A 72,089-nucleotide genomic window follows, 5' to 3' on the forward strand; every position below is an offset into this window, starting at 1 on the left:
CTTCATACTTCACTCGGACAACTATTGGGGCAATATGTATGTTTTGAACTTATGCGACTGAACTTAGAATGAAACTCTAAGCTACCTACGTACCTCGGTGAAGAGGATCAAGTCATACCGTAGTTTAGAATGGGTGAGTATTCTTTTTATTATTATTTTTATGTCCTAACTTTTGCCTAGGCTGCCTCTTTCGAGGTTTTTCAATCTAGCAAATTTTTTTTTGTGTTGGCCGTACACAGTTTATACACTCATGGGCTAGGAGTATAGCAACATGCAGTTTAGGCTCATGCGTCAAGGAGCGTTGCAACTCCAGGGATAATACTTCTTCAAAAACTTGCCATTTATAGGGCCGATTCTTATGCCATCTGCATCAACCAGCTTGTAAGCCCCACTTTAATAAGCTTTTTGCACGACATATGGCCCATCCCATTTTGAAGTGAACTTCCCTACAGGTTTATGGAAAGTAATAATGGGTCTTCGTATGGCAAGGACTTGATCTCCTACTTGAAAGGATCTTGGGCGAACTCTTTTATTGAAGGCGCGAGACAATCAAGCCTAATAACATTCAAGACTCTGTTGAGCTTCCAACCTCTTCTCATCAAGAGCCTCCAACTGTGCTAGTCTAAGTCGAGCATTTTCTTCATAAGTGATCCATTCTTGAATAGATTATCATAGTGAAGATATTTGACGCTCGAGTATCAAGGCGACTTCAACTCCATAAACGAGTGCATAAGGGGTCGCTTGTGTTGGCGTGCGGTGAGTTGTCCTATATGCCCATAGAGCTTCTTCCATATGGTCATGCCAATCTCATTTGGATTTGGAGACGACTTCTTTTAACAAGTTGCATACAGTCTTGCTGAATGCCTCAGCTAGTCCATTGGCGGCAGTATTGTACATAGAAGAGTTACGTTGCTTGAAGTCAAAGAGTTCACAAATCTTGTTCATCAACCTATTGTCGAATGGCTTGCCATTATTCGTTGTTATGTAATGAGGAATACCAAAGCGATATGTAATGTTTACTCTGATGAAACATGAAACATTTTCCTTCTTTACTTATTTAAGAGCAACAGCTTCAACCCATTTTGAGAAGTAGTCAGTCGCAGACAAGATGTATAAGTGCCCACCAGAGGACTTTGGCAGTGGTCCAACAACATCCAATCCCCAGGTGTCAAATGGCCAGGATGCTACCGTCGGGTGAAACACTTCAGGAGGCTGATGAATAAAATTTGCATGGAATTGGCAAGCTTTGCATCTTTGAGCGTAGTCCAAGCAATCTTTTAAGGCCAATGATATCCCATCTTTTTTATATGAAGGTGGAGCTTTGGTCCAGACTGGTGTAACCCACATACCCCAGAATGTTCCTCTTGCATAGCTTAGAGTGCCTCTTCTTCCCCTAAGCATCGCAGGGGTACTCCCTCGAATGACCTTCTATATGGAGTATCTTTGTAGTAAAGGATGCAAGGTGCACGACGACGGATTTTAGTCCTTCTGCTTGGATTTTCTGGAAGTATCCCATAGCTTAAGTAGGCGATAATGGGGGTCGTCTTTCTTCTTTCTCAGCTTCAGAAACAGCGATAAGATGCTTGAGTTTATTTTCTTCACCTTCAGCCTTATTTGGTGGCGGTACTACCCATTTTTGGCACACAGTAACTTGCGCTTGATCAGGCAGGGTTAACGATGAAGCTAGGGCAGCTAAAGCATCAACCTTTTGTTTTCTTTCCTTGGCACATCTTGAATAGTCACGTCACCGACCCACCCCATTAATTTTTTAGCATAATCATGATATGGGCGTAGGTCAGGTTTCTTGACCTCATAACTTCCTAAAAGATGGTTGATCACCAACTGAGAGTCATCAAAGACTCACAATTACAACCACATCATTTCGACAACCATTTCAAGCCCAAATATTAGTGCTTGATACTCAACAACGTTGTTAGGGCAGAGTTACATTAACGTAAAAGAGTGGGCAGAACTACACCTTGAGAAGTGACAAGTAATACACCAGCTCATCCACCGTGTGCATCCCCATCAAAGTACATCTTCCATGGAGGTTGAACTTCAATGACCATTGCGTCCTCATCAGGTAGTTCGCCAATTAGCTTTCAATCATCAAGTATAGGGTGATCTGCCAAGAAGTCCACTAACGCTTGTCCTTTTATAGCCTTTTAAGGGATGTACAAAGTTTCAAATTGTTGAAACTGGAGGTACCACCTTTCTAGTCGATCATGAAGGAAAAGTTTGACATGACGAACTTGATGGGATTTGCTCTAAAAATCAAATGAACGATATGAGCTTGAAACTAGTGCTTCATCTTTTGGATTGAGAAGACTAGCGCCAAACATAACTTTTCAATTGGCGAATAATTTAGCTAATTTGGTGTCATCATCCTGCTCAAGTAATAAAGGGAGTTTTCTTTTCCTTCATTATTTCCGTGGGCCAATAGCGCTCCAACAGACCTTTCTTGTGCTAAAATATATAGTATCAGCGACTTTCCAAGTATAGGGGCTGCCAAAATTGGAGGCTTCATCAAGTAAGTTTTGATACTTTCAAAGGCATTGCTACAAGCTTGGTACCACTTGAAAGGAATGCCTTTCTTCATGAGGCGACTGAATGGTTGACACCTCCCAGTTTGGTTTGAGTTCTAAGGTATGCTAGCTTTCCTTGCAGACTTTTCAATTCATGAATATCTCGAGGCTCAAGCATTTTCAAAATGGCATCCACTTTGGATTGATCAATTTTGATCCCTCGATGTCGGACAATGAAACCAACAAACTTTCCAAAAGTAACTCCAAAGGCACATTTCAATGGATTCATCCTAAGTTGGTACCTCCGGAGCAACTCAAACACCATTCTCAAGTCTTTCAAGTGGTCCTTTTCTCTCTTGATTTTACCTCCAAGTCATCAACAGAGCATTCGACATTCTTGTGGAGAAGATCATAAACAATATTCTGCATAGCCCTTTGGTAAGTAGCACCGGCGTTCTTCAAGCCAAAAGACATAACCTTGTAGCAATAAATACCCTTGGGGGGTACGGAATGCAGTAAGCTCTTCATCTTTTGGCGCCATGCGAATTTGGTTATAGCCCGGTGAATCGTCTATAAATGACATTGCCTCGTTCCTGGTAGTAGCATCGATCATCAGCTCTGGAATAGGAGGCGGGAATTTATCTTTCGGACACACATTGTTGAGATCCCTAAAGTCAATGCATAGTCGAATTTGGCTATTTTTCTTCCTTACAGGGACAATACTTGAAACCCATGTTAGGTATTTAACTTCACGAACAAATCCATCTTCGACGAGTTTGTTAACTTCGGTTTCAATCAAGGGAACCAAGTCCGGCCTAAAGCGCCTTTGAGCTTGTTTAACAGGGCGAGCACCATTCTTGACTGCAAGGTGATGGACTACTACTTTCGGGTCCAAGCCAGGCATCTCTTTGTAACTCCAAGCAAAGACATCCTTGAACTCCTTGAGTAACTCAATATAAACGCTTTCTTCATCAACTTCTAGTAAAGGGCTTAGGTAGGTGGGTCTTGGTTCTTCATCGGTGCCAAGGTTAACTTCTTTTAAGGCATCAAATATTGTCTTCACCCCTTCTTCAAGTTCAGATAGAGCATCTTTCACATCTTCATCTTCTTGAGGGTCCCCGTTGTTGAAGGATATGTGATAACGCGGTGAAACATCCTCCAATTTCTCATCATCCTCCATTAGAGATGAAACATTGTGCTCGCCTTGTGCAGTAACATGATACGAAGAATCCATATTTCCTTCATCTTCATCATGCTCTTTAGTAGAACATAGTGTATGGCTTTACCTTTAGTACCGCATCACATGAAATCATGACTTTTGTTTGTCACCTCATACTAGAAGGAACTAGACTTTGGAAATCCTTAGAGATCTTCTGAATTTTGGGCGAAGCGGGTGTTCTTGTATTTCGATAATTTCTCTGGAACTTATTCCCTTTCTTTAATGGACCCAATATCTCAAACAAGAAAGTCCTCACAATTGATTTTTCAAGTCGATCAAAGATAAAAGGCTTGTTAGAAGCGACATATTCATCTTCTACAGTAATATAATTGTTGCTCGCTCTTTTTATGGAGATGTACACTGGTGAGGGTTGCTTGTATCCCAAATCTTCACGTGGTTACCTCATCGCAACTTCTAATAGGAGCTTCCCTAAATTTGACGACTAATTGGGATTGTATCCAGCTTTTGCAAATATCTTGTAAGCGTTAGGAACAAAACTTCATCTGTTCACTTTATAGGGAGTGCCACATTCTGCAAATGATTTTAGGCCACAAACCCTGCAAGTGGCTTTAAGGACAACTTTATTGCCTCAATTCGTTTTACGGAAGAGTTAACTCCTTTAGCCTGTTAATTTGGAGATTAGATGACTCGCCTTTATCTTTCTTCCTTTTCCTTTTAGGGACATATTGGAGGGCATGAGTTACAGTCTTGCCATAAGATGAAGTATCCCCTCTATAACATTTATTCGAGTTAGGTTGTACCTTCTTAGTAATAGCTTTGACTCTACCAGCAGTCACCTCAGCTCTTTTAGTTGTGGGCTCGTCATTCTTGATTTTCATGACATCATCAGCTTTTAGCTCCTTCACAATGCGGTTCTTCAAGTAGAACTTTGCATCGGCGAAGTGTGACTCAACCTCAGTGAATGGTCATCATTAGCAACTATCTTCTTCTCGACTTCACCTTTAAAGTATTTAAAACATTGATGGTAGGTATATGGAACTACTTTATTCTCATGTATCCAAGGCCTTCTAAGCAAGACGTTGATGAAGTCTTTGCATCAATCACATGTAACCTTACACTTGATTGCATATCTACAATGGTGATTCCCAACCTAATTGTGCATGTGGCTCTTTGCCTCCCTTGGTTGAATCCTTGAATCATCACACGACTTTTCGAGAGTTTGTTTATGGGAATGCCGAGTTCTTTCACAGTGTGAACTAGCAAGACGTTCACTGAGGATCCTCCGTCAACCAAAATTTGATTTACTCTTTCATCACACATATAGTCAACTAGGTATAATAGGCGGTTGTGAAGAGTGTTACCCAGTAGAAGATCGTCATTCGTGGACATAACTTTTTCCTCACAAGAATTAACTTCTTGAGAAGTGGACTCAATGAGCTTTACCGAAGATGGTGCCAATGGTAGGTCATCACTCTTTTCTTCTCCTTTGTCAGCATGGCAACAAGAGGATCAATACCACCATGGGAAATCTTCGTGCGGAACCAACTTGGTAAAAACTCCTCCAAAGTCACTGGATGTCGTGGATTTTGAGGGTGGTGCACCTCCACTTTTGCTTTCTTTAAATGCTTTACTAGATTTCATCTCCTCGGTCTTTTTACCATCATTTTCCTTGTTGGTTGTTCCATTGATCCTTTTCGTGGGCTCCCTTTATGGCGCCTACGACGAGTCACCAATGTCCAACCTTCATCATCATCAGGTTGATCGTCTTCAATTTTGTTGTTCTCCAATATTTCTTCGTCTTTACGTTTTTTAAAACTACATAATTCATCTGGATTGAATGAGCCAAATATGATAGAGACTTGGTTTGTGCTTGCTTTCTCATCTTCAAGCACGATCTTCTTTTCACGAGCCAAGTCCATAACTTTGTCCTTGAAGACAAAGCACTTCTCCGGAGGGTGCCTCACAAGTCGATGATATTTGTAGTAATTTGGATCACTAGTTTTCCCAGCTTCATTTGGCCGCTTCATCTCCGGAAGCTCAATGAGATTTAACTCGAGGAGTTTTCAAAAATGGTTGGCACATCATAATCCAAAAATGGGTACTGTTTCTCTCGCATTTCTTTTAGAGTCAACTTTCCACTTGGCTTATCTTGAAAAGAAGTGCATTTCATATTATGCTTCTTGCTCACCTTCGTCGTAAACTTCACAGGTGATGTGTTGACATTCATGGCTTCTTTGCTTTCAGACTTGGGTACGAACTTGCCCCACTTCCTGACTTCTTACTTGTCGTTCCCTTTACGAGGTCCATAGATGGGCACCTTTCATTTCCAGCAGAGGACATGCTCAATTCCATGTCATGGGTATGAGTTGCAAGTTCTTCAAATGTGCTAGGCTTGATACCTTGCAAGATGTAGCGCAATCTCCAATGCATGCCTTGGATGCACATCTCTATGCTAGAAGCTTTACTAAGCTTGTCTTTACAGTTGAGGCTTATATTCCTCCAACGATTGATAAAGTCGATAGCTGGTTCACCCTTCCGTTGACGAGTATTTGTGAGTTCCACCATGCTCACAATGTGCTATGTGCTATAAAAGCTATAAAATCTTGCTCTAGTTGATCCCAACTATCAATAAATCCCGCCTCGAGGTCTTTATACCAATCAAAAGCATTTCCTTTTAGCGAGCAGACAAACTGCTTGACGAGGTAATCTCCATAAGTCCCAATGTCGTTGCATGTCTCAACGAAGTGCGCCACATGTTGCTTTGGATTGCATTTACCATCAAATTATTGAAACTTTGGAGGTTGATAACCAGCAGGCATCTTCAACATATCAATCCTTGTAGTGTACGGCTTTGCGTATGTAAGGGAGGACTTGGCAGCAACTTCATACTTGTTCTTAATAGTTCCTTCAATGAACTCCTTCAGTTGATCGATGGGAATCATCCCTTCAGATGAGACAGGGATAGCCTTCGCGGATGCTACTCGTCTTGGGGGAGAATCAATCTCTGGAACTTTTAGGAGCTTGCCAGGTGCATGGGTGGATTTTTCTTCAATTAAGATTCCCACCTTGACTGTTAGCTTGTCAATTCTAACATCTTGATTTTGCATGCACTTGGTCAAGCCAGTGATTGCTTCCGTCAAGTTTGCCAACTGCTCTTCCACAGATGAAGTGTTTTTCACCATGGCTTACATGATTGTTGTAGATGATGGGGAGTAGCATGGATTGTCATACATATTGATTCGAATGGCTCACGCATGGTGTAAGCGAGGGAGGATCCATCACTTGAAGCATCATCATCTTTCTTCACAGCAGAGCACTTGGATCCGGAGAGGTCAAGTAGAATAAGAGTTTTCTTGATCTTTTCAACAACATTGCTTCCTCCTTTAGGTGCGTTTGTGGAAGATCTTGCTCATTTTGAAGATGAAGATCTGAAAATAGGGGTTTATGCGGACGACACTTGGGGTGCTTGTTGTCCTAACGAGCTTGCTTTGCTCCTCGTAACTGGTCCAAAGCTTTCAAAGGTAACATCGAGGATGTTTTCCACATCAGCATAGAACCTGGAATTAACAGCCTTGGTGAAAGTTGAACTGCAGTTGATTTTCTTTGAAGCCATTTCGACGTTCTTGGACTTTGGTGATTGAGAAATTGAGATGAGAGGTAGAGATGAAGGGCAGAATTGGTCCCGCTGGGCATGCCAGAATTTGTAGACAAAAAATTGCGTCAAGAAAATAAAATCAAGACCGAAAAATATTACAACAATCGTAGTAAAGTTTACAATCTCTATGGTTCCTCTGATTCTACTTTTCCAATATAAATTCCAGGGCCTTTGAGCTTGATCTTGAACCTATATTTGTTGTCACGAATGATGATCTTGAATTCAACTAGCACGAACTTTGATTTGAACTCGTACTCCTTGAATCTTGACTTGTTCTTCGTTCTTGAGCTTGAACTTGATTTCTTGAACTTGAACTTGATTGCTTGAAGCTTGAAACTTGTAGAGAAATTTGCGGCGTTTGATCCACGAGCTCTCTCTTGCTTCTTGTTATAACTTCTGGTGTCTTTTCTAGGTTATGAAGACCCCTATTTATAGTTGTGGGGGGGAAGAATTATGATAAGAACAAAGTCTTTCCGACCAATCAAATTGAAGTGTGATAATGCCGCTTTTGATTGGCCAGAACATGTCACTTGCATATGTGGTGCGATTTCATTTGACTTTTAATTTGACTTGGCATGCCTTGTCATTTTGACACGTGGCATGATCATATTGGCTCTTCTGTTTGACTTGGCGTGCCACATCATTTGACACGTGACACCAAACTAGGCCTCTAGGAAGATGTCATCTCGGGCTTAATAAAGTGGTTCATCACTTGCAGTCCAATTAAATAGGTTAGCCCAATGGATTAAGACCTTTATTTAATCTATATATATTGGCATTATAATTAATCCAACTATATTAGCCCAATAACTTTATTTGAACTAATATAACTTGAATTTAACATATAGTCAAAATATTTTACGGGTTTAATTCCAATAAAATTTACATGCCTACACATCCCTCGCTCCAAATTCATGCCACTGCTAATTTCCTTCAAGTGGAGTATAGTAATATTTTGGAACATGGTTAGATTTTTCCCGGTATACTTTTCATCCAGATCCAGCCTACCGTTAACAAAATGTGTAAAATTACCTTTGACCCTAACGTTCTTTCACTGTAGCACCCAACTCCTCTATAAGTTTTTCTATGTCTGCAGCCAAGTTAGCAAAACAAGCTAGATGTTCGGCAAAATAAACATACTTTTACGCATCCAAGTTTTTTCTTTTAAATTCATCCAGTTTAGATTTGAGTTTACACAAATCAATAATGTGAAGCACGAGATAACATTTTCATAATTTAAACTTGTTCAAAATTCTTAGTTAAAATAACTATTTAGGGATCATTTGATAGGGTGTATAAAAATAGTATTGAATATGGTGTATTATTAATACTAAATTTAATTATGCTGAGATTATTTCTTAACGATTGTTTAATTTGGTGTATTAAAAATAATATGCATAACATATTTTTTTCAAAACTATTTATTTACAAAATACCCTCCAAAAATATTAGAAAGAATATGAGAAAAGTTTTGAAATGGCAGTTATGTCTTTATACATGCTTATTTATGTATTAAAAATCATGGTATTGCTAATATTATAATTTACTATGTATAGGATTACTGATATTTAGGTTGTATAACTAATATATAACTAAACTGGTTATACATAGATTGAAAAATAATATATCAAATAGGAATTAATAATACCAAGCTAATACATATATTATTATTTTCCCCAATCACCGTACCAACATGCATATGAGCTTTCAAAAATAAGTGAAACGCCCCTCAAGTTTTATATACCCACAAATTTGAATCCCCATTTCGTCAAAATCCACAGAGAAAGAGAAACATAGGAGAAAAGCAAAGAGAAAGAGAGAGAAGGCAACTAGCCATGGTGAAAGATCTGAGCAACGATCAAATATCCTCCATGAAGGAGGCATTCACTCTCTTTGACACCGACGGCGACGGCAAAATCGCTCCATCGGAGCTAGGGATCCTAATGAGATCACTCGGTGGTAACCCGACCCAAGCCCAACTCAAATCAATAATCGCCGAGGAAAAACTCACCGCGCCGTTCGATTTCAACCGATTTTTAGATCTCATGTCAAAACACCTCAAACCGGAGCCATTTGATCGCCAATTGCGCGACGCGTTCAAGGTCCTTGATAAAGACGGCACTGGTTTCGTCGTCGTTTCGGATCTAAAGCATATTTTAACTAGTATCGGGGAGAAGCTTGAACCTGCGGAATTTGATGAGTGGATCCGAGAAGTTGATGTTGGATCCGATGGGAAGATCCGGTATGAGGATTTCATTGCTAGGATGGTTGCCAAGTGATTTTTGCATGTGAGTCCTTCTATCTTTTAGCATTTGATGAAAACCCCCCTGAAAGTTTTATACTTGCAGAGTTTGTTCCAATATTTTGTTTAAGCTTATTATTCATGTTGTTTGCGTGGGTTATGTATACCAGTTTGTGTGAAATCAACACTTAATGTACTCGATAAGGTTCGTGCTTCACATTATTGTTTCTGAAGAAATACAAAACATAAATGATATCTTCAATCGCATAATTAGGACCTTTGTTGTTGTGCTGGTACCTACTCCGCACTTTCATATCCGGAAAGCAAAAAAATAGAGGAAATAAGTGTTAACGTACTTGTGCTGGCTAGAGGATGCATGTACTCGGTAGAATAGTCAAGAAGCACGTAATCTAGCTCCGAGACTACCCGTATCCTGAAAGAAGAGTGTGACAACTAGATGAGCCTGAACTAAACTTCTCTTGATCATAGGTCTTTTGAACTTTGAGGTGCAAGTTGTATAACGTAACCCCCCCCCCCTTTTTTTTCCCTCCTATATCCATCTTCCCCCTTATAGGATTGATTGTCAATGGCCACTTTATTTAGTATTAATATTTCATGTCGAAACATATTCTATGTCAAAAATCTTTGGGAGCCAAAGTTAGTAGTTGATTCCTTAAGTATGGAACCAAACTTATTAGTTAATTCCTTAAGTATTCCTTTCTAATATTGGGCATTGTTTAAAATGAAAGAGGTGGATAGATGGGTGATCTTGGGATAATAGCCTTCTTGTGTGTTTGGAGCGAATGAGAATATGGCTAACTTTTAATGATAAGCATCAATTTGGATCTCTCGAGGTTATTCATTTTAGTCAAGTTGGAAAATGGAGAGATGAGCTTCATCTTAAGAGTTGCATCGTTATCCTTCTGCTCATGTGATGTTGCGAAATGAACCTTGAATGACGTTCTCCTTAATACATATGCAGCTTCTTTTGTTGTGCGTGAACATTGAGAGAACAACTTTAGATAGTATGCATCTGTTTTTTTTTTTTTTTGAAGTTTTACATATTAGTGAAGAGGGAAAATTTAGCGTGTGAGGAGGTTTCATCCTTCAACTCACCTGCAACATTGAGAGAACAACTATGAGCTGCATGGTTGTCCTGCAACTCACCTGCAACTCATGTGGCTTAGTTATATGAAGCTAGAGTGACGTTCTCCTTAATACATATGAAATTTAATATGTTGTATGTGGACGTTAAGGGAACCACAATTTTTTTTTTTTTAAAAAAAAGAAGAACAATAACTTTAAATGGCTTTTACTTGAATCTTTTAAGGTTATGCATTTTAGTAAAGAGAGAATATGGTGAATGTTGAAGCTTCACCTGTGAGTTGCGTGGTTCTCCATAGTATTTTTGCAAGTTCATTTGTTACTTGTGAATGCTAAGGAAACATCAAGACTGCAACCTACTTATGATGCGCTGCCACAGCTTTTAGAGGTCTTTGGTCTTCCAGATCAGTAACTCCAAGGAAATCATAATACTAGTTTCTATTGCACAGTGAAGTGGAGATTCTTAGAGATGGAAAGAATTGTTTCTTGTCCAGCATCTCCTCTGGAACTAGCGATTTCCTTTTAGATCTGTATCTACGATTTGTAGCAAAATGGTAGCACTTGGTTTATAGAACTAGAACATTTAATTAAAGTGACAGTAAAAGCACAAGGTTTGTGCCCCTTTGTATGGTGGAATGATTTTGATTTTGGTGAGTTAGAGAAGGTGTATCTATATGGGTCTTGCAAGATAGTAGCTGATCAGGTTTAGGTTGAAGAGGCTCAAAACTTTTTTGATATAACTTCCTTTTGATATGCCATAAATTCAAAAATCATCAATTCTTGCTTGGAAAGTTTTTAGTTCATTATGAAGAGGAGATTCACTTTTTGATATTTTCAGGACAGCAGAATGGTTAAATTTGAGGGTTTCTACATAAACATTTGGGGGGGGGGGGAATTTCAGAAAGTCTTTCTCTCTAAATATGTATTTATCTTCAGTTGTAGGCTGAGAGAGTAAATGTGATATGTGTGTTGGTTTTTCAAATGAAACTAAATGCAGATCTGGAGGTTGTTGGTGAACTTACAATCCTCTGATCTTGTTTTTTGAAGTCACAACCTTATCATTTTTTTTAAAAATCAAGTCACAACTGTGAGAAGTAATTCATTTAAGTGATTAATAATCGGCTTGCTAAGCACTCACTGGGGTTAGGCGCATTAATGATGTGTGGTTTAACTTTGATGAGTCGAAAAAATGCATTTGACATAACAAAAATATAAGTAGGGATAAAGTTGGAAACTGGAATTAGAAGGATATAACCACTGTTCTGTACTTCTGTAAAAGGTCCCTTAAATTGCATTGTTTAAAAGAAAATTTATTAGAGGCTCTATGATTGACCAATTGAGTTACACCAAAACACTATTGGTAATCCTTTATAATTTGCATAGATTGTAGTCGAGGTGTTCGCAAGTTAGTCCAAACTCCATTGTTATTAAAACAAATAGTATAGATTATAGTCAAGTCAAATATAACTATAAGCACACAAAAGTATGTTCTAGTGGTCGATGAAGTCGGACGAAAACCATGGTAGACCAGGGTTCAAAGAATGCTTGATGATTTCGTTCCATCTGCTTGCATTGGTGGCAGAGTTACCCACTAGAGATAGCAAGTACCCTACAGAATAGTCAAGGTATGATCGAGCTGGCTCGGACATCACCACTATAAAAAAAGTCTAAGATAACTTATGAGTTCTGAGAAATAGACAAAATGTAAGACATACAACTAATTACATAGTTATAACTGAGTAAATGCTGCCTCCAAATTGCTTAACTTGACCACAATATTTGATGTTGGGAGGTTGGTTATGAATCATGACCTTTATTTCCAGTAGCCTACTATATTTAACAATAAGAATAAACTTAAGAGGGAAAGTGTCACACCTCCTTTTTATCTACACCCGTGGAAAGGGTATAAAGGGAGTTTTTTCCAACTTAAAGTGATAATCGAAACGGGATTTATTTATTATTTAAAATTTAGAGTCGCCACTTGGGATAATTTTATGGTGTCCCAAGTCACCTGTTCAAAATCCCGAGTCGAGGAGAAGATTGACACTGTATTACAGTCCGCGAACACAGAAATCTGGGTAAGGAATTCTGTTAACCCGGGAGAAGGTGTTAGGCATTCCCGAGTTTCGTGGTTCTAGCACGGTCGCTCAACTGTTATAATTGGCTTATTTACTTGATTTTAATACATGCTTAGCCTATGGTGCAATTTTTAATTTTATACCCGCTTTAATTTAATTGTTTTATTTTAGGAGGATTTCAACATTATTAAAAACATGTCTTGAACCACGTCACATAAATGCACCCGCGGTCCACGACACATTTTATCTAACGTTGTTGAGATTTGGATTTGGGTCACATAAATGCGCACCTGAATTTAGGAATCAAGCATCACAACTACGTCACGGGAACCATACCCGTAGCCATGATAATTATTATAACGCGCCAGAGGCACACTACGGTGTTCATGATTCTTCCTAAGCTTTGAGATTATTGAAGATCCAAATTAAGGATAAGAAGTTTTTGGAAGTGCTATTTGAAATATTAACAAAATATCTATCTTAAAACAATTTACAACTAAATAAATTACTAGACTTCTAAAGCCTGAGATTAATTGATAATAAACACTAAAATGTGACTTAAACAGAGATCTATTACGGAAAATAGGCCACATTGTATTTATTAGATTGAACCCATACTAATGTTTCAAGAACAAATCCATGGCCTATTCTTATTTTCACAAACCAAATAGAAAATTGTCTTCATGTTAGCTTCTCATATTGATTAGAGGCAAAAAATTTGTCAGCTTCGCTCGTCGCCATAGAAAATGATCGACTTGCTAACAGAATATAGTTCCATCTTAATGTTTTCTTGATGATTTTAGAAGCTAACATTTCACTAGCATTTTTGATCACTCAACTTCAAGTGAAAGATTAACAAAGCGTAATTCCAAAACCCATTTCAGTGACGGTCTTGAGTCAAAATCAAACAATTCATAGCAAAGCACATCGTGAACAAGGAGTTTCAACGAGGAGTAAAATCACAGATTATGTAAACAAGACCTCATACACAATATTAAGTTAAAAGGAGCAAGTAATGGACCTTTGCGAACAAAGCTTTCAATTAAACCGAATCAACCACAAACGAATTGCGAATGCAAGTTATCGACCAAATTGAAGCCAAAAATCGATACAAGACGGAGACCACACCAGCAACCTCAACGAACTCATGGATTAAGAGAACTTATTTCACCTACTTTGCTTTAGTTTCTCTGAAAATGGAAGCTCCTAAATCCTGGAATTGTGGCGAGAAGGAAACAGTAGAGGGAATGGAATTTTCTACTGTTGGTCGTTGAAGAGATGAGGGGTCGAGTGTGTGTTTCGTGTGTGTTTATCGGTTGAAATTTTGTTCAAGGGAGTTTTTGGTTCACTGGTTTTTTCAGAAGAAGAAGGTGAACGATGGGTTGGGTTTCTTCTAGGCGTTAGGTTGCTGCTTCAACCTAACATGAGGAAGACGAAGACCAGTGGGGGGGGAGGTCGAAGAAGACGATGACGAGGGGGGTGGGGCTCTTGTGAAAGGCTGCGCAGTTTTTCCCAGTCCTTTTCAGCATTACTTTATAGGTAGAGTCTAGGCTTAGGTATATTTTTGTGTATTTTGCCTATTAGTCCCTAGGTCTTTTGTGTATTAGGTCCTTAGGGTCTTTTTTGTTTGTTTTTATTCCAAAGAAGAGTCTAGAAGGGTCCCTAGGTTTAATGGACTAATCCGAATTGAGCCAAGAACTGGGTTCTAAAACTCTTAAAATTATGGTCCAACACCTTAATCGACTCCTTTTAAAATAAGATAAAAATACTACATAATGCAAAAGCTAACATGAAACTATTATATATTTTTGTATTTTCAAGATTATATAAAGATAAAATTAAGGTACTATTTTTTGTATATTTTTTTTACTTTATTAAAGGTACATAAAATAAAAATATTTTTTGTAATTTTTATTTTCTTGTAGTAAAATAAAGTAAAAGAGTAAAAATGAGTTGAAATAGCTATATTGGGCCTAAATTAAATATTTACGTGCTAAAATATGAAAAATCTTGGGGAGGGTCAAAAATCACATGTTTACAGAAAGGAAGTCAGTTCTTTGCTGACGTTAAGATGCATATGTAAGACGTTAAAAGAGATGGCATTTATTCATTTGTGTTGTGTTGTCAACGCATTGCGATGTTTTGGAAAAGCAGAAGATTCATCTTGCTAGGAAAAGAAGTATTTTGTGGTTGAGATTATAATCCACCTTTAATTTAGGATATCACCTGTTAGAGAATTAACCTTCCTCCCAGTGTGTGGGACACTTAATAATCCCCATGGGATTAAACATGGTTCAAACTATGTTCATGTTACAACTGTTTCCAGGAGGAGCCTAGTGAATTTTGCCCTAAAACTTGAAAAGCTTTTCAAGATCACTTGGTTAACCCTTGTTGTAATATTTGCTTACTAGTAGGTCATAATTATCAAAATTTCAATTGATACAACTAATATCATACTCCTTCCGTTTCAATTTATGTGAACCCATTTGACTGGGCACGGAATTTAAGAAAAGAGAGAAGACTTTGGATCTTGTGGTGTAAATGAGACACATATATTTTGTGTGGCTATAAAATATTGTGTAAAGGTAATTTGTTTCCAAATAAGGAAATGGGTCATTCTTTTTGGCACGGACTAAAAAGGAAATAAGTTCACATAAATTGAAACGGCGGGAGTATTTAATTTTGATCACTAATAGGATTGAGTGAAATATTTCAACTTTACTGATTTTTTTTTATTTTTCACATGCAGGTGAGTTGCATCTTTGGCTATATTATTCATAGCATGAAAGAAGACCTGACCTTTTCCCTCGGTAGCTTAGCCTTTTTATTTGCATGTTTCATTGTACCCCATTAACCATTTTCCTAATTTTTGATTTACTGTTTTCTTCCGTTGCACTGTCATTGAACAATTCTTGGTTCAAGTCTTTGGTTTGTATCCTGTATTTTGGTTTTCATCATTCTGAAACATCGTGTAGAACGTAGAGGTACTTGAGGAATACATTTGCTTCTTGCAATGTTGAACCAATTGTGTATAGCACAGTTGCTTTGTATCTTTATCTCAATGCGTCATTACTTCTACTTTGCTGTAGTGGAATCTCTTGGCCATTATTTAATTCCTAACTTCAGCCATGATCAATTATGTGTTTATTGATGCAAGCAATCTACTTGTAACATTAAGAAAAAAAGAAAGGAATCTGTTTTGAGACTAAACATCCCTTGTTTGTGGTTGTATGCTTTATCCACTCGTTTTTGACAAAAAGAGCTCTCCTACTTTTGAAATTGAAAATCGCGGGTCTAAAGTTGGCGACAGTCAGCTTAACTTCAAATCTAAATATTTGAAGTTGACATTACATGTGCGGTCGGAACTTCAAACATCTACGTGCGAAGTTTGGCTTGACAATCTCCAACGCCAGGCACGTATATCTGAAGTTTGAAACTTCAAGATCAAATGTCTAAGCTTGAGAATTATTCACATCCTACCAAAAATACAAATAGGAAAGATTGCAACCAAATTTGTTCGATAATGATTTGTTAGCAATTACTTGATAACTAACATCAAGTCATCAAGTATGTTCAAGCTTAACTAAGTGGGACAAAAACAATGATAATAGACAACTTTTAAGAAAAGTACTTATACAATATATGGACGTTTGAAAATACTATTGAAATAAATTCGTATCTTGGGTCAAATTAAGAAAAAGAGAAGTTTGGATAGATAATGGTAACTAAAAGATATTAATGGGCTAACAAGGAACAATAATCTGTTCAACAACAAAAAGTACCACATACCAGTTCACAATGTGATTGCCAGGGCAATGGAATATCACTATGTGACAAATAACAATTCACAAAGGCAGTCCAGATAAAGTGGGAACCCCCTGACAGAGGTGCATATAAGCTCAACACTAATAGCTCTTCCTTTGGGAACCCAGGAACAGGGGGCATAGGGGGAGTTATCAGGGACCACATGGGTGATTGGGTTGTTGGCTTCATGAAAGACTTTCCCAGCGTCACTAATAACTTGACTAAATTAAGTGCTTTATTTCAAGGCCTTATAATAGCTAGGGAACACAAACTGACTCCTCTTATCACTAACACTGATTCAATCGAAGTAATGAATATGTTACATGCTGGTCATTTGCCTTATAACCCTATTATAACTAAATGCATGTCATTGATGGCTTGACATGTCATTGATGGCTCGACTAGGGAATCCCGTCATCAACCATAGCTTTAGGGAGCAAGGGCAAACCTTTTACCTAAAAAGGAAGCAAAAAGAAGCTTTTTGACAAGACATAAATTTTGGTAGTTTCTTCAATATTTGCTAATGATGCAATATGGACAAACATCCAAAGAACTACATTTAGTAGAAAAAATGTGGTATGTAATATTAATGATACTTTAACAAACAATGCTGGCCAAATATGGTTGGTTTGTGACTATTTTAGTATTTTAAGTAATAAGTATCTGTTTTTACCAACAAAAAAGAAAGATATTAATGGGTAATAGTGCCTTATCGAGCAGTCATTTGTGGTATGAGGTGAAACACAATGATTAATGGGAGTTAAAAGGACGAGGGAGGAGGAAAGAGGAGGGTAATTGTTTGCAATAAAATTTTGACATACGTCAAAAATTATAATCACAAACATAAAAGATGAGTAATTTTATTGTTGAGTTTTTGTGGGTACAAAGTTGTTTGTTACTTTGATTCTTCTCTCTAGATCGTTCTTCGTGATTCGAGGGCTTAACCAGCATATTTCTCGAACGTAGGATGATGCGAACTTGCTTAGGATATATTTGATAAAAGGAAGAACATTCGTTGATCACTTTGGCGGCATTGAGAAAGAGAATATTTGATGTCTTTGATCCCTCTGTGAATATTCCTTGAATTTTATGGAATTTCAAGATGCTTTCAAAGGGAATATGTGGCCTCTTTTATAGGTGTAGCTAGGGTTTTTAGTATAGTAGCCTCCAAGGTAGAGTTTCAAGCAGAGTAGCCTCCAAAAAACCTAACATACTCTGTTTGTAGTATTTTAAATTTAGAACTTAGCCCAAATTTTATATGATATTGATTCGATAAAATTTTGATGTCTACAAATGTCCCCTACTTCAAGGCTTGTCGGGGGGGGGGGGGGGTAGATTTCTCTGCAAATAAGATACCATATTCTTTTCATCGTGAGAAGAGATGAAGCGCAAATTTGGTCCCACTGGGCGTGCCAATTTGTTTGTAATAAAATTTCGACATACGTCAAAAATCGCCATCACAAACATAAAAGATGAGTAATTTTATTGATGAGTCTCTGTAGGTACAATTCTGTTTGTTCCCTTGATTTTTCACTTTAGATCATTCTTCGTGGTTTGAGTGCTTAACCAACGTATTTCTCGAACGTAGGATGATGCGAACTTCCTTAGGATATATTTGATCTCCATGAAAAGGAAGAACATCCGTTGATCACTTCGACGACTTTGAGCAAGACAATATTTGATATTTTTGATCACTTTGTGAATATTTCATGAATTTTTACCGAAATTCGAGATGCTTTCAAAGGGAATATATGACCCCTTTTATAGGTGTAACTATGGTTTTTAGCATAGTAGCCTCCAAGTTAGAGTTTCAAGTAGAGTAGCCTCCAAGAAACCCTAACAAACTCTACTCGTAGTATCTTAATTTTTTTTTTTGATGTCTACAGTATTCAAATCCTTTTTCGTTAAACTTAGAAAGGTTATTTTTGCACAAATTCATTAAATGGAGTCAAAACTTAAATAACGGCGCAAAACTGTCCTATTTGTGCAAATGTTGGGATATGTTTTGGATGTAAAAATAGCACGGGCTAGCCAGTTTTCAGATTGATCATTCACAAATAGCCAGCATTTACAAAGTCATTGAAAAATAGCTATTAGTTTGCTGCAATAAGGACCGGTCCAGCATAATATACTGGACATCGGTGCACTTGTGTATGAACTTTCAGCATATTATGCTGGAACTCCAACACGCGAAAAGTTCTAGCATAATATACTGGAGTTGGAGCACCTGTTTATGAACTTCCAACATATTATGCTGGAACTCCATTATAATATGCTGGAGTATTTTCCGGATTTTGAACATTATTTTTGTTCAGATTTATCTTTACATGAAAAATGGCTAAATTTCGATTACTTTTAAAACTGTAGCTATTTTTGAATGACCACTTGTAAATCTGGCTATTTTTGAATTTATCCCGATTTGGATGGGTCAAAAACTGGACCCAGGATTTCTGGCTCTTCTTTCGTAAACCCTAGCTACCTGTAGTGGAACCTACGGTTTGTCAACTTCCTTCAACCGTAGCTACAATTTGCAGCACAATTCACTCACATCTTCACCATGGGTCGTATGCACAGTCGCGGGTTCGTTTCTTTTGGCAATTTTCCTTTATACAACCAGCTTTATCCTCAGTTTTCTCCATATTTCTACTTAAATTATCACTCTAATTTTCTCATTTGCGTTTTTGTGGTTTCAGTAAAGGTATATCAGCTTCAGCTCTTCCTTATAAGAGAACTCCTCCCAGTTGGCTTAAGATCTCCACTCCAGATGTAATTCATCTACTTTTTTTTTTAAATGTAGAAACAAGTTAGTATATTGAGATTCGTATATGATTATGTTTCCATAAATTTTTAGGTTGAGGATAATATCTGCAAATTTGCAAAAAAAGGATTGACACCTTCACAAATTGGTGTGATCCTTCGTGATTCTCACGGAATTGCCCAAGTCAAGAGTGTCACTGGTAGCAAGATTTTGCGTATCCTCAAAGCTCACGGTATTTACCTTTTTCATTTATCTTTTTTAAAATTATTAGGGCTGCAAGAAATTCAACTGCAATTAAATTTGGTAAAATCTGGTTTAACATATCAATTACTACTTCTCTCGATTTGAACAAAATGTGCCCCAATGGAGTGAAATATATTAAGAGTTCATATTGACAGCACCAGCTTGGGATTAAGGCACAATTAATTGATTTAACATGTGAAATATTTTGGGCAATTGGATAGGGCTTGCTCCCGAGATTCCAGAGGATCTATACCACCTAATTAAGAAGGCAGTAGCCATCAGGAAGCATTTGGAGAGGAACAGGAAGGACAAGGATTCCAAGTTCCGCTTGATTTTGGTGGAGAGTAGGATTCACCGCTTGGCTCGCTATTACAAGAAGACTAAGAAGCTTCCACCAGTCTGGAAATAGTAAGCAATTCTCTCTCCTCCTCTCTTGACAATTTTACTTGTAAAAAGCTACTTGTCCAGAAAATTTGTGTCCAAAATATGCAGAACAATCTTTTAAGTCCACTATAACCTTTTGTGGGGAGAGTTAGTCGAAGTTAAATTTCTATCTCTTATTGTCAAATCACTTAAAAAGTAAGAAAAGTACTATAAACTAAAAAGTTCCTATACTATGGGTGACACCACTAGAAATGACTTTTTGCTTTCTTCTAACTCTATTTTTTCACATCACTACTTTCTTATATATTTCCTTAAGATAAATAATGTATTTGTTTTCTTATAAATTGTTTAATTACCAAATATAACTTTTTTTCTCTTTATTAGGCTATATATAACATATCAACAAAAAAAGTTAGTTTCAAAATATTTTGACAAGGTTAGTCATGGGTCAATTTGGGCTAAAAATCAGCGAACATTTAGATGTGCTGAATTCTGCGGGTGAAAATAAGCTGAGTTAATAAATGGACGGGTCAATAACCAATCCAAACTTGGGCAGGTTGGTGGGTCATTTTTCCAAGGGCTAATTTTGCCGCTCCCTATTATGGGACCTTTTGTAAATTAAGGTTTTTTGGGTTTTTTTTTTCAAAAGTTTAAACAACTCTTTGAATTTAGTTTTAGATTATTCTTAAATATCATTAATCTCTAATATACTTTAATCCTAGAAGAGGGTTATTTCCTTTAGATAAATAACTTGTGGGTCATTTTTTTAATTAAAAAACAACTCACACGAGTATTTTTTTTTTTTGATGAAAATCAAACGAGTATTTTAATCAAAGCACCCCGTAAGTAGTGTGAAAGAATAGGGTTAAACATATCGCATGAAATAGTGTAAGCAGTGACGTGAAAAAATAGAAGTTAAAAGAAATTTTGGTCACCTTTTAGCTGACCTATAATATAGCTTACATATAGGTGCTATGACCATAAGAGGGTGAAATTGGAAACTTAAACCCACTCTCGCCTCTTACTCCAAAAGGGTATTAATGGGCATAAAAATTCATTATGGACATTCTGGACGCAAATTTTCTAGGCTAATAACCACGCCCATTTTACTTTACACTTCATCTAGTTGCCTCTGGAGGTCTGTAATTTTGGAAATAGTATTCCTTATTATATGTATCCTTTTAGGTTATAGTCAAGACTGGAAATGTTTTCCTGCACAACTTTTGTGGTTATGTGCCACTGATTATTTGTGGCTTCTGATTGTGATTTGACTAAGGGGTTAATTTGTTTGAGTGAATCGTAGGGATAGAAAAGGAATTGATGCGGAAGACAGTACTCTATACTATTTAAAAGTATACTATCTTTCTGAATTCCCTTTCTGAGTGTTTTTAGGTAACTTGCCCCTAAATTATGAGTGGCTAGCTATGACGCATAGTTTGATAAGAAAGATACTCTACATGTTTAAAATGTACTATCTTTCTGAATGAGTCCGAAACTTTTCTAATGCCTTTTTGGGCAAAAAATACGTTTTTACTTACATAAATAACTAAAACGCAGTGTTATACTGCGTTTTAATTTAACGGAAAGCCCGTTAAAGTAAAACGCAGTACTATACTGCGTATTATAGGAAAACGCAGTATTGTACTGCGCTTTCCTATTAATATTGGGCCCAACTATATTTAATTAAAGGGAAATGCTGTACAATACTGCGTTTAAGGAAAACGCAGTATTAAATAAAAAGCCCTTCTTCCCCAAGACAACGACAAAACCATCACCATTAAAAAAGAACACCCCTGCTGGTCGGCCCCACCCGTCACCCAAAAAGCAAAAAATGTAGGGTCCCGCACACAAGACAAGCTTTGGATTCCTTCATTCGGGTGCAAAATTTCGATTTGAATCAATTTCAAAACTTAAATTGAGGTATTTCGATTTTGTTTATGTCGAAACTCGTATAGTACATGCATATTTGTATTGTTGAATATGTTTCCATGCTAATGTGTTATGTTTGTGTTCAAATTTGTATCTTATTTATACCCGGATTGATTTATTAGCTTTGGGACAAAAAATTGTTACAATTTGATAAATAATTTTTAATGTTAATGTTATGTTTTTATTTGCTTAAATAATACATAAATATTATTTATTTAGTTTGTTGTTCATATTTGTATGTTATGTTTGTTGTTTTTATATGTAATAGTGACCTTTTAGCGTAGTAAAATATATAGCCTTTTAGCGTAGAGTCTTTGTAGCTTAAGTATGTAGTAACTGCAAACTCTATCCAATTACACTTTACAAAATTAATTATTTAATTTATAAAAATAAACTTACAAAAGTAAAAAATTAATATATGTTGTCAAATTAAATCAAATATCGAGCCTGGAACCCATATATAATTATTCAGTCCAATATTAAAAATAATTAATTATTTAATTTATTAAGCTAACAAAATTCTAAAAATGTTGAAATTGACACGCATAATAATTAAGGATAGGTTGGTGCTATCGGGCCTCAAATATCGAGCCTGAAACACATACATAATTAAGTCCAATTCAAGGAATTTTAATTTAATTTATTAAACTAACAAAATTCTAAAAATGTTGAAATTGACACGCATAATAATTAAGGATAACTTGGTGCTACCGGGCCTCAAAAATCGAGATCGGAACCCATAGATAATTACTCAGTCCAATATTAAAAATAATTATTTGATTTACTAAACTAACACACACAATTAGTTTTCTTTAAATTATAGTAGATGACATGGACTTTCCGCCTGCGCATTGTGGACCTACCGAGGATCAGCTATTAGTGTTGCAGGGCGACCATAGGTCCTCCTTTGTATGGGAGGGACAGCTATCGGATGAGCCTCTCCGCGCCAAGAGACCTGACGATTTGTGGGAGTTCATGGCGCAACATCCTTTCCATACCCGCGTAGTCGCGCACCTACAAGTTACGGGCTTTTATACGATTTTTCGAATTGAGCGGATGCTGCTTGATTGGTCTCTCATCACGGCCTTGGTAGAGCGGTGGAGACCGGAGACACATACTTTTCACTTGCCCACTAGAGAGGCCACCATCACGCTAGAGGATGTGCAGGTTTTGTACGAACTGCGCGTAGATGGACGGGTCGTGGCACTGCCCCAGTATATTAGATCCATGACGCGTGGACAGTATTTGGATATGATGGGCAGTTTACTGGTTATAGACCTCAGGGTGACGCTGTACAGAGAGGGGGTAGTCGCGTTGCTTTGTCAGGCATCAGAGATCATATGTTGTTTTTGCACCCAGACATTACCGCCGAGACGGAGGATCTCCATATTGAGAGGTACACGCGGTTGGTACTGCTCCTGCTTTTCGGGTGTGTCTTGTTCCCGAACACTTCGGGGAGTCTAGTGAGTATGCGTTTTCTCCATCATCTTCAGCAGCTGGATGATTTACCCTTGTACAACTGGGGTGCTGCTGTTCTCGCATACCTGTATAGGAGCATGTGCCGGGCGAGCATGCTTTGCGCGGTGGACATATGTGGATTTCTGCCCCTCCTACAGGTGACAACATTTTCGAATACTCTGTTCATTATTCCGAATTCTATATGGTCGAAATGACTCGTAAATTTTACATCAACCTTTTATCTTAGGTTTGGGCCTAGCAGCGGATCATGCCGTTGCAGCCACCTCTACCACCACTTGCGCCCGGTGAGGCTTATCCGTTTCTCCCTCTAGCTTCTAGGTGGGTTCTCCGGCGTGGGAACTACCGAAGGACCGATGCTCATCATAATCTCCCCCTTGTCAGGGATGTGTTAGATATGCTGGTGGCCGGACAGATAAATATGTACCTACACTTGTTATAAATTGAGTTGTGTTGCGCATATTCACTTTTATGTTATTATTTGGTAGTTCATTTGGACGCCATAGAGCGATGGGTTGCTAGCTTAGCTGCCCGATTATTGCTTAGTCGACCAACTGCTTTGGAGCACCTCCGTCCCGATGATTTTTTTCGATATGGTTGAGTATCATGCCACAGTAATGCTATATTCTGGGCCGGGCCTAAATGGGCCAAACGGGCCGGGCTTAACGGGCCTGGGCTCTGGCGGTCCCGGGCCTCACGGTTTCGGGCTTCGTGGGCTCAACGGGTGGAACCAGCCCGTGATGGGCCTAAGCCCATATTGTCCTGGGGTAAACGGGCCGGGCTCGTGGGCTTAGCGGGCCTAACGAGCTTTTTTATTTCCGGTTTTTTTTTTTTTTTTTAATTTTTTTTGTTTAAGGCAATTTCTTGTAAACCATATCATGGCTATCTAAAAAGTATATATGTAGAAATCTAATTATTAAAGTGTTTGACGAAAAAGTAAAATAACAAAACAATAGTAAAACTAAATTGCCATGCATAATAAATTAATAAGAAAGTACAACATGAAGCATAAATACGTCTAATAATTTTAAAATAACACAAATTGTTGAAAAATCTTAAAGACGAATTTGCGGATAAATACCATCAACACAATACGTTATATGCCTCCTTAAAATGTCTGTGGTACACCCTGAACGAAAATTTAAGACTCTTCCACAGTTCTTGCACTTTAATATTTGGCCTTCTTCATTTTCTTCAAGCACTTCATAGTAGTGCGAAACAAATAAGCGCACTCTTTCCGAACGAGGCATGATGTAACTTGAAAATTAAGATTGAGACTTGAAGTCTTGAAAATTGGAGATTGAGAGATTGAGAGAAATTTAGATTGAGAAATGAGTATTGAGTATTGAAATGAAGAAGAGGGAGGGGGTATTTATAGTGTTAGAGAAGGTTAGTTTTGTAAATTGAAAAAAAACCCGGCTATTTGTGCAATATGGCCGTTGGTGGTCATTGGGGGTGGGGCCCTCATTTTGAAAAATCTTGTTTTGTAGTATATATAGTATACTAGTATAGTATATATAATATATACTATATATAGTATGTTATGTATAGTATGTTATGTATATATATTTCCAAATATAATTTCTTATAATGTTTTGTAGTGTATATATATATATATATATATATATATATATGTTATGTATGTATATTACCTTATATATTTTCTTGTAGTATATATTGTATGTTATGTATATATATTCCCTTATATATTTTCTTGTAATATGTATATATATTCCCTTATATATTTTCTTGTAATATATATTGTATGTTATGTATATAAATTATAGCTTATAAATAATTGCAAGTTAAAGACTAAAAAATATTGCAAAAAGATATTCAAGGGCATGTCTTATAATTTTTATTACCAAAAATGACATATCTTTCTTAGTCTTCCTCCCCCAATGGAATGAGCACAACAAGGTACTAATAACACCATTAAAAGGGAAAAAACTAAAAGAAGATGTGCCAAAGTACAAGTTACACCATAATCTACATTGTATCTCTAAAAAATCCTTCAAGGTTCGGAGGAGGTTGCGTTGGTGGTGGTGGAAAAGAAGCTTGTTCATCACCACTTCCGGGCGAAGCAGCATCCTCCGCAAGTTCCGCCATCATTTCTTCATAAGCTTCATCTATCACCAATTGTGATTCCGCAATTCCAAAGTTTCTTCTTTCCGAGCGGATCCAATCTCTGAACAGTACAGATTTTTCCAAACTCTCCCTCATAGACGCTCTATGATCACCTATTTGAAGTCTTGCTTGACTGAAAGCGCTCTCTGATGCAACAGTCGAAGCTTGAATAAATAAAATATCCCGAGCCATCCTTGCAAGAACCGGAAAATGTTTTCCCCTTGCCTTCCACCATTCCAAAAAATCAAAAGTGTCGTCTGAATTCTCCTTTTCAAGTCCCTGCGACAAATAAACTTGAAGCTCATTTAGATGTGAAGTTTCATCATAATTATCACCTTGAGAACCCTGGACTCCGTTCAGGATTTAAGTGCTTTTAAGCCTGCAGCTCTTTTAGACGATTGTGAACTAGACGAAGTAGGGGTTGGAACATTTAGCCTAGCATGCTTTAAGGCAAGTTGAAAATCATTATAAATTGTTTGAGCATTAATTTTAATTGAGGCTTTTGCATCTGCAAGTGTAGCAAATTCCTCATTTGAAAGATCTAAAGCCTTATAAATATTTGAGTACAAAAAATGAGGACCTCCTAATTTCATTGTAGGATTTAACATTGCAGCAACACCATAAATAGGAGGGATAGGGAAAAAATATTTTTTAAACTTTTCTTTCATTGCATTTATAGCAAGTTGATAAATTTCCCCACCCTCCGAAAATTCAACAAACAAATCACATAGTGCTGCAATATAAACTAAACAGTTTGAAATAGTAGGATAATATTGCCCAGAAAATGCATTTGTAGCAATTTGAAAATGTTCTAAAAAATCTATAAGAATTTTAACATTCGTCCAATCTTGAGTAGTAAGCATTTCATCATCATCCTCACCACCTACCCGAGCATTAAACGTTGCATTAATTGGGTTTCTATATTCATATGCAACTACTAAACTTTCGTACATACAATTCCATCTAGTCGGGCAAGCTTTAGGAACCTTTCTTTCTCTAAGGCCATATTCATCACATTTTTTAAAATAATCTCTAAGTCTACTTCTACGGTTTGAATAAAAAAGCCAATTAAGAACCATTCTAACCTTTTCAATTTATAAATTTAAAATTCGCATACCATCACCGACAATTAAATGATAAATATGACAAATACATCTAACATGAAATATATTCCTAAATGCAGGATTTAGTGTTGTTGTAAGTATGCCTATAGCACTAGTGTTACTAGAAGCATTATCCATAGAAATTGCCATAATTTTATCTGTAAAGCAAAAATATCTACAACAGTGTTAGCTATAAACTTACCTGTGTGACGTGAATTAATTATTCTATACGCAATAATACGTTTTTGCATTGTCCACTCCTCATCTATCCAATGACTTGTAACAGTTAGATAATCACAATCATTACCACTTCTACCAATATCAGTAGTAATAGAAATCCGATTAGTTATATGAGTAAATAAATACCGCAAATATTGTTCATATTCATGTTTATATTTATAAATATCGCTCTTAACTGTTGCGCGAGGCCAACCTTTATAAGTAGGATTAAAAACTCTTCTAATATAATGCACCCAATTAGGATTAGAAGGAAAAGAATAGGGTAAGCACATAACGGTAACCATCTTTGCTAATTCTTCACGATCTCTATTTGGATCGTAATATAAAATACCTCCGGTCATTGTGTTAATTCCTGGTTGAACTAGATTTGAACCTGTACTAGGGCTATACGCAGAATCTACACATGTCCCCTCTAGCTGCGCTTTCATTTGTAAATATCTAACTTTATCTCTAGGGTGTGTTTTTATGTGCCTAGTCAAACTACCCGTGCCGCTAAGTGTAAAACATGTGGGAAATTACTGGCGCATAAATATACTGGAGTCCGTAGCGGCACGGGTAGTTTGACTAGACACATAAAAACACACCTTAGAGATAAAGTTAGATATTTACAAATGAAAGCGCAGCTAGAGGGGACACGTGTAGATTCTGCGGATAGCCCTAGTACAGGTTCAAATCTAGTTCAACCAGGAATTAACACTGTGACCGGAGCTATTTTATATTACGATCCAAATAGAGATCGTGAAGAATTAGCAAAGATGGTTACCGTTATGTGCTTACCCTATTCTTTTCCTTCTAATCCTAATTGGGTGCATTATATTAGAAGAGTTTTTAATCCTACTTATAAAGGTTGGCCTCGCGCAACAGTTAAGAGCGATATTTATAAATATAAACATGAATATGAACAATATTTGCGGTATTTATTTACTCATATAACTAATCGGATTTCTATTACTACTGATATTGGTAGAAGTGGTAATGATTGTGATTATCTAACTGTTACAAGTCATTGGATAGATGAGGAGTGGACAATGCAAAAACGCATTATTGCGTATAGAATAATTAATTCACGTCACACAGGTAAGTTTATAGCTAACACTGTTGTAGATATTTTTGCTTTACAGATAAAATTATGGCAATTTCTATGGATAATGCTTCTAGTAACACTAGTGCTATAGGCATACTTACAACAACACTAAATCCTGCATTTAGGAATATATTCCATGTTAGATGTATTTGTCATATTTATCATTTAATTGTCGGTGATGGTATGCGAATTTTAAATTTAGAAATTGAAAAGGTTAGAATGGCTCTTAATTGGCTTTTTTATTCAAACCGTAGAAGTAGACTAAGAGAATATTTTAAAAAATGTGATGAATATGGCCTTAGAGAAAGAAAGGTTCCTAAACCTTGCCCGACTAGATGGAATTATATGTACGAAAGTTTAGTAGTTGCATATGAATATAGAAACCCAATTAATGCAACGTTTAATGCTCGGGTAGGTGGTGAGGATGATGATGAAATGCTTACTACTCAAGATTGGACGAATGTTAAAATTCTTATAGATTTTTTAGAACATTTTCAAATTGCTACAAATGCATTTTCTGGGCAATATTATCCTACTATTTCAAAGTGTTTAGTTTATATTGCAGCACTATGTGATTTGTTTGTTGAATTTTCGGAGGGTGGGGAAATTTATCAACTTGCTATAAATAAAATGAAAGAAAAGTTTAAAAAATATTTTTTCCCTATCCCTCCTATTTATGGTGTTGCTGCAATGTTAAATCCTACAATAAAATTAGGAGGTCCTCATTTTTTGTACTCAAATATTTATAAGGCTTTAGATCTTTCAAATGAGGAATTTGCTACACTTGCAGATGCAAAAGCCTCAATTAAAATTAATGCTCAAACAATTTATAATGATTTTCAACTTGCCTTAGAGCATGCTAGGCCAAATGTTCCAACCCCTACTTCGTCTAGTTCACAATCGTCTAAAAGAGCTGCGGGCTTAAAAAACACTTAAATCCTGGACGGAGTCCAGGGGTTCTCAAGGTGATAATTATGATGAAACTTCACATCTAAATGAGTTTCAAGTTTATTTGTCACAGGGACTTGAAAAGGAGAATCCAAACGGCACTTTTGATCTTTTGGAATGGTGGAAGGCAATGGTAAAACATTTTTCGGTTCTTGCAAGGATGGCTCGGGATATTTTATTTATTCAAGCTTCAACTGTTGCATCAGAGAGCGCTTTCAAGCAAGACTTCAAATAGGTGATCATATAGCGTCTATGAGGGAGAGTTTGGAAAAATCTGTACTGTTCAGAGATTGGATCCGCTCGGAAAGAAGAAACTTTGGAATTGCGGAATCACAACCGGCGATAGATGAAGCTTATGAAGAACTTGTGGAGGATGCTGCTTCGTCCGGAAGTGGTGATGAACAAGCTTCTTTTCCACCACCACCAACGCAACCTCCTCCGAACCTTGAAGGATTTGTTAGAGATACAATGTAGATTATGGTGTAACTTGTACTTTGACACATCGTCTTTTAGTTTTTTCCCTTTTAATGGTGGTATTAGTACCTTGTTGTGCTCATTCCATTGGGGGAGGAAGACTAAGAAAGATATGCCATTTTTGGTAATAAAAATTATAAGACATGCCCTTGAATATCTTTTTGCAATATTTTTTTGTCTTTAACTTGCAATTATTTATAAGCTATAATATATATACATAACATACAATATATACTACAAGAAAATATATAAGGGAATATATATACATAACATACAATATATACTACAAGAAAATATATAAGGTAATATAAAATATATAAGGGAATATATATACATAACATACAATATATACTACAAGAAAATATATAGGGTAATATATATACATAACATACTATATATACTACATAATTCAAAATGAGGCCTCCACCCCCAATGACCACTAACGACCATATTGCACAAATAGCCGTTTTTTTTTCAATTAACAAAACTAACCTTCTCCAACATTATAAATACCCCCTCCCTCTTCTTCATTTTAATACTCATTTCTCAATCTAAATTTCTCTCAATCTCCAATTTTCAAGACTTTAAGTCTCAATCTTAATTTTCAAGTTACATCATGCCTCGTTCGGAAAGAGTGCGCTTATTTGTTTCGCACACTATGAAGTGCTTGAAGAAAATGAAGAAGGCCAAATATTAAAGTGGAAGAGTCTTAAATTTTCGTTCAGGGTGTACCACATGCATTTTAAGGAGGCATATAACGTATTGTGTTGATGGTATTTTTCCGCAAATTCGTCTTTAAGAATTTTCAACAATTTGTGTTATTTTAAAATTATTAGACGTATTTATGCTTCATGTTGTACTTTCTTATCAATTTATTATGCATGGCAATTTAGTTTTGTTATTTTACTTTTTCGTCAAACACTTTAATAATTAGATTTCTACATATATACTACATATATATTTTTTATATAGCCATGATATGATTTACAAGAAATTGCCTTAAACAAAAGAAATTAAAAAAAAAACCGGAAATAAAAAAGCCCGTTAGGCCCGCTAAGCCCACGAGCCCGACCCGTTTAGCCCAGGACAATATGGGCTTAGGCTCATCACGGGCTGGTTCCACCCGTTGAGCCCACGAAGCCCGGAACCGTGAGGCCCGGGACCGCCAGAGCCCAGGCCCGTTAAGCCCGGCCCATTTAGGCCCGGCCCAGAATACAGCATTACTATGGCATGATACTCAACCATATCGAAGAAGATCATCGGGACGGAGGTGCTCCAAAGCAGTTGGTCGACTAAGCAATAATCGGGCAGCTGAGCTAGCAACCCGTTGCTCTATGGCGTCCAAATGAACTACCAAATAATAACATAAAAGTGAATATGGGCTTAGGCCCGTCACGGGCTGGTTCCACCCGTTGAGCCCGGGACCGCCAGAGCCCAGGCCCGCTTAGCCCAGGCCCGTTTGGCCCATTTAGGCCTTGGCCCCGACCCAGAATACATTATTAGTACCCATGATCGACAATGCTCCTAATGGGGTGACCTGCGATGCTGGCAGAGATAACTGAAGGTTGTACGACGGCATGCTGCTAGAAGGCTCATCTACCTGAGGTATATAACCCGGTTGATCATCTCCAAAATCCTCATCATGTCCCTCAACAGGTGGGTCGACAGGTGCCTCAACGCCCCTTTGCTGGGGACCACCTCCTCTCCATCCCCCGGGACCCCGTGGGGCACCCCTGCCTCGTGGGCCAGCCCTACCCCGATGGTAGTCCTCTGCCGCCGCATACTGAGCCTCGTGATCCAACCTCGCGCCATCTCTCGCTTGAAACAGGGTCCAACGAGCCAGATCTGCCACCCGCCGGCCATACTCAACGAGTGCAGCACTGTCGGCATGCTGCTGCATTTCCTGTCCCAATTGGTAGACCAGGTGATGCCCAATAGCCTGTGAAACACTTAAGATATTAAAAAAATAACGCTATATAACAAATATAAGATATTAATAAGCCACAAAAACATACCAATGACTCGTGCCTCCCGGCGTATGGTCTGTAGCGCTCGCCAAGTACATGAATGGGGTTCCCGATCATAAGTCGGGTGTGATGGCGGTACCATGGCGTATACAGATGAATAGTGGCCTCTTGGGTAAATGAAGGTGGTGGCGGAATACGGTACTCTCGCAGCTCCCAAATATGGACCTGTTGCTCTAGGGACCCATGCAGGCTCCCCCGGTATAGGCTGGGGATGATGAAACTGGCGAAGCACACGCTCTGTGGCATAATACTCAACCATATCGAAGAAGATCATCGGGATGGAGGTGCTCCAAAGCAGTTGGTCGACTAAGCAATAATCGGGCAGTTGAGCTAGCACCTCATCGCTCTATGGCGTCCAAATGAACTACTAAATAATAACATAAAAGTGAGTATGCGCAACACAATTCAATTTATAACAAGTGTAGGTACATATTTACCTGTCCGGCCACCAACATATCTAACACATCCCTGACAAGGGGGAGATTATGATGAGCATCGGTCCCTCGGTAGTTCCCACGCCGGAGAACCCACCTAGAAGCTAGAGGGAAAAACGGATAAGCCTCACCGGGCGCAAGTGGTGGTAGAGGTGGCTGCAACGGCATGATCCGCTGCCAGGCCCAAACCTAAGATAAAAGGTTGATGTAAAATTTATGAGTCATTTCGACCATATAGAATTCGGAGTAATGAACAGAGTATTCGAAAATGTTGTCACCTGTAGGAGGGGTAGAAATCCACATATGTCCACCGCGCAAAGCATGCTCGCCCGGCACATGCTCCTATACAGGTATGCGAGAACAACAACACCCCAGTTGTACAAGGGTAAATCATCCCACTGCTGAAGATGATGGAGAAAACATACTCACTAGACTCCCCGAAGTGTTCGGGAACAAGACACACCCGAAAAGCAGGAGCAGCGCCAACTGCGTGTACCTCTCAATATGGAGATCCTCCGTCTCGCCGGTAATGTCTGGGTGCAAAAACGCCATATGATCTCTGATGCCTGACAAAGCAACGCGACTGCCCCCTCTCTGTACAGCGTCACCCTGAGGTCTATAACCAGTAAACTGCCCATCATATCCAAATACTGTCCACGCGTCATGGATCTAATGTACTGGGGCAGTGCCACAGCCCGTCCATCTACGCGCAATCCGTACAAAACTTGAACATCCTCTAGCGTGATGATGGCCTCTCCCGTGGGCAAGTGAAAAATATGCGTCTCCGGTCTCCACCGCTCTACCAAGGCCATGATGAGAGACCAATCAAGCTGCATCCGCCCAATTCGAAAAATCGTATAGAAGCCCGTAGCTTGTAGGCGCGCGACTACGCAGGCATGGAAAGGATGCTGCGCCATGAGCTCCCACAAATCGTCAGGTCTCCTGGCGCGGAGAAGGCTCATCCGATAGCTGTCCCTCCCATACAAAGGAGGACCTATGGTCGCCCTGCAACACTAATAGCTGATCCTCGACAGGTCCACGATGCGCAGGCGAAAAGTCCATGTCGTCTACTATAATTTAAAGAAAATTAATTGTGTGTGTTTGTTTAATAAATCAAATAATTATTTTTAATATTGGACTGAGTAATTATCTATGGGTTCCGATCTCGATTTTTTAGGCCCGGTAGCACCAAGTTATCCTTAATTATTATGCCTGTCAATTTCAACATTTTTAGAATTTTGTTAGTTTAATAAATTAAATTAAAATTCCTTGAATTGGACTTAATAATTATGTATGGGTTCCAGTCTCGATATTTGAGGCCCGGTAGCACCAACCTATCCTTAATTATTATGCGTGTCAATTTTAACATTTTTAGAATTTTGTTGGCTTAATAAATTAAATAATTAATTATTTTTAATATTGGATCGAATAATTATGTATGGGTTCCAGGCTCGATATTTGAGGCCCGGTAGCACCAAGTTATCCTTAATTATTATGCGTGTCAATTTCAGTTACCGATGGAATTTTGTTAGTTTAAGGAATTAAATTATTGAATTGGACTGAATAATTATGTATGGTTTCCAGACTCGATATTTAAGGCCGGTAGCACCAAGCTATCCTTAATTATTATGTGTGTCAATTTCAACATTTTTAGAATTTTGTTAGCTTAATAAATTAAATAATTAATTATTTTAATATTGAACTGAATAATTATGTATGAGTTCCCGACTCAATATTTGAGGCCCGGTAGCACCAAGTTTTCCTTAATTATTATGCGTGTCAATTTCAACATTTTTAGAATTTTGTTAGTTTAATAAATTAAATTAAAATTCCTTGAATTGGACTTAATAATTATGTATGGGTTCCTGGCTCGATATTTTAGGCCCGGTAGCACCAACCTATCCTTAATTATTATGCTTGTCAATTTCAACATATTTAGAATTTTGTTAGCTTAAATAATTAATTATTTTTAATATTGGACTGAATAATTATGTATGGGTTCCAGACTCGATATTTGATTTAATTTGACAACATATATTAACTTTTTACTTTTGTAAGTTTATTTTTATAAATTAAATAATTAATTTTGTAAAGTGTAATTGGATAGAGTTTGCAGTTACTACATACTTAAACTACAGAGACTCTACGCTAAAAGACTCTATATTTTACTACGCTAAAAGGTCACTATTACATATAAAAACAACAAACATAACATACAAATATGAACAACAAACTAAATAAACAATATTTAAGCAAATAAAAACATTAACATTAAAAATTATTTATCAAATTTTAACAATTTTTTGTCCCAAAGCTAATAAATCAATCCGGGTATAAATAAGATACAAATTTAAACACAAACATAACACAAATTAACATGGAAACATATTCAACAATACAAATATGCATGTACTATACGTGTTTCGACATAAACAATCGAAATACCTCAATTTAAGTTTTGAAATTGATTCAAATCGAAATTTTGCACCCGAATGAAGGAATCCAAAGCTTGTCTTGTGTGCGGGACCCTACACTCTTTGCTTTTTGGGTGACGGGTGGGGCCCAAAATTTTTCATTTTTTAATTTTGAGGGGGGGGGACCAGCAGGGGTGTTCTTTTTTAATGGTGATGGTTCTGTCGTTGTCTTGGGGAAGAAGGGCTTTTTATTTAATTAAAGGAAAACACAGTATTTTAATTAAAGGGAAACACAGTACAATACTGCATTTTACTTTAACGCCCAACTTTCTGTTAAATTAAAACGCAGTATTATACTGCGTTTTAGTTATTTATGTAACTTTTTTTAGTAGTAAAAACGTATTTTTTGCCCAAAAAGGCATTAGAAAAGTTTTGGACTCCTTTCTGAATGAGTTCGGAACCAAAGTGTGGTTCTTTTGGACAAGTAGCACCTTAATAGGTGTAAAAAAAAAGATAGACATTTTTATATATAACGCCCAGTATTTGGGCGCTATACATAGAAAGCTGAATGGGAGTGGGGGACCAAGAAGTAGAAGATATAAAATATTGAAGAGGAAGAAGAAGCAGAATGGACGGCTCGTTTTTTAAAAAAGGGGTATAGCGCTGGGTATTTGGGCGTTATACCTGTTAGTGTCAGCTTTCTATGTATAGCTTTGGGCGCTATACATTAACGACACGGTTAACGTTAATGTATAGCGCCCAGTATTTGGGCGCTATATATAAAAATGTTATCTTTTTTTTTTACACCTATTAAGGTGCTACTTGTCCAAAAGAACCACATTTTGGTTCCGGACTCCTTTCTGAATTCCCTTTGCGAGTGTTTGTGTAACTGGCCCCTAATTTATGAGTGGCTAGGTTTGATGCATAGTTTGTTCCACTTGGTAAGGTTTTTCTTTTTGAAGAATTGAGCTGAAACATTGCTTTCTTAGTTGTGTGACGATTTCCCAAAGATATGGAGTACCTCTTAGTTTTCTCCCACTTGGTAGTTTAAGGGGTCGAGCTGAGATGTTAGTTTTAATGTTTGTGTCACCAAATGAAGACCTCTCAATCATTTACATGTTGCTAATGGGTTTGTGTTGATTATGATCCACCTGAGAGTTCCATCCTAGAACCAGTTAGCAAATGTGTTAGATTTGTGCTTGGGTTAAAACCACTTCGTTGTTACTCGTAAACTTTTAATATGACTTTTGGCACATAATATTTCACTATTTCAGCTTACTTCTGCTATAACTAATCCTTTTCCACTTAGACTATGTAGCTCTTGTCCATGTAGTCCTTTTCGCATCCACTATCTTGGGTCAAGTGATGTTAGTTCTTATTAGAAGTGGCAAACGGGCGGGTCGGGTCGGATATGGTTCGGGTTGAAAATGAGTAATGAAAAAACGGGTAAATTATCCGACCCGACCCATATTTAATACGGATAAAAAACGGATTAACCGGCGGATAATATGGGTAACCATATTATCTATGATTTCTTACATATGATCACTTTTGTGAGAATTCTTAGTCTCCCTAACTTGAGGAACCCCCAATTTGAGGCTTTGCAAATGTAAAAGTTAGACCCATTGGTTATCCATTTTCTAAATGGATAATATGGTTCATATCCATATTTGACCCGTTTTTAAATAGGTCATTATCCAACCCATTTTTTAATGGATAATATGGGTGGTTAACTGTTTTCTTTGAACCATTTTGCTACCCCTAGTTCTTACACAACTTGTCTTACACAACTTGTTGTACCGATGGCTTCTCCCAGGAACTTATATTTTGTCCTTTCCAGTTTCCATAACCTTGAGGCATCGTGTAGTTCTTGAGCCACTTGTTCTTATTTGACCCAAGTAAGGTTACATTCCAAAACTAATTAGACTCGAGTAGTCCATATAGGCTATAACTTTTAGTTTAGTAATCGTTCAGTATGAGCTATGCTGTATAGCATCTTTGGATTGCATTGCTGCTAGACTCTCTTCCTGATCCATACACCATTTCAAATATAATCTGTTGGACTTAGGACTATTAGAACCATCTTTGAAATGCAAACCTTTCCTTGATTCTCTGCTAATTAATGAGCTAGTGCCGAAATTTTGTCACTTTCTTGAAACAAAATGTAATTTCCCTACACTTACCAGTATCTTCTCAATGTTGCGCTGCAGGAAGTACATTTGAAGGGAAGTTGAATTTGTAGTCTTGAATTGTAAATCAACTTTTTCTTAAATTTCTCGAAGTTTAAACTTTAATCTTAACACTAGAATGCAGGGCACTTAAATGGGACGGAGAGATGTACATTATTCTGAAATCTCTACGGACGTCGTTTATCCATTCATTTTGTATTTATTTTTCTTTTTTCCTATCCAAGAAAGCCTTTACTACATGGTTCCAGTAGCCCAACTGATCATACAAAGTGTAATTCCTGGTTAGTGTTCTCCTTGCCATTGCTGATTGTGAATGTTTCTTATATGCAGTGAATCTACCACAGCGAGTACACTTGTAGCTTAGACAGAGACATGGGATGGATTAGCTTTGAGAAATTGACCAGCTCAAGTCTTCTTTATGTATTGGAATAGTTGTCAGGTCCATTTTTTCTTATTTAATTGTTCTAGTCATACTTATGGTGATAGTTTCTGGTTACTTATGGTATAACTCTTTTTAATCAGCTCAGTCTGATAAAGAAAATGATACTCGTGGTGATAGTTTTGGATACTTCTCCAAGTTTTACTAAATGTTAGGAAAAAAGCATAAAAAACCCCCTTGAACTCGATCTGGATTTCGAGTTCCATACCTTTACTTTGCAGTGATCCTATTACTCCTTGAACTATTTTGAAGTGAAATTATTTAAAGTCGAAACTTATTAAGTACTTTTTTTCTTCCTTGCTTAGTAATGCTATGGTTAATTAGGCACTTAAGATCACAAATAGAAGGGGGAGCTGGCACTCTTTTTGTTTCTGAAAATTTTCGACTTCTGTATAATCACGTTTAAGTTTGTAAAAATACACTAGTCAAAGGTTAAGATTCAACTGAATTACCATTTAGGACATCTGAATAATATTTGGTAAATGTTTTTAAGGCTTCTAGTTGCATAGGATACAGTTTTTTTGAGAGGGGCGTGAACTAGTTTGTTTTGCCCTCGTTTTGTACAGCTACTCGGTAATTATTAAAATTTCTTTAATTGCCAAAAAATAATATTTGGTAAAACATGACAACGTCAAGGTGTCACCTTAAAAGAAATGGTTCAATATGACTTTTTACGCTTTGATTAGAAGAAAATGGCTGAGCAAAGATATCTTGTATTTAATTTTTGGATTTCTTACCTGTGAAAATTAAGATCTCTTGAGATTTGACACAAAATTAAACATAAAATTGTAACAATTTTGGTTAAACAAATTTCCGAAACGTTATTGACTTTAGCCTTCCTACAAAATTTCCTTTCCTATAGATGATAGGAATAGGAAAGAGTGTCAATCAGGGAAAGTATTGTCTATATATACTTTTCTTTCTCTGCCCAAAGCTGCTCCTCACTGTTATTACTATTCTCTCATTCTCTTTCTCTGCCCAAATTGCTTCTCAGTATTATTATTCTCTCATTCTCTATATATTTTTCTTTCTCTGCCCAAAGGTTTTATTCTCTAATGGCTTGCTTCCAACAGAGCAATTTCAAGAATAAAGAGATGTGGAAAAAGGAATTGTTTGAAGGGATAAAACAAGCAAAGTTAACGTTACAGGGCCAAAGAGAAAATATAAAAAGGACTTTGGATCTGAAACAGAAAAAGAAATTTCATTGTTGATGGGTGAAGGATTTGATGAACAACAAATCAACAAGAAAAAATAGACATGGGAAAAGGAATTACGGGAAGAAATTGAAAAAGCCAAAGTTGAAGAAACGTTTAGCTAGTGTGAAGTGCTAGTAATTTGTTGAAGATTATGGCCAATTGTCTCTAGTGTTTATTCTTATCTTAATGTTGGATTGGTACAACATTCTTCCATTAACATGATCACTTGGCTGGTTTGGTCATTTAGATTCTTTTCTCCAATCCAAGAAAGCCTTTACTACATAGCCCAACTGATCATACAAAGTGTAATTCCTGGTTAATGTTGTCCTTACCGTTGCTGATTGTGAATGTTTCCATTTATATGCATTGAGACATGGGATGGATTAGCTTTTTGAAAAATTGACCAGCTCAAATCTTCTTTATGTATTGGGATTAGGGGTGGCAAACGGGCAGGTCATGTTGGATATGGGTAATACAAAACGGATAAACTATCTAACCCAACCCATATATGAATATCTATATTATCCATGACTTCTTGAATATGATCACTTTTAGGAGTATTCACAGTCTCCCAAACTTGAGGAACCTCCAATTTGAGGTTTTACAAATGTAAAAGTTAAACTCATTCATTATCCATTGGTTATTCATTTTCTGTGGATAATACGGTTCTTACTTCTTATCCATATTCAACCCGTTTTTAAAAAGTTCATTATCCAACCTATTTTTAAACAAATAATATGGGTGGATAACTGTTTTTTAAAACCATTTTGCCACCCCTAATTGTGATAGTTGTCAGGTCCATTTTTTCTTATTTAATTGTTCTAGTGATACTTATGGTGATAGTTTCTGGAAACTTATGGTTTAGTTTTTTTAATCAACTTAAGAGGCAAAATCAGCCATCTTTCAGGCGGGCTATCTTTTTGTTTCTGAAAATTTGTGACTTCTGTATAATCATGTTTAAATTTGTAAAAATGCACAAGTCAAAAGGTTAAAGTTCAACTGAATTACCGTTTAGGACATCTGAATAATATTTGGTAAATGGTTCAATATGACCTTTTACACTGAGAGTGAAAGAAAATCGCTAAGCAAAGAAATCTTGTATTTTATTTTTTTGATTTCTTACGTGTCATAAGATCTCTTGGGGATTTGACATAAAATTAAACTAAATTATGGGTTTCAAAATAAATTGATACTGTGACCTTATTTTTGTTTTTGGTGAATATTCAAACATTTCAAACGAAATGGACAGGAAGTATTAAAAATACGCTTTTAAAGGCCAAAAAAAGATTTCACGAAAATGTTCATTTCAAATTATTACAATTTCATATATATATATATATATATATATATATATATATATATATATATATATATATATATATATATATATATATATATTGCACGTGTGTTTCATGTCAATTGGTTGAAATCTTCTTAAAACGGTAAAGATAATATTAAAACTTGCGCACAATAAGTAATCGAAATTTTGAAAGCAAAAACACATACTAAAATTGATGAATAGTCAAGCCGTGTAATCAGCTACTAATGCTTGCATTAGGATAGGTTGCTTACATCACATTCTCATGGGGTGCGACCCTTCCCCAAACCCTACGTAAACACAAAATACTTTGGCCACCGCATTGACATTTATTCATCCTATTCGAATGACTATATTTTTTTGTCACATAATAAAATGTGAAACTATCACTAAAATCAAATCACATAAAATATCAATTACAATGTATATATGTAAGAGAATTTCTCACATTAATTCCACTTGACTTCAAGCTATTGCTTAGTTGTTTCATCTTTACCTAGTGTATGATGTATTCAATTTTGCATTTAATTTTAATATTTTTTTAAAATTTTATTGCATAGCATGTGAGGCTTCTGAATCTGCGGTTGATTCTAAACCTCGTAGTTGGAAAATAACTATCCTTTACTATCTCCTTTTTGTTAGTAATTTTCTTCACTCTTTTAATACTCTAATAAATATTAATATATGCAATCGATTGCTAGAATTTCTTCTAAAATAAAACTTCCATATTTTCTCTTTTTTTTTGTCTAAATATATTCTTCATGTTTCGTTCTATTGAGTTACAAAAATATAATGACCAAACATTACCTTAAAGCTACCGAAGTTATCAAAAGAAAACAATTATCCCAAGCAAGTGTTAGACAAAATTAACCCATATTCTTTAAATATTTATTGTTCTATAGAGAAAAGAAAAGGAATATTACAACTCTAACAATGGAACCAGACCTTTTCATTTCATCCCGAAAGCAAAACGTAAATTTATAGCCAAAGGAGAAAAAAGGAAAAACAAATAAATAAAATAATCAAAATAAAATATGATAATTAAGAATAAGTGCATTAGATTTAAGATTTCAGGGGTATAAATTATACTTCATAGATACGTTTGCTAGGTCTTCTTTAAATATAAGCACAAATAGACATCATATCCTTTGGCCACATGTATAGTGAAGATAGTATTTGTAATTGGTTAACAAGGAACAAAACAATAGGAAAGCAATAACACAGCCCAACATAAATTAAGTCCACTGAGGTTTCTTTTATGGGAATTTTTCATAAATCACCATCTTTTAAGTCTAATTAGTCATTTATAGATACCCTTTGCTATATTACGTGTTATAGATATCTTTTATGTTTTTATACAATGTATTTTATGTATTTAAGCTGTTGTATTCATTAATACAACAAAAAAAATAGGCGTAAAAACTGGAATTCCAGCTAAGTTTGACATGTATTTAGCTGTATTCAAGCGGCATTAACGTTAAATACAGAAGGTTAAACTGGTTAAAAATGGAAGGAAATCAAATCACATGACATTCTCCTAATTTAACTCCACGAACTAAGGAAATCAAATCACATGATATTCTCCTAATTTAACTCCACGAACTAAGGAAATCAAATCACATGATATTCTCCTAATTTAACTCAACGAACTAAAACGATCCCTCATTAATCTGTATTTGAAAGATACATAATAAAGATTATAGCTGAATAAAGAGAAATACATATGAATAATACAGTTGAGTAGAACTGTATAAAGTTGAATACAACAAAATACAATTTAATTCATCTGAATAAAACACTCGAATACAACAAAATACAACTGAATACAGCTGAATAAAACTCTTGAATGCAACAAAATACAACTAACTTCTGCTGAATAAAATAGTTAAATACAACTGATTAAAACTGAATACAAGAGAATACGCATAACTTTTTAATACATCTAAAATATATAAATTAATGCTACTGAATACATGTGAATACAGCTGAAATATACATTCGAATACAACTGAATACAAATAGGCGATTTGGGCGATCTAGAGAGAGAAACAGCCTGATGGCTTCGCCGGCCGGCGACCAGCCATTAATTCCGGCTGGTCAGCCCCTTAACACATCTGCCCAACCTCCTACAACAACTACAAACAATCCCTAGCCCTCAAATCCCACAAACAAAGCCATGAATTACGCAAAAGCTGTGAACCCTACTTCAACGACCACTGCCAAGCAGAATCGAGCCGCTACAGTTGAACCAATTGCTCTTCGTCTATCAAAATCAACGATTAAACTTACCCTAGGCGATTGTAATGGAGTGATAATGGAGGAGAACTAGAGAATTTGGATGGGAGGGGAGGTATGAATCGTGGGTTGAGGGAGAAAGAGTAAAGTGTATGCAAAAAGAGAGAGAACGTGGTTAGTCAATTTTACTGTGATTATGTGAGAGAAAAGACTAAAAAGGAGAGAGAAAAATATTATTTAGCATATATGGTGCCTTAAATGTAGGATGTAACTATAATTATATATTTGGCTATAAAGTATAAAAGGTATCTATAGGATGTAATATTTTAAAATGGTATTTATTTAAAATAAATAGGGTACTAAGGTTTTCTATAGGGTGTAAAAATTCCTTCTTTTATCTGGGGGTTGTTATTGGAGTTGAGCAAAATAAACCAAACAAGAAGGGCAAACTTTTACGAGCAAAAGGGTAAAAATTGCACGGATCGCCCTATTTGGTCGCTCCCATTTAACCTATACCCATTTTTTAAAAAGTTTTAACTTGTACCAACTTTTTAAACAACTTCAGCCCCCTTTCTCTTCTTCCTCCTCCTCAAAGTTTTTATCTTTTCTTTTTCCAGAAGTAAGGTTCATCCCTATCTGCTTCTTCTTATTTCTCCGGTGAGTCCTATAAATTTTCAATCATTTTTTCCTTTTCGCCGACACTCTCAGCTGTAAAGGCTCTATCTTGATTTTGTAACTTGAATCTTATGCACAATTTTGATGTGAAAATGGGACAAGAGAAATTAATTATTAATTTTATATTGTTGTTTGGTGAATTGAGTCTGACAAAAATTGGAGATTTCAGTTGTCGATTGGATTGGTAATGTGTTGATGTTTCTTGGTTCCTGTTAATGTTGCTTTAAGTTACTTCGTATGGGTACAACCTGCCCCCTAGAGCTTTAGAGCTGAAGTTCGCCAGTTACAAACAAAAACTTCAGCTGTAGAGCTAAAGTTCGACAGTTACAAAACAAAAACATCAGCTCTAGAGCTGAAATTCGCCAGTTACAAAAACAAAAACTTCAGCAAATAGATAACAAAACTTCATCTACTATGCTTAAGTTCAGCAATTCCAAACAAAAACTTCAGCACACTTGCTACTTCAGTCCCGTCTACTAGAATGCTGAAGTTTTGCGTGATTGCCTTTGCTACTTCAACCCTGTATGCTGAAGTTACGCGAAAAAGTGGGTACGCTTATAATTTTTTTTACAAAGCGGGAACAAGTTATTACGTGACCCAAAAAGCAGGTATAGATGCAAATGAGGAGACATCTACGTCCGACAAAAGAAGAAAAACAGGAAAAGTGACATGAATTCACTTCATTATTCTTCCTCCGGTTTGTTCCATTGCTTCAAATGTTGTTTCAAAAATCATTTTACAATCTTTCGTGATGGCTAGCATGGCGTTAACAGAGGCAGACCTACATGGTGGTTTGAGGGGTCACGTGACTCCGTTAGTCTTGGTATAAATCATGTATATACATATTATATATATTTGTGCATATATATGGGATCCCTTAAATATTTTAAGTGTGCCCCCTAAAACAAAGAGTACAATGTAATTTATATTTAATAGCAAATTTTTATCTTTTACTTTTATCTCTTTTTTTTCAATACACAATAGTCAACTTAATTAATTTTATTCCTTCTCTTCCCATATATATATATTATTTTTTTTATCGCTGGTGATTAGCATACAGTGGTGCCCCCGTCTTGCTCAAATCCTGGGTCCGCCTCTAATGGCATACTCTGATAAAAGCGTTCTTTACATATAAAACAGAAAAATAGGATTTAAAATGATAATAATTATGAATTTTAATATATAGATCCCTGGACGGGTAACAAATAACAAAAAACATCATTCCAAGTATAAATAATATATCTAGTTAAAAGCAACTGAATTCATAATTCAAAATTTATACTTCAAAATGAATACATATAAGTTTACAACTTATATAGATCGTAGCATGTATATATATATATAAGAAATAAACATAACACTTATGATAAAAGCTTATATTACCTTAGATGAATATGGAAAATCCGAGAAGTCAACCGACCTTGAAGAAAAAGAGTTCATTAGAGGAGAAGTAAGATTTTTATAATTTAATTAATGGAATATTTGAAAACCCCAACCAGAAAGATGTAACTCAGGGACCTTGAAGACTTAATTGTACCCGATGAATTGCATTTCGTATCTGCAAGAAAAATTAGCTATTAGAGAAACAATACACAACAAATCATTAATGAAAAGAACATAAACTAACAATTATATAATATTTAGACATAGCTGATTTAAAAAGGCAATAGAAAAGAAGGGTTGGGGAGAAAATAAGGAGATACATGTTGTAGGGAAGAACTGAAGCATGAGGCGGATGATATTGGAAATTGACCATGTTTGATAAGAAACGGGAAGTACAATAAAAGCATAGAATCATAATCGATTCTTTTTCATCTTATTAATAACCTCTGAGATTACCAACTTCACAAATTCCCCAAATTTTGATAGGAACAAAGAGAAGTGTGTAGTTGGACAACAATTAAGAGTCCTTATAGAGATTAATAGTGATTTATTATAGTACAATTTTATCTTTTAGGTTGACATAAAGCCTATATTTGCAATACGTATGGGAAGGTTAAGTATTGTCCTTAAGTGAAGGTATTTAAAGGTTATTATGGTAAATTAAATTCACCCAAAAATCTTCATGATTATAATATATATATATATATATATATATATATATATATATATATATATATATTTATATACACTAGTCTTATTGTACGCGCTTTCCACGTGTATCCATGTTAGTCAATAAATCAATATACAACTTTTTTAAACGTATATAATTGTCAAACCCAAAATCAAACTAGACGTGGGGAACCTACCCAACCCGCTAGGTAAGCCAAACTATGCAGTACGGTCAACCCAACTCAATTAAGATAGCAAGAGTCAATGAATAAAACAACCAAACTTTTCTATACAAATCCCAAGGATTGTTAGTACAAATCATGAGCTTCTAAAACTTAGAATTTACAAAGTTGGTACGAAATAAATACATCATCTGTTCTAAATATACATAAACAGATTTACAAATCTAAAGATACCAAGGATAAGAGGCAGCTATAACCGAAACGCAGGTACGTACATTGCCAGCTCCCGCCATATACAGCATCATCAGCTCCAAGATCTGCACGCAAGGTGCAGAAGTATAGTATGAGTACAACCGACCACATATACTAATTAAGTAACAAACCTAACCTCAGGTTGAAAGCAGTGACGAGCTCAGAAGAAGGTCTGAATCCAATATCAAAGGCCAATAACAACAACAACAACAACAACGCATGATATAATAATGACAATAACAGCAAATAGCTCGAGGAAATTATCATGCTCAACTCGTTCATAGCTACGGGATGCATTCTTAAATAAACAATCAAGGCCAAATCTTACCACTTAAATCAATTAAACATGTGTTTATAATAAAAGAACTGTATTTCCAATTTACAACATCAGATAAGGCTTTTCATTTACCAGTTAGCATGAGAAAAATACTTCTCTATGCCTACATGTCAAATATACATGTCAAGTTATCAAGTGTCATATAACTTGTTTGACCAAAAACTAATATATATCTTTGGTTAAACTATTAATCTTACGTAATAAAGGGTTAAACCTAGTTAGTGATAATATATCTAGATTTAGAACTAGTTAACATAAATAACGTGAGATAATGCTGGTGGGGAGCTGAAAGCAGTGCGCATTTAATATTCCAAAGGATTTGAGCAATAATGGAGGAACATCAAGCAATAAATGGCATTTATAAATAAGAAGAATGATTCACCCAATATCGAATGCGGTGGATGATTCTCCTGTCTGACAGGGATGAATGATAAACAAATCCTAGAATATTGGAACTATTCTCGGATCTAATAGAAAAATATAAAATAATAGATGATAGAATCTTAGTAAAAAGGTAGAGTTTGTATCTTTACTAGAGAGAGTCTTCTTCTTAAAAAGTATTCTTGTCAAATGAATATTACATGCCTTATCCCTTTATCTCTTTTTCTATTTATACAAGACATATCCCTAACAACCCTAACAGTACAAGTGAGGGGAATATACAAGGAAATATTCTCTTTAATATCTTATTTCAAATAGTGGTCGTAGTAACTATTGACACAACAGTCGACCTCGTCCATGGTTATCCCCTCAGTCACGAACCTTGGTGCTTTCTAGTAGACCTCGGGCAATCCTTTTCTCGATATCGCTTTATACTAAATTTTCTTAGGGTAGATTTTGACCTATACAGTTAGTCCCTCCGATTATTGAGGTCGACCTTAAACGGGCCTCAATGAGTGGACACTATTTGTTATGATTGGGCAATTTTGACGAGCAAGTCGATTGATGGTGTCTCGGACGAGGTGAGAACGTGACCTTTTGTGAGCCGCAACTTTTGGGGTCATATTAATTCAGAGTGATGTCATGACATCATGTGTTATTCTTACATATTTTCCCGATGCCTCGTATCGTTTCTCGTGCCTCTACCATTTCGATACCTGATCTGGGTAATGACGGTTGGCTTTCTCGATTCTGATGCTTGAATTCTTATAAATAGGGATATGAAACAATTGGCTTCATTCTTTGCACTCTATATATATTGAATCCTTGTGTCTTCATTTAGAGTTCTTGCCTTCTTGACCTTAGTACCGTATTTTTGCTTTCTCTGATTCCGGTGATTTCTGCTCCTCCAGTACTTACAATACCCTCTATTGTTTTTGACAATGAAAACTTTCCTATGGTGGAAGAGATAGTCACTCGTAGTAAAAAGGTTATATTCGATTTTTTGAAGGTGCGTGAGGACGACCCTGAGATATCGGAGTCACTGATAAAAGAGGCTGACCTTATACAGGGCTAAGTTCAAAATTCCTGCCCATATAGGCCTAATCCCAGCAGGGCGTGACGTTGTACAAATACACCGCTCTGGGTACTGCGCTTTCTATGTATATCCTTTCCACGTCGGTTACTCCTTTCCTATCCTCCCATTGGCTGAAGAGTTTTGTCATTATTATAGCATCTTTCCGGCCCAACTTTCTCCATATATCTACAAACTCATCCATATACTTACAAAGTATGCGGAGTTAGCCGGGGTCGAGGTGTCGCTTCGCCACTTAATGCATCTTTTTTCCCCTAATTTCCATAGTGGACGATGTTACATCTTCGCCAGCGAGGAAGCAAATGTTTAGTGGTGAAGATGGATGATAAGGCGAATCGTCATTTTTGGCTCAACTACTTTTTCGTCAAAATCGAGGACGTGGTGACCAATGCAAGCGGGTTTCCCGAGGTTTGAAATTATGCCCGTAAGTATATTTCTCTCCTCTCTTTTTTGATAGAATGTTGGTTTTGCTAGTTTTGGTTATGTTGACACCTCGTTCTCTCTTTGTGTAGCCGAGACTGTACCCCCTTCCTTGGTCGAAGACATCTATGATTAGGTTGGATGGGTCCTCCCCTACACATCTGTAATACCCCAATATTTTAAGTGAGGGCATATTGGACATTTAGAAAATAATTTAAATCCCAACTAAAAAAAAGGAACTAACAAATAAAACAAAACAAACAAAAAAAAGTGAAAAGGGATCCCAACACAAAAGGGTCGTAGCCCATTTTCTGAACAAAAAAAAAAGAACAAAACAAGGGTTAGGGAAGGGGAAAGAAGCAAAAGCTTCAGCAGAAACAAAAAAAAAGGAAAAAAAGGAGCAGTGAAAGAAAGAGGGAAAAGAGAAAAGAAGGAGGAAGAAGTGGGTGCAGTGCATTGGAGTCATAGCTATAACTGTTGAGAAATCTTAAGCACTAATTGCCTCTTACGGGTATTACTTGAACTTTTTCTTCTGGTAGATTTTAATTTCGATTCTCTTGATTGGAAGATTCTACAGAGTAATAGAAATTACACTAGTTCATTCACACAATTGATAATTTTCTTCCTAAAGAACCAATAGAACTTTATGAAATTTGGAGTAATAAATTATATGAATAGGTTGGAGTTGATAAATTAGTAATTACTTATATGAGGATATATATAAATCCACAAATAAATATCCAAATATGAACCCCGATAATTGGGTATTCGAAAATAGCTATTAATTAGCCTAAATAAGGAAATTAACATGAGATCGATATTATGTAATTATAAATTGATTGGAGGAATTTGTACGAGTTGCTTGAGGTGAAGTTGTTGGTGTTTCAACACGAATACTGTGAGTAGTAATCTTACCGCAATTTGTGTTTTCATAAATTGCATGATTTACACATGATTTTTAATATGAATATGTTACCGATTATTTTGAGTTGCATATGGTACAAGTCTTTTACTCGATATAAAACCGAAATAGTTATTTGAGATGAATACAGTGATTTTAAATACTTTCATTGTCACTAGATCTATTTTACCGTTACTTGAATTTACTGTTATCGAAAGGAAATTATATGATTTGACAAGAACTGAAATGCCTTATATTATTTTAAAATATTTTCTATGAGTATATACGGATTACAGAGACAAGTATAAATGGGAGTAGACATTGAATGATCCCGTAGCTAACGGCGGGTTCGTTAGACCTCGTGCACCTTGTAATTACAGATTACTGTTATAGCTCTCGCTAGTGGGAAGGTAGAACTAGCATACCGTTACCGACTTCCATCGAGTAGGGACTACCGTTATATTTGACTTCTTGCGAAGAAGTCCACAGTTATACCGATTACATGATCCGTTCATTGAAACCTCCCAAATGTGAATATTGATATTATACAGTGGTTACCGAGCTTATTACTGAACTGTTAATTGTATTATACTACAAGAAAAGCATGATGAGACTGAAATTTTTTTATTTTTCTGAAAGGGGCATTTTAATGTTATCTGTTTGAGATACTAGCATGTTTTCTGACTTGTCCCTAATAAAAACGGTTGTGATTAAGTGTTATTACTCACTGAGCTAGCGACTCATTCCCCGCTAATTTTTTCCAGAGACAGCAATTGACGCAGGGGAGGATTTCATTAATTAGAGCGCATAGGTTGATAGTTCTTGGTGAGTCTCGCACTTGTTCGCGTGGGCGGAGATTTTATTTATGGTTATGGTCTTTTCTTTAAATTCTTAGAGTCGCTCCATAGTCATTCTTTTAGTGTCATGAGTATTATTTATTTATTATAGTCTTATGTTGAGTATCGTTCTTTATTATCAATGTTGGAGATAAATTAGTATTTCTGGTTGTTAGTTGGTTGATTAGTAATGGTGGAGACTCGTTTTGGTTGATTCATAAGTTGTCAATTATTTGGTATGATATTAGGATGTTTTGTTGTTGATTTGAGACAGGAAATTTTTTTGGATAGTCCAAAAATAGGGGAAACTCTGTCCGATTTTTTGTAAAATACCGATAAGGCTTACTTGGGAGCACTTGTTCCTAAGCGCCGGTCACGATCCTAAATTGGGTCGTGACAAAGTTGGTATTAGAGCTAGGTTTTAAGTCCCGAGTCATGGAGCAATGTTTAGTAGAGTCTTGTTTATGGGTATGTAGGCGCCCATGCTTATGATCTCGAGGCTACTGAACATTTAGAAATGTTTTCCCTTTTTTCATTCTTTGATCTTGTGTTGAGATAACTTGAGATTGACTTTGGAATATTTTTTTCGCAGATGGCTAGGACATGCACACCCTCATCTGCTGGACGTGGTGCTACCCGGGGTGGCGGTCAAGTTGGGGTTCATCAAACTAGAAGACAGACTACCCCTCAACCTCAAGTTGGGAACATGGGTCAAACCCAAGCTGTTATTCCAGATCAAGTGTAAGAGCAGGGAGTTCGGAATGCTCCACCACCAGTGCCAACTATTGTACCTACTGTTGCCTTACCTGCAGAAGCAGTGGCAAGGTTATTGAATGTGTTAGAGGCATTGGTGCCTACTCAGGGCGGAAGTTCAGCTCTTCAGGCTACTTTACAGACACAAGCACCTACACAGACTCAGCCTTTCGGGAATAAGGAAGTATCCCTACACGAGTTCCTGAAATTGAAATCACCAAAATTCACAGGTTCCGATAATTCAGCAGATCCTCAAAGTTTCTTGGGTGGGACACTCAAGGCATTACGTGCTCTTGGATATTCTAGTGAGAGAGACGTGGAGCTCGCAACATACAAACTAGAGGATATGGCCAACACATGGTATGAAACGGTATTGCTAGGAAGGCCAGTAGGAGTACCACCACTAACATGGGACGAGTTCACTAAGTTGTTCAAGAATCATTTTCTTCCAGACACCCTGATGCAACAATATGCTAGAGACTTTGAGAGATTGGTTCAGACTCTAGATATGGATGTGTCAACATATAACACTAAGTTCTGTAAGCTGGCTATATATGCTCCTCACTTAGTTCCTACCGAAGAAGCTCGAGTTTAGAGGTTTGTTGATGGATTAGTTGGTCGTCTATACACTGCAGTAGCCCCACAGATGAAAACTTTATCCTACTCTGATGTAGTCGAACTTGCTAGAAAGATTGAAAACAAGGGACGTGAGGAGCGTGCAACTAGTGATTTACATAATAAGGCCAAGACATGAGGGGCTTTCAGTGGTGGTTTTAGTGAAAATAGAAGAGCAGGAAATCAGGGACAACAACAACAATAGGGTTCTCAGATAGGGACACACATGTCTTCACAGTCCACATACAAACCACATTACAGACACGGTAATAGGGGACCATCATCTTCTGGACATCATAATTTTGGGCAGATATATGCCACTGCTCCAGTCTGCCAGACTTGTGTTAGATTACATTTGGGCAAATATCGTGTTCTAACTGGAGAGTGCTTTCGGTGTGGCCAGTTGGGACATCACTTGAGGGATTGCCCTCAGCCTTCGAAAAATTTCAACCAGGCTTCTATTCAGTCAGCTGCACCGACTCAGACTACTCGTAATACTTCAGGTGCTACAAGTACAAGAAATAGAGGTCGAGGTGCTGGAGACCGTGCTACTGTGAATAAAGGACAAGGCAATGCTAGTAGAGGTCAGGTGAGAGTTTTTGCATTTACTAGACAGGATGCTCAGGCCTCGAATGCAGTGGTTACAGGTATTCTTTCTGTCTGTTCATTTGATGCACTTGCGTTGACTGATTCGGGATCTACTCACTCCTATGTGTCCTCGTACTTTGCTTTGATATTTAGTAGACAACCCGAGCTATTTAATGATCCTTTTTAGTTGCTACTCCTATTGGAGAGTCTTTATTAGCTGGATACGTGTATCGTGCTTGTCAGATTCGGGTTGAGGGTAGAGATACTCTAGCTGACCTTATTGTACTTGATATGATTGACTTTGACATGCTGATGGGAATGGATTGGTTATCTTCTTGCTATGCTATAGTCGATTGTCATGCAAAGATAGTTAAGTTTGAGATACCAAATGAACCCAGTTTTATTCTAAGAGGGAGTCAGGTTCCAGAGACTTGCAAAATTGTATCTTTTATGGAGGCTCAACGACTTCTGAAGAAAGGTTGCTTGGGTCTCTTAGCTATTGTAAATGATACAAGAAAGGAAACAGTTAGTATAGAGAATGTACCAGTAGTGAGAAAATTTTCTGATGTATTTCCTGAGGATTTACCAGGATTGCCTCCAATACGAGAAATAGACTTTGGTATTGATTTGCTACCTGACACACAGCCCATATCGATACCCCCATATCGAATGGCATCGATAGAGTTGAGGGAGCTAAAGCAACAGTTACAAGATTTGTTAGATAATGGTTTTATTAGACCTAGTGCATCACCATGGGGTGCACCAGTACTATTCGTAAAGCAGAAAGACGGATTCCTGAGATTGTGCATTGACTACAGGCAGTTGAACAAGATAACAATACGCAATAAATATCCTTTGCCTCGTATAGATGACATGTTTCATCAGTTACAAAGAGCTGCCCACTTTTCAAAGATTGACCTCCGTTCTGGTTATCATCAACTTAGAATCAAAGATGAAGATATTTCTAAGACTGCTTTTAGAACTCGATACCGGCACTATGAGTTCCTTGTGATGCCTTTCGGACTGACAAATGCTCCAGCTGCATTCACGGATTTAATGAATAGGGTGTTCAAGCTGTTTCTGGATAGATTTGTAATAGTATTTATTGATGATATCCTGATATATTCTCGTAGCCAAGGAGAACATGAGAATCATCTCAGGACTGTGTTGCAGACATTGCGAGAACATCAGCTTTATGCTAAGTTCTCGAAGTGTGAATTCTGGCTAGACTTGGTATCATTTCTGGGACATGTTGTATCCAAAGATGGAATTATGGTAGATCCTAAGAAGACCGAAGCTGTGCAGAAATGGACCAGACCTACTTCTCCTATAGAGATTCACAACTTTTTAGGCTTAGCAGGCTATTACAGGCATTTTGTGCAGGATTTCTCCAGAATAGCAGCACCACTGACCAAGCTAACACAGAAAAATGCAAAGTTTCAGTGGATGGAGGAATGTGAGAAAAAATTTCAGAAACTCAAAACTGTCTGCACCAATATTAGCCTTACCATCAGGTTCTGGAGGATTTACAGTATTTTGTGATGCCTCGAGGGTGGGATTAGGATGTGTTCTCATGCAAAATGGTCGTGTTATAGCTTATGCTTCGAGATAATTGAAAAAGCACGAGCAAAACTATCCTACACATGATTTGGAGATGGATGCACTGGTATTTGGTCTAAAATTTGGAGGCATTATCTATATGGCGAAACTTGTGAGATTTATACCGACCATAAAAGTCTAAAGTATATCTTTCAGCAGAGAGATCTGAATCTTCGACAGCGTCGGTGGACGGAACTACTCAAAGACTATGATTGTTCTATTTTATATCATCTTGGAAAAGCCAATGTGGTGGCTGATGCATTGAGTAGAAAATCTATGGGGAGTTTGGCACATATAGCCCCTGCAAATAGACTTTTGGTCAAAGATATTCAGAGACTAGAAGATACAGGTATCAGATTTAGTGTTGAAAATTCAGAGGCATTGTTGGCTTGTACTCAGGCTAAGTCTTGATTAGTTGAGCGTATTAAGGCCACCCAATATGAGGATGAATGATTATACAAATACAGGGATGAGGCCTTAGTTGGTAAAAGCAAGGATATGATTATTGAAAGTGATGGTGTTCTTCGAATGGGTGACACGCTATGTGTAGCAGACGTAGATGGGTTGAGACATGCTATTCTTAAAGAAGCTCACAACACTAAATACACTATACATCCTGGATCCACAAAAAATGTACCATGATCTGAAACAATTTTATTGGTGGGAAGGTATGAAGAAAGATATTGCTAACTTTGTTTCGAGTAGTTTGACTTGTTAGTAGGTCAAGGCTGAGCATCAGCGACCCGCAGGACTACTATAACAAATTGAGATTCCAGAGTGGAAATGAGAAAGAATTACTATGGATTTTGTCACCGGGCTACCACGAACCCTTAGAGGTTATGACTCGGTATGGGTGATTGTAGATCGATTGACGAAATCAACACACTTTTTGCCGGTGAAGACTACATATGGTGGAGTCAGGTATGCGCAGATATTTATGAATGAAATTGTCCGGCTTCACGGAGTTCCAGTATCCATTATCTCTAATAGAGGATCACAGTTCACTTCACGCTTTTGGAAATCTTTTCAAGAAGCATTAGGTACACGAGTAGATCTTAGTACTACATTTCATCCACAGATAGACGGGCAGTCTGAACGTACTATTCAGATCTTGGAGGATATGTTGAGAGCTTGCATTCTTGAGTTTGGAGGTAGTTGGGACACTTATCTACCGTTAGCTGAATTTGCTTACAACAATAGCTTCCAGTCCAGTATTCAAATGGCACCGTATGAAGCATTGTATGGTAGAAGATGTAGTTCTCCTATCGGATGGTTTGAAGCTGGTGAGACTAACTTATTGGGACCCGACTTAGTACAAGAAGCAATGGACAAAGTCCAGTTGATCAGACAGAGATTGCTTACAGCTCAAAGCAGACAAAAGTCTTAGGTTGATAAGAGAAGAAGAGATTTAGTATTCACAATTGGAGACAAAGTGTTCCTACGAATCTCTCCTTTGAAAGGTGTGGTGCGGTTTGGGAAAAAAGGCAAGCTGAGCCCTAGGTTTATAGGACCGTATGAGATACTAGATCGAGTGGGAGCTGTGGCTTATCGTTTGGCACTTCCTCCTGAGTTGTCCTTTATTCATCCAGTGTTTCATGTCTCAATGCTAAGAAAATTTATATCAAACTCATCTCAGGTGCTTGAAGCACCAACTATACCGCTTGATGAGAAGTTGTCTTACGAGGAGGAGCCAATGTCAATTGTTAATAGACAAGTAAGAAAGCTACGGTAAAAAGAAATTGTGTTCGTTAAAGTTTTATGGAGAAATCACACCATTGAAGAAGCTACTTGGGAAGTAGAAAAAGATATGCAAGCGAAGTATCCCCATTTATTTCAGTCTACAGGTACGTACTTGAGTTAAATTCGGGGACCGAATTTCATAAGGTGGGGAAGATGTAATACCCCAATATTTTAAGTGAGGGCATATTGGACATTTAGAAAATAATTTAAATCCCAACTAAAAAAAGGAACTAACAAATAAAACAAAACAAACAAAAAAAAGTGAAAAGGGATCCCAACACAAAAGGGCCGTAGCCCACTTTCTGAACAAAAAACAAAAGAACAAAACAAGGGTTAGGGAAGGAGAAAGAAGCAAAAGCTTCAGTAGAAACGAAAAAAAAATGAAAAAAAGAAGCAGTGAAAGAAAGAAGGAAAAGAGAAAAGAAGAAGAAAGAAGTGGGTGCAGTGCATTGGAGCCATAGTTATAACTGTTGAGGAATCTTAAGCACTAATTACCTCTTACGGATATTACTTGAACTTTTTCTTCTGGTAAATTTTAAATTCGATTCACTTGATTGGAAGATTCTACAGAGTAATAAAAATTACACTAGTTCATTCACACAATTGAAAATTTTCTTCCTAAAGAACCAATAGAACTTTATGAAATTTGGAGTAATAAATTATATGAATAGGTTGAAGTTGATAAATTAGTAATTACTCATATGGGGATATATATAAATCCACAAATTAAGATCCAAACATGAACCACGATAATTGGGTATTCTAAAATAGCTATGAATTAGCCTAAATAAGAAAATTAACATGAGATCGATATTATGTAATTATAGATTGTTTGGAGGAATTTGCACGAGTTGCTTGAGGTGAAGCAGCTGGTGTTTCGGCGCGAATATTGTGAATAGTAATCTTACCGCAATTTGTGTTTTCATAAATTACATGATTTACACATGATTTTTAACATGAATATGTTACCGATTATTTTGAGTTGCATATGTGACAAGTCTTTTACTCGATATGAAACTGAAATAGTTATTTGAGATGAATACCGTGATTTTAAATATTTTCGTTGTCACTAGATCTGTTTTACCGTTACTTGAATTTACTGTTATCGAAAGGAAATTATATGATTTGATAAGAACTGAAATGCCCTATATTGTTTTAAAATATTTTCTATGAGTATATACGGATTACAGAGACAAGTATAAATGGGAGTAGACTGTGAGCACATGATTTTTGCCCTATATGAATTATTCCAACAAATTCAAAACAAAATAATTTCTTTCAAGTGTTTGCAATTTTGTGGATTTCGTGGCAGTTTCTGTTAATTATTTGCATTTTGTCTGTGCATCTTATTTTGTTTAATTAATGAAAAATATAAAATATGCTGCATTTGAATTTAGGATTTAATTTTTGTATTTTTGAACTAATTAACAATTTAGTGTTTTATAAAAATAAGAAAATCACAAAATAGTTCATTTTTCGCATTTTAATTTTAATTTTTTGAATTTTTGTTTGTTTTCTTTAATTTGACATTTAATTAGGGGTGGTGAGCATTATTTTGAGTTAGTTAATTCAATTTGATATATAATTTGGTTAGGAATTAATTTAGGTCTTATTTTTAATTTTTAAATTTGATTTTAAAAGAAATTAGAAAAAAAATCAAAAGAAAGGAAGACCCTTATTTGGGCCATCTGTGTTTGAAATTCCCCAGGCTCAAGTCGTCCAAACCCCCTCACCCAGCCCAAATCACCTTAACCCGGTCCGGTCTTCCCCCCTTTAATCAAAACGACCCCGTTTCGTTAGCGACAGATCAGGACCGTCGAGGTTTATTGATCAGACGGTCCTGAAGCTTGGATCACTTGATATTTAAGTGTCCAAACGTGCCCCCTACCCCCCTCTCATCTCTTTCACCAGAATCTCATCATCCCCGCCGAAACCGCCAGCCGGAAATCGTCTCCGCCGGCGGCGGTGCTCTGATCGACCCTAAATTTACACCCTTGATTCCCCTTCATCTCCCCATTCCAAATCCCCAAACAACTCCTCTCAAACCCTTTCAGAAGTGTTCGAATTTCAGATCAAAGATCGAAACCCTAGCGCCGCCCTTGTTCTCTTCGGTGGTGGCGCCACCTCTGTTCAACCCTAAATTAACACCCTAGGACCGTCCTCGCTCCCTCATCCCAAATACTCACTCAGATTTCTTCAAACATCTCTGGAACTCCTCGAATATCAAATCAAAGAGTCGAGCCATGAGAGCCTAAGGTCAGAATCATGCATGCAAGCATTTTCAAGAATTTTCCGGTTGTTTCAAGTTGGTTTTGACATAAAATAGTGACACTTGTTTGTTCCTCTCCAAGAACAAATGTTTGCCACTGTGTTGGGTCAAATCAGTGCCTCAGTTTCTGATTTCAAGTCTAGCTGGTAAGTCCCGCTCATCTTTGTTTTCAAAATCATCTATGTGTCACCTCTGTTCCTTTCCTCTCTTTTAATTTGTTTTTTGATTTATTAACTATCCTGTTAGAATTTTTGGTTTGGTCACTGAGCTTAATTAGTTAGCTTAATTAGTTCCCCGCCTGTTTGTGATCGTTGATTAGTTGAATGCTTTTCTGGTTTGAAACTGTTTCCAAGTTGATCAATCCTTACTCATTCCTGGTCTGAAGTTGTTTAGTGAGCTGACCTTGGTGCTGAAACACCTGCTGCTACTATTTTTACTTGGATGACCCCACATCTTTCATTTCTGTTGTGATTTCCAGGTACTCATCTCATCTTCTAATGTATAAAATGGGTGAATGTGAAGATTGGCTCACCTGAATGAAGATTTACACTAATGTGATTGTTATTTCGTGTTTTGCACCTTCGAAATTGTTTAGTTCAGCTTAATTTCCTTCTACTCCTTTCTGGTCATTCTGGATATGGATTGCTGTAGTAATATGATGTTGTTGATGGACTTTACCTCTTCTTCTTTCAGCTTTATAATCACCATGTAGCTTTAAATGTCCTGATTAGTGTCTTTGTCAAAGAATGGTTGTGATTGAGAAATTAGACATGTTGGTTTGCTGGATTTCCATCTGATTAGAAGTTAGACGACAAAGTCATGTGATGGAGTTGTTTTCTTAATGATTCAAGTTTAACCATATAATATAATCGGCAACATGTTAGTGGCTAAATATCATCATGGTTGGCATCGCACCGTTAATTGAGCACTGAGTAAGTTTACAAGAGTTCTGAATTAAATTGTTTGTTATTGAAATGCTCACTCACTAAATATAGAGGTGTGAATGTTGAGACCAAGCATAAACTGATACGAATCATTTGTCTAAGACTTGTTGGCTGCAACTCGTATGGACGCTCCTCAATGTCGAAAGTTCAAAGAGAATGAAAATATTTGTTTGTTATCTTCATATATTAGTTCATTTCTCTCCAGATATGGTTTAAAAGGTGCTTTGGTTTATATTGTTTTCTCTAGTTAAAAATGCTTGTTTTGGTCGGTCCCGTGCCTTATTCTTGGGGTAGTTTTTCCCTTAGCTGTTTCATTATTCTTTTGGTATCTTTATTTTGTTTGAAAGTACTTTGACGAATGTTTGGGATGGCGAGTTTGCATATTTACGTTGATGGTTTTCTTTTAACTCATGAATTTTATTAACAATTGGAGCGTAAACTTTAGTAAAAAAGAAGCTTTAAGAAGTAGCTGACTTAGATTCGAGGCCCTCGCTTAATTAATTTTTTTAATTTCTTTAGAAATCGAGGCGTGCCATTTAGTAAATTTCCATGGCCCTTACAAAGTTAAACACTCATAGTTTGCTTTAGGCCCGATTTAGATTAGTATTGCGATTATGTATACGTTCGCGTAACATAATTGCAAATTAAACTTTTAAAAGACTCGAGGTATGCGTTCACGCAACTTCAACCAAATTTTTCTTAAGTAAATGAACAAGCGTTATTAATTATGGACACATTCACGTGATATGATTTCTGACGCGCCAAGGAAAGGAGTATACGTACGCGTAACTCAGTTCTTTAATTACGAATAGATCAAATGATTAAAAGCGGTTAAAAGAGGGCAAGCGCACATAGGTTCTAAAATGAGTAATTAGATAATTTAATAAGCCAAGTATGATCAAAGCGACCGTGACAGAACCACGGAACTCGGGAATGCCTAACACCTTCTCCCAGGTTAACAGAATTCCTTACCCGAATTTTTGTGTTCGCGGACCATAAATAAGAGTCAACTTCCTCGATTCGGGATTTTAAACTGGTGACTTGGGACACCATGAATTATCCCAAGTGGCGACTCTGAATTTAATACAAATAATCGCGTTTCGATTGTCACTTAAATTGAAAAAACTCCCTTATACCCCTTGAGGGGTATAGGTAAAAAGGAGGTGTGACAGCTCTGGCGACTCTGCTGGGGATCGAACCCAGAATCTCTGGTTCAGGGTTCAAGAATTCGAGCTTATTAATGTGATTTTGTTTGGCTTTATATATTGTTAATATTACTGTATTATGTGAATCGTTTGTGCTAAATGCTATCTGTTTACTGCTTTAATATTATTTGAATTGTATATAACTGTCTTCTTGTGCCACCCATCTAAGTCTTCTGGAAATGGAGCATACGTTCGCGTAGCCTGCTTTTTCTGTAGAAATTATACCAAATAGAATGAGGCTGGGAAAGCGACAAGGCCGGGTAGACTTCAGTGCTCCCGGTACGTCGCCCCCTCTTCGGCCACAGTTGTCCGCTCGGGTATCCCAAGTCTAGACCAAAACCCCACGATTTAAACCTAGAAAAACACAGCCTCATGCCGGATCCCTAGTAGGAACGTTTGTTTGCATCATGTGCATTTGACTTAGGGGACTCAACATAGGGGTTGGGTCCATCTAGGACAAGTTTGCCCGAAATAACAAGACCATCCTGATGCATTCTACGTGCTATGTGTACATTTATTTGTTTTGGCTTGCATGCTAATCGGCCAGGGAAAATAAAGCAAAAAAGGAAAACCCAGAGTGATATAGGGAAGGAAATAAGGCCCGGTTCTAAAAATCCCGGTATTTGAAAAATATCCTAAAACTATGCCCAAATATTTTTCAAAAAAGAGTTATTTCAAAAGAGTCAAACACTGTGTTCTTTCAAATGTGTCAAAACTGACCGAACTACGTAGGTCTGATTCTCACCGGATGTGAGATATGTAGGCAACCTACATAAGGTTCAGCTTTATGTTTGAAAAAAAAGAAAAAAAACAAGAAAAGAGAGTCGGTGGTCGAGTGAATGCAATCTTGATTTTTGGTCAAAATAAGCCGATCCAGCTTCATCAATATCTTAAACCGTTCTTGCCGAGATAGTCTCAGAGTATTCTTCAGTTGTCGAAAGGCTATTTTCGTAAAAGAATGGACAAGTTTGTGAAGGGTCATAACATAATTCCCCCCGGTCTGAAAATTCGCGTGAAATTGTGAAGAGGCCGCATTTGCAAAAATAGGCACTTGGCTAAAGTTGGCATATAGGGGAAGAAATTATGGTTCTTTTCTTCTTTTCTTTTCCCTTTATTTTTCTTTTCTTCTTCAGAAAACTGTTTACAAAAGGATCCACTCGAGTTAACCCTAACCTTAATCTTCCACAGGAACAAATGAATACCATCCAGGAACCGCCAGAAGTGGTCAGGGAACAGGCTCAGCTACACTTGCGTATGTGGTGGAATGATCTAGACGAAGATGGTCAAAAATGGGTGAAAAAGCACTTGGGTGCTCTTATAGACATCTTTGAGATCAAACCACGGGAAGATCTGATCAAAGATTTGGTAACTTTCTGGGATCCTGTCCACAATGTCTTTCGTTTCTCAGATTTTGAGATCACCCCTACTTTGGAGGAGATAGCCGTGTACATTGAGTTCGGACGGGATTTGAGGAAGCAACAACTTATATTTCCAAGGGCTCTATCAGTGCAAAAGTTCTTTGACCTCCTGAATATTAGTAAACAAATGAATAAAGAACGTGTGAGCAACGAGTGTTGTGCTTTCCATTTCTTATACTATAGGTTCGGGCACTCTGCTGGTTTTGAAACGCATGAAAAAGTTCTGAGCAACAAACAAGACAAGGGCCTTTGGCAAATTCATCGCCGGTTCGCATTTATTGTGGTATTCTTGGGGATCATTGTTTTTCCAAATGAGAAAGGGACGGTGGATCTTCGTATGGCTAGAATTGCACAAATCCTCACTACCAAGGAAGATCATACACTTGCCCCGTTGGTGCTGGCAAATATTTATCGAGCATTGACCTTATGCAAAGTAGGGGCTCAATTTTTTGAAGGTTGCAGACTCCTTCTGCAAATGTGGTTGATCGAGCATCTTCGCCATCATCCCAAATTCATGAGTTATGGTTCGAGCCCGAATAACTTCATCACTAGTTACGATGAGAGGGTAAAAGATTATAACGCACCAGAAGGGTTTGAAACATGGGTCTCTCACTTGAAAGTTCTTAACGCAGGTCAGGTCGAGTGGACTATAGGATGGCTCCCGAGGACAGAAGTCGTCTATATGACTGCTACCAAAGGCTACCTGAGGTTAATGGGTGTAAGGAGTATCCAGCCATATGTACCGCAGAGTGTCTTGAGGCAATTGGGTAGGTATCAGATTGTGCCTGAAGATGAAGATCTAAGCACTCAGGTCATAGAGTTACATCCATAAGCTACATTGCCCGAGGCTGTAGTTCAACAGGATTGGAATAGCTGCTGGTATCTAAACAATGGCACCCAGGTACCAGACATCGCCAAGGGGGAAGTAGATCCAAATTATGCTGCTTGGTTTGAGAAAATGTCTTATGTAAACAACGAGCCAGAGCCCAAAAGGCCCGCCAAAAGGCCTCATGTTCAAGCCTTTGATGATTAAATTCAGGAGAGGTTAGCTTGGGGAGGGGGGGGGAGAAGGAAAAGAAATATAAGGCCATCATCCATGGTCTACGAGAAGAGTTGAGAAATGTTACCTTCAACAATAATTTGCAGGCACAAGAGGCCGAAGGAGAAAGGAGAAGATTGGTATGAGAAAATGAAGCCCTCAGAGCTCAGGTTCGACAGTTGAAAATTGAAGCCGAGAACCCAGGCCGAAGCAGAAAAAATAAAAGGCTCATTTACAACCTCACTCAAAAGGTACGTGACTATGAAGATGACCTGCAGAAAGCTGAGACTGAACTAGCAAAAGCATGGGCGAGGTTGGCTAAAAGCGCCGAAAGGCGTGCAGCTTTCGTTCAACACATGAAAGAAAGATATGAAAAAGGGTCACAGGTTGGGAAAAGGCAATTGGCAACCTCGAGAAGCCAGAACCGGTAGCCGAACGAACTTTGGAAGCCAGAACTGAACAAATTGGGCATTTGTTGCAAGAGAAGGGCGTCATAAGAGAGCGAGTCAAAAGGGTCGCTAACTACATCACGATGAAGTGCAGTAGCTGTGAGGATATGACTAGATCTATGTTCTTCGCTACTGTGATGATTTTCGTTCGCCGGGTAATGGAAGATCTCTACCACCTCCAAAGGGATTTAGCGAGTCGGCCCGTGACAAGGCCGAATGATGCCCCGCGGGTCCCGGGGGAAATTGAGGCACTGATGTATTCGTGATTTCTTGAGTCTGTATTTTCTTTAAAGTCTGCCAATTGTTTTGGCGAAGACTCAGATTTCTTGAGTCTGTATTCACGAAGACTCATATTGACTATCTCCTCCTCAGGAGATGCGACAGAAGGTTGTGCGAGGATTGCAAAGTTATCCCAGGTGAGACCCTAGCAACGCAACATAGGCTTTTGGTGATGGACATTGGTATTAGGATAAGGAGGAAGAAGAGGTCAGTACGAGGTTGTCCGAGGATTAGGTGGGGTGCTTTGACTAAGGATAAAGCTCAGGAGTTGGAAGGTAGATTATCAGCAATGGGAGCTTGGAGAAGTAGTGGGGACACAAACACTATGTGGTCGACGACGGCTGATTTTATAAGGAAGGCAGCGAGGGAGGTATTAGGGATATCTTCAGGACGCATCGGTCGCCACAAAGGAGATTGGTGGTGGAATGCAGTTGTCCAAGATAAAGTGGAAGCGAAGAAGGCAGCGTACCTGCGGTTCGTAGGGAGCTCTGGAGAGGAGGAGAAGAGAGCGAACATTGAGAGATATAAGGTAGCTAGGAAGGAGGCGAAGATGGCAGTAATGGAGGCTAAGACAACAGCTTTTGCTTGTCTGTATGAGGAACTAGGGAACAAAGGAGGGGAGAAGAAGTTATTCCAACTCGCTAAGGTGAGAGAGAGGACGACTCGAGATCTGGACCAAGTGAGGTGCATAAAAGATTATGACGACAAATTTTTGATGGGGGATGACCAGATTAAGAGGAGATGGCGGACCTACTTTCATAAACTTCTAAATGAAGAAGGGGATCAAGATATTGTGCTAGGTGAATTGAGGAATGCCAACAACCCCCATGAATTAAGTTATTGTATGGATATTGAGGTCGACGAGGTTATGCAGGCAATGCGTAAGATGAGGAGGGGCAGAGCTACCGGGCCAGACAAAATTCCGGTTGAACTTTGAAAGTGTGTGGGTAGAGCAGGCTTGGAATGGCTTACTAGGTTGTTTAATGTTATATTCAAGACTAATAAGATGCCTAAAGAGTGGAGGTGGAGTACAATGGTTCCGCTATATAAGAACAAAGGCGATGTGCAGAGTTGTAACAACTATAGGGGTATCAAATTACTGAGTCATACCATGAAAGTCTGGGAGAGAATGGTAGAAATGAGAGTGCGAAGGACGGTGTCTATTTCAGATAACCAGTTCGGGTTCATGCCGGGGCGATCTACCACAGAAGCTATCCACGTTATTAGGAGGATGATGGAACAATACAGGGATAAGAAGAAGGATCTCCACATGGTGTTTATCGATCTAGAGAAAGCGTACGACAGGGTTCCTAGGGAGGTCCTATGGAGATGCCTAGAGGTTAAAGGGGTCCCGGTTGACTACATTAGGGCGATTAAAGACATGTATGATGGATCTAAGACTCGGGTTAGGACAGTAGGAGGCGACTCCGACCATTTTCCAGTTGTTACGGGGTTGCACCAAGGGTCTGCGTTCAGACCTTTCCTATTTTCCCTGGTGATGGATGCCATAACGCATCATATTCAAGGGGAGGTGCCATGGTGCATGCTATTTGCGGATGACATAGTCCTAATTGACGAGACACGACGCGGAGTCAACGAGAGGCCAGAGGTTTGGATATATGCCCTTGAGTCTAAAGGTTTCAGGCTGAGCAGGACGAAGACGGAATACCTCGAGTGCAAATTTGGGGCCGAGTCGACGGAAGCAGGAGTGGAAGTGAGGCTCGACTCGCAAGTCATCCCTAATAGGGGTAGTTTCAAGTACCTTGGGTCAGTTATTCAGGGGACCGGGGAGATTGATGAGGATTTCACACATCGTATAGAGGTGGGGTGGATGAAGTGGAGGTTAGCAACGGGAGTCTTGCGTGACAAGAAAGTGCCACCGTTACTAAAAGGTAAGTTTTATAGAGCAGTGGTTAGGCCTGCTATGTTGTATAAGACCGAGTGTTAGCCGGTTAAAAATTCACACATCCAGAAGATAAAAGTAGCAGAGATGAGGATGCTGAGGTGGATGTGCGGGCATACAAGGATGGACAAGATCAAGAATGAAGATATTCGAGAGAAGGTGGACGTGGCCCCCATGGAGGACAAGATGCGGGAAGCAAGACTCAGATGGTTCGGGCACATTCAGAGGAGGAGCACTGATGCACCAGTAAGGAGGTGTGAGCGACTGGCGGTGGTGGGCACAAGGAGAGGTAGAGGGAGGCCTAAAAAGTATTGGGGGGAGGTGATCAGGCAGGACATGGCACAACTTAGGATTTCCTAGGACATGGCCCTTGACAGGGAATTGTGGAGGTCGAGCATTAAGGTTGTAGGTTAGAGGGTATTTTGTGAATATTAATACAGCGCACTAGAGTGAGACTAACCATTTAGGAGTTAGTCTTAGGATGCTACTGATCAGCTACTGATGCAGCGCTATATCTGTTGGATATTAGTATACCTTACATCCTTTTCTCCATCATTTTTGTATTTCCTATATTTCTTATATTGTTGTTATTTTTATTTTATGTTATGTATTATATGTTTTATTATGAGCCTATTGATAGTACTAATATATTGTCTCTTGTTGCTCTCTTGAGTCGAGGGTCTCCTGGAAATAGCCTCTCTGCCCCTCGGGGTAGGGGTAAGGTCTGCGTACATATTACCCTCCCCAGACCCACTTGTGGGATTATACTGGGATGTTGTTGTTGTTGTTGTTGTTGTTGTCTGCCAGTTGTTTTGGAGTTTGTATTTCTTTTATCAGAGTATGTGGGTTGTTTGTTTTTTTGAGTTTGTATTTCGTCTTTCATCAGAGTTTGTTAGTTTTTGTTTAAGTTTATTTCCGAGTCTTATTATGAAAATTTGAAAATTTGAAAATGTTTTATTATTCTTATCTCCATAACTACGCTCGGTCTGATTCATGCGGGGTCATGATATGTAGGCAATCTCTATAGGATTTGACCGTAACCAAATAAAAGAGAGAGAAAGAAAATAAGAGGAAAAACAAGAGAATAAAGTAAAAAAAAAAGAGCGGAAAAACAAGAAAGAAAAGAGAGAAAATAAGAAATCAAGAGAGAATAAAAACAAAGAGAGAACAGAGGCAAGAGTGAAAGGAAGGAAGCGAAAAAGAAAGAAAGGGGGAAGTTTGCAATTAAAAGGCCGGGATGACGCATGCAACCGATCAAATACATAATAGAGACGGTTAACTGTTTAGGTGCATTTATGCCCAATGTGCGGCTACCAATCTGTTAAAACCTAATCGCTAACAATGTTGTTGTTGATGTATTGAGTCCAGGCAGGTGGTTAGTTGATTGACATTCTGGAAACTCACTCATACAACACCCGATCGAAAGACAGGCTGAATATGGTCAACCAGGAACCGGAAACAAGTATTGTCGACCCATCGAAAGAAGTGGAAGAATTGGATGTTAATACAATGAGGGAAGAAATGTATAAGCTAAAGCAACAAATGGCTGAAATGTACCAATCCTGGGTGAAGGGGCATCCACCACCGGTTTATCCCGCCAACCCTGCTTATATCCCACCATCAGTCCAACCTCCGGAGCCTCCCACTGTGAACTCATCTCCAGCCTTTCCCCTCTACCAACAATGCCATGGCGCCAATTCCCATACGTCTCAAGCTCCACCACCCAAATAAGTCTCATACCCTCCCCTACCAATTACACCTGTTTTTGTGGCACCTCCACCTGCTACATTACACCGATCTTCTAGTGAACCCTTGTTCCAAACTCACGATAACCAGTACTATCCCCCTGAACCCACCTTCAAAGTTTCAGAACCATATCCTTACACCCCTCATCTTGATCTCCCGGCAGAGACCGAGAAACCACCCAAAAATCTCGAGCATGAAGAGATGATCAGAAAGGTCAAAAGCTTAGAACAGTCATTCCGAGATATGAGGGGGTTGGGAGGTCAAGTAAGTGTGGCCTATAAGGATTTATATCTATTCCCAGATGTTCAGTTGCCAGCGGGGTTCAAAATGCCCAAGTTTGATCTGTACGATGGGCATGATGACCCAGTAGCACACTTAAGAGGATTTTTTAGCAAAATGAGAGGAGTAGGTGGAAGAGATAAATTGTTGATGGCATATTTCAGCCAAAGTTTAAGTGGATCGGCCTTATAATGGTATACCAGACAAGATCAAAACAGGTGGTACACATGGGACGATTTGGCCCAAGCCTTTGCCTGCCATTTTCAGTACAACCTTGAAATTATCCCCGACTGTCTGTCGTTGACAAAGCTTGAGAAGAAGCTCGGTGAGAGCTTTAGGGAATATGGATTCCGTTGGAGAGAGAAAGCTGCGAGGGTTGACCCTCCGATGAAAGAAAGCGAGATGGTTGATTATTTCTTGCAGGCTTTGGAACCCACTTATTTCGGTCACTTGTTGTCAGCAGTAGGTAAGTCCTTTAATGAAGTCGTAAAAATGGGAGGCATGGTTGAGGAAGGACTCAAGTCCAACAAGATCATGAGTTATTCAGCAATTAAGGTGACCACCCAGGCCATTCAAAACGGTACTGGAGGGGTACTCGGGAAGAAGAAGAAGGAGGATGTTGCGACAATTGAGTCGGGAGCTTGGGTTGGATTCTGGAACCTTCCTGTTACTACAACCAGCCGCGACCCTATCCCCAAACTTACCCCCACACTCCATATAATCCACCACAACACTATTACCCACCGCCAGATCCCTATTTTCCTGTCCATCACGCACAAACCTATACCCAACCTCACACTCACTCACAATGGTGTGCGCCAGCTCCACAAAATCCGTACCAAGCTCCACAAAATAACTATCCACCCCCAAAAGCCTACAGAAATCCTCCTGGAACGGGTTTTCGACCCAACCAAGCCTTTAAGAATGAGAGGTTGCAGAAGCAAAAGACTTTCACTCCATTGGGAGAATCATATGCTAGTCTATTCCACAGACTGAGGCAGTTGGGTATGTTGAATCCTATTGAGGCTAAATTGCCGAATCCCCCTCCCAAAAATCTTGACCGCTCGGTGAGTTGTGAGTATTGTTCAGGGGCCCCAGGACATAACACAGAGAAATGATGGAAATTGAAAACAACCATTCAAGAACTCATTGACACCAATCAGATTGAGGTCCAAGCTCCAAAGGCGCCCAATATCAATTAGAATCCCTTGCCAGCCCATCATGAAACAAATATGATTGAGATAATGCATAAGGAAGGGGAGCCTAAGAAGCCTTCGCAAACCGTCATGATGATTCGGGCTAGTTAAACCAGGACATTTGAAAAGTCACCAAGTGAGAAGTCTGTGATCAAGTTGAACAGGGCAAATAATGTACCATCTGTGGAGGTCAAGAAGGGGTCCTCAAGTGACGTTGCAGGAAAACATGAAAGAGCAAAAGTGGTTGTGCCAGGAGTGACGAACAAGCATGTGGTAATTGTGAAAGGCGCCCCCACAGATCCTGTTGTTATCAAACCGGTAACTCAATTACTGATAGTCAACAGTAAGGCAGTCCCATGGAATTATGAACGAGTGACCGTGACTTACAAAGGGAAAGAGGTTAAAGAATAAGTGTGTGAGACTCATGGTTTGACTCGATCGGGGAGATGCTTTGCCCCCAAAGAGTTGAGAAAAACTAAGACCTGAAAAGATAATCCAGTGTTGGTGAAGAAAGCGGTGACTGAGGAAGAAGCAAAAGAATTTCTGAGAAAGATGAAAGTGAAAGACTATTCCATTGTGGAGCAGTTAAGGAAGACATCAGCTCAGATCTCGCTCTTGTCATTATTGATCCATTCAGACGAACACCGTCGTGCTTTGATGAAGATCTTGAACGAAGCCCACGTTCCTGACAAAATCTCAATAAACCACTTGGAAAAGATAGCTAGCAAGATATTTGAGGCAAACCGAGTCACTTTTTCTGATGATGAGTTACCCGTGGAGGGTACCGAGCACAATAGAGCCCTCTATCTGACGGTGAAATGCGAAGATTCCGTGGTTACTCGGGTACTGGTTGACAATGGGTCTAGCGCGAACATTTGTCCTCTCTCCACATTGAACAAGCTGAAAGTGGAGGATGAAAGAATTCACAAGAACAATATTTGCGTTCGGGGATTCGACGGTAGAGGGAAAGATTCAGTCGGGAACATAGTGCTTGAGCTCACAATAGAGCCAGTTGAATTTACTATGGAATTCCAAGTACTCAATGTGGCTGTTTCTTATAATCTGCTGTTGGGATGACCTTGGATTCATGCTGCCAAAGCGGTCCCGTCTACTCTGCATCAAATTGTCAAGTTTGAATGGGATCGACAGGAAATCGTCGTACACGGCGAGGATAATTTGTGTGTGCCCAATGATGCCATTGTTCCGCTCATAGAGGTTGAAGACGACAAGGGGCCATGGGTTTATCAGGTTTTTGACACAGTATTGGTAGAGAAAATTCCAGAAGGGAAGTGCATTCCAACTCCAAAGGTAGCTACTGCATCAGTCATGGTAGCCGTTGAAATGTTGAAAAATGGTTTTGTACCGGGCAAGGGTTTGGGTGCATCTCTGCAAGGTATTGTGCAACCAGTTTCTCTTCCAAAGAATTTGGATACTTTTGGTCTGGGGTTCAAGCCTACAGTTTCAGATGTGAGACGAGCCCGCAAAATGAAACAGAAAGCATGGGCATTGCCAAAGCCAATCCCGCGTCTGTCCAGATCATTCGTCAGGCTGGGTATCCGAAAACAATTGTTGTCAAAGGTTCCTGGATCACTGATTGGTGCCGATGGAGACTTGGAGAAGGGGTTCAAAAGGGTATTCGCCGAGGTTAACATGGTTGAGTTCGGGGAAGGGTCCAACAAGGCAGATGTGCAATTCGTGGGACCACGTACAAAAGTCAACAACTGGGAAGCTATACCTCTTCCTACCTGGAGGGAGTCTTGGTAGTGGGTTTTAATTTTCTTTTAGTTGTCTGGATTATTCCAGGGTCTGTAATTCAGATATTATGTTCCGTCCAGTTGGATGTGTTAAAACCCTGTTATCTTTAAATTCAATGAAATGCAATTGTTCCTTTTCCTTCATTTCTTCTAATTTTATTTTTGTTTTCTTCTTTTGTACAGTTCTTTTGATGCTGATATCAATGATATGACATGCATGAGGAATCTTCGGCCCAGTTTTAAAAGCCAAACTAACTCTAAAATAATAATACAAGAAATTGAGTGTAATGACGAGTTGGAATTTGATGATGATGAGGCCTATGAAGAAATTAGTAAGGAACTAAGTCATTTTGAGAAAAAGCCCAAACCTAATTTGAACGATATAGAAGCGGTTAATCTAGGGGACCAGGATATTGTCCGTGAAACTAAAATAAGTGTCCATCTAGAACCTCAACTCAGGGAGGAGATAATTAAAGCACTGTTCGAATACAAAGATGTTTTTGCATGGTCCTATGACGACATGCCGGGTCTAAGCACTGATTTAGTGGTTCACAAGTTTTCCACTGACCCGGCATTCCCTCCTATCAAACAGAAGCTGAGAAAGTTCAAAACGGATATGAGTGTAAAGATCAAAGAAGAGGTCACCAAGCAGTTCGATGCGAAAGTCATTCGGGTCATGCAGTATCCCACCTGGTTAGCCAACGTCATGCCAGTGCCAAAGAAGGATGGCAAGACTAGGGTGTGTGTTGACTATCAGGATCTTAACAAGGCGAGTCCAAAAGACAATTTCCCATTGCCGAACATCCATATCTTGATTGATAATTATGCCAAACATGAGATTGGTTCTTTTGTGGATTGTTACACGGGTTATCATCAAATCTTAATGGATGAGGAAGTTGCAGAAAAGACGGGATTCATCACGCCGTGGGGAACGTACTGCTATCGGGTCATGCTATTTGGCTTGAAGAATGATGGGGCAACCTACATGAGGGCAATGACAACAATATTCCATGATATGATACACCAGGAAATCGAGGTGTACGTGGATGATGTGATCGTGAAGTCTAGAAAGCAGTCTGACCATGTCAGGGATCTGAGGAAGTTCTTCCAAAGGCTTCGCAGGTACAATCTCAAACTTAATCCTGCAAAATGTGCTTTTGGGGTGCCGTCTGGAAAGTTTTTGGGGTTCGTAGTCAGCCGCCAAGGTATTGAACTGGACCCATCGAAAATCAAGTCCATCCAGGAATTTCCACCTCCGAAAAATAAGACCAAGGTGATGAGTCTGTTGGGAAGATTGAAATACATCAGCCGATTTATTGCTCAGCTCACGAAAACCTGTGAGCCAATCTTCAAACTGTTAAAGAAAGATGTTGCGGTCAAGTGGACAGATGAATGTTAGGAAGCATTTGATAAGATAAATGGGTATTTGTCAAATCCACCTGTGTTGGTCCCGCCAGAACCAGGTCGACCTTTGATTCTATATTTGACGGTTTTGGACAATTCATTCGACTGTGTATTGGGTCAACATGATATAACTAGCAGGAAGGAGTAGGCCATCTATTACCTCAACAAGAAATTCACGTCGTACGAGGTTAAGTATACTCATCTTGAGAGGACATGTTGCACCTTAACTTGGGTGGCATAGAAGCTGAAACATTATTTGTCATCTTATACTACTTACTTCATATCTCGCTTGGATCCATTGAAGTATATCTTTAGAAGCCTATGCCCACAGGAAGGCTTGCAAAGTGGCAGATCCTGCTCACAGAGTTTGACATTGTCTACGTGATACAAATTGCAATGAAAGCACAAGCCTTGGCGGACCATTTGGCTGAGAACCCGGTTGATGAAGATTATGAACCTTTGAAAACTTATTTCCCCGATGAAGAGGCGATGCACATTGATGAGTTGGAGAAAGTTGAGAAGCCAAGATGGAAACTTTTCTTTGATGGGGCTGCAAACATGAAGGGCGTGGGGATAGGAGCGGTGCTTATTTTTGAAACAGGGCAGCACTACCCTGTTACGGCTCAGCTTCGTTTTTACTGTACCAACAACATGGCTGAGTACGAGGCATGTATTTTGGGTTTGAGGTTAGCTGTAGATATGGGTGTTCAGGAAGTCTTAGTCTTGGGTGACTCGAACCTTCTGGTGTACCAGATTCAGGGAGAATGGGAAACACGGGATTTGAAACTCATACCGTACAGACAATGTTTGCATGATCTTTGTCAACGGTTTTAGTCAATAGAATTCAGGCATACAAGGATCTATAATGAAGTCGCCGATGCTTTGGCTACTCTGTCGTCAAAATTACATCATCCAGATAAGGCTTATGTGGACCCTCTACAGATTCAGGTCCGTGATCAGCATGCTTACTGTAATATGGTGAAAGAAGAACTTGATAGGGAGCATGGTTCCATGATATCAAAGAATACATCAGGATGAGGGTATATCCGGTACAGGCCACAAGTGATCAGAAAAGAACAATTCGACGATTGACAAGTGGATTTTTCTTCAGTGGAGGGGTGTTATACAAAAGAACTCCAGATCTTGGATTGCTAAGATGCATAGATGCCAGACATGCCACAACTATCATGACTGAGGTACACTCCGGACTTTGTGGACCGCATATGAGTGGGTACGTTCTGGCAAAGAAGATTCTCTGAGCAGGTTATTATTGGCTCACTATGGAGCAGGATTGCATCAGTTTTGTGCGCAAGTATCATCAGTGTCAGGTGCACAGAGATTTGATTTATTCTCCACCATCTGAATTGCATACAATGTCAGCACCATGGCCCTTTGTCGCTTGGGGCATGGATGTCATTGGGCCAATCGAGCCAGCAGCATCAAACGGACACAGATTTATTCTAGTAGTCATTGATTATTTCACCAAGTGGGTTGAAGCGAAAACTTTCAAATCTGTGACCAAGAAAGCAGTGGTCGATTTTGTGCATTCAAATATCATCTATCGGTTTGGGATTCCGAAGGTAATCATCACGGACAATGGCACTAATCTCAATAGTCATCTGATGACAGAGACATGTCAGTAGTTTAAGATTATACATCGCAATTCCACCCCATATCACCCTAAGGCGAATGGAGCAGTCGAGGCAGCCAACAAGAATATAAAGAAGATACTTCGAAAAATGGTGGAAGGTTCTAGGTAGTGGCATGAAAAGCTGCCGTTTGCATTGCTGGGTTATCGCACTACTGTCCGTACTTTAGTAGGGGCCACTTCTTATTTGTTGGTGTATGGAACGGAGGTAGTAATACCCACAAAAATTGAAATCCCATCCTTTCGGATTGTCGCTGAGGCAGAAATTGATGACGCTGAATGGGTCAAAACCCGCTTGGAGCAATTAAGTCTGATTGATGAAAAGAGATTGGCAGCAGTGTGTCACGGCCAATTGTACCAACAGAGAATGGCGAGAGCATATAACAAGAAGGTACGTCCACGGAAGTTCGAAGTGGGTCAGTTAGTGTTGAGACGTATCTTGCCTCATCAGGCTGAAGTAAAAGGAAAGTTCGCCCCAAACTGGCAGGGGCCATTTGTCGTAACTAGAGTGTTGTCCAATGGCGCG

The 72,089-nt window shown here is 38.1% G+C and overlaps 3 protein-coding genes across 3 annotated transcripts; all 3 read left to right on the forward strand.

The window, feature by feature from the left end:
* Positions 1–9,093: 9,093 nt before the first annotated feature.
* Positions 9,094–15,840, forward strand: LOC104231366 (probable calcium-binding protein CML13). Its single transcript, XM_009784351.2, has 2 exons — positions 9,094–9,648; positions 15,534–15,840. The coding sequence occupies exon 1, from the start codon at positions 9,196–9,198 to the stop codon at positions 9,637–9,639; it is 444 nt and encodes a 147-aa protein (XP_009782653.1). The 5' UTR covers positions 9,094–9,195; the 3' UTR covers positions 9,640–9,648; positions 15,534–15,840.
* Positions 15,841–19,021: 3,181 nt separating this feature from the next.
* On the forward strand, positions 19,022–37,141 carry LOC104231364 (small ribosomal subunit protein uS15-like). The gene is made up of 5 exons (XM_009784350.2): positions 19,022–19,168; positions 19,282–19,354; positions 19,440–19,578; positions 19,811–19,997; positions 36,749–37,141. The coding sequence occupies exons 1-5, from the start codon at positions 19,146–19,148 to the stop codon at positions 36,780–36,782; spliced, it is 456 nt and encodes a 151-aa protein (XP_009782652.1). The 5' UTR covers positions 19,022–19,145; the 3' UTR covers positions 36,783–37,141.
* Positions 37,142–61,922: 24,781 nt separating this feature from the next.
* LOC138881471 (uncharacterized) lies at positions 61,923–62,570 on the forward strand. The gene has a single exon (XM_070161699.1). The coding sequence runs from the start codon at positions 61,923–61,925 to the stop codon at positions 62,568–62,570; it is 648 nt and encodes a 215-aa protein (XP_070017800.1).
* Positions 62,571–72,089: the final 9,519 nt, after the last annotated feature.

Source organism: Nicotiana sylvestris, chromosome 11 (genome assembly GCF_000393655.2).
Source record: "Nicotiana sylvestris chromosome 11, ASM39365v2, whole genome shotgun sequence".
In the NCBI taxonomy this organism is placed as follows: Eukaryota; Viridiplantae; Streptophyta; class Magnoliopsida; order Solanales; family Solanaceae; genus Nicotiana; species Nicotiana sylvestris.

Coding starts and splice junctions, on each gene's coding strand:
- LOC104231366 (XM_009784351.2), top strand. CDS start 9,196: ATGGTGAAAGATCTGAGCAACGATCAAATATCCTCCATGAAGGAGGCA.
- LOC104231364 (XM_009784350.2), top strand. CDS start 19,146: ATGGGTCGTATGCACAGTCGCGG. Junction 19,355..19,439: donor TTAAGATCTCCACTCCAGAT/GTAATTCATCTA, acceptor ATAAATTTTTAG/GTTGAGGATAATATCTGCAA. Junction 19,998..36,748: donor CTTCCACCAGTCTGGAAATA/GTAAGCAATTCT, acceptor TCTTATATGCAG/TGAATCTACCACAGCGAGTA.
- LOC138881471 (XM_070161699.1), top strand. CDS start 61,923: ATGGGAGCTTGGAGAAGTAGTGGGGACACAAACACTATGTGGTCGACG.